Source organism: Larimichthys crocea, chromosome XXIV (genome assembly GCF_000972845.2).
Source record: "Larimichthys crocea isolate SSNF chromosome XXIV, L_crocea_2.0, whole genome shotgun sequence".
NCBI lineage: Eukaryota > Metazoa > Chordata > Actinopteri > Sciaenidae > Larimichthys > Larimichthys crocea.
This window is the reverse complement of record NC_040034.1, coordinates 11,906,236-11,978,324: the sequence shown is the minus strand read 5'-3', so window position 1 is coordinate 11,978,324 and position 72,089 is coordinate 11,906,236. Positions and strand designations below refer to the sequence as shown.

The following is a 72,089-nucleotide window of genomic DNA, read 5'->3' as shown; positions in this document are numbered from 1 at the left end:
TCGCACCGACCCTGTTTCTGTCTCCCTCCCTCAGTCTTTCAAACCTGGCCCTCCACCCCTCTCCGCCGCCCCCACCCCCAGGGACAGGGGAGGAACATGAGCACCATGGGAAGGGTGGCTGTCCCCGAGCTCGATCACATGACGAAAGAGCCCTTGTTGTGGGAGGCACTGCATTAGGTACAGAGCTGTGAGCATATGGAGCTGGTCCAAGAACTCTCAACTTTCTCATGGAAGAACACAAACAAGATTTGATAAAAACGTCATGTTCTGGCGATTCCCACTTAAGATGGACAAGTGCTGGCTAGCTGGCTTTTCTAGGTGGAATAGAGATAACTTGACTTTGACTATTTTATCCCTAGTGTTGACGTAGAGTGTGACCCTTGACTTCTGGCAGAAGAAGAAGAAGAAGAGTCATGGAGATCAGACTAGTGACACTGGCCCACTCCTCTTCTTCTCATCATGCCTCTGGAGATGGTATTTTCCTCAGACTCTGAAGCTCTGCCTCATGCACCTGCAGCTCCCCTGGGCCCTAGCTTTGGCTTCCCTAGAGCCCAACCTCTTGGCTCCTGTGGCTCAGTTCTGACGTGCATACTTTGGCTTGCAGCGTAAACAGACAGAGACGAACTGTGGGCCAGTCACCGGGTGTTTGGTCGTGGTCTGTAAACATATCAGCAAGAGGAGGAACAGGAGCTCCCAATGGAGATGAGACTTACTGACTATCCTGAGGCGGGAGAGCAAAGGGATGAGATATAAGGCTTACATGGATGCCTGTTAAATGTCCAAGTTGCCATGCCATCGTAAAAGATAAGGTTTTTGGTATGAGATTGTTTAGGCGACTAGGATTGCGGAATGGCCTAGTGGTTAGAAAGTTAATCTCTCAACCAAAACACCAAGGTTAAAGCCCCCAATTTAACATCAGTCCCACTTCAATGGTTTTTGAATCATCTTACAAGGCTCAGCGATGCTGCTCTGTAGCTGAGCATGTCATCTGATATGAGGAAAGAAAACGAAAGAGAACAGTGGCATAATAAATATCTTGTTCAGTACAAACCGTCACAATAAGCACAATTATTTAATTTGATCAAATTTAAGGTGGACTGCACTGATATCACACATTAAAAGTCTGTTCTAGTGAGTAAGGTCTGTGATGTCACTTGGGTTTGAAGACTACAAGTTTGAAAAAAAAAAATTGGCATAACACAAGCAAATCTCTGGCTGAACTGTTGGCAGTCAAGTTGAATTGTGCATAATGTAGGTACCAGATTGTTACAAGGTGGAGGAAACGTAGAATAACAGACGGCATGTATGCAATACTAAATAAGTATAGTAATTCCTCTTTAACATAGAGTAGCTGTAAAGGTTGTGGTCATATTGTGTGACAACAGGTGTGTATCATCAGCGAATAAAAAAACAGCCATGGCCAAATGAACATGAGTATTTGGGGAAAACATTTAGGAGGGAATTCTGGGACATCTGGACTTCTTAGAAATCATGTTTGGAGTTTTAAGATACAAAACAACTTTGCAACCCTTATCACCGTCAAGTGGGTCTTGGTTACATTCCATAAAAACAGCTTGTAAATACATAACAACTATTTCTTCACTCATCATTAATCATTCTAATTCCTTTCCTAATGCACGTATTTACATTTTTTTATGACAGTTTTATCTCAATGCAGTGTGAAGTGACACGTGAAATTCTGAATAAAAACCATCAGCCAAACTAAATGTTGACTATAACCTTTACATTGCTGTAGCATAGCAAAGCACAATGCACATCTGAGGCTGAAGCCCGACTCATGGTTGAAGGTTACTTGAGGAAGATGACTGAGTCTGGCAGTGTTAATAAGGCTGTGTTTACATTTTGCGGCTCTGTGTTTAAGCAGACCTGAATGACCTGGGATTAAAAGGAGGCTAGTGTTGGCTTGATGGTAGACACACACATGAGGGTTTGAAGGCTGTGTTCAGGAAGTACTTTCATGTCAGCAGGACTGCTACAATGGTATGCATGTTCACATTAGACATTCCTTCCTCATTAATTAGACTTTAATTCACCCAAAAGCACATATACAACTATATCAAATTAGGCTTACTGCTATTTTTGGTAAACAACATTTTCAATGAGAACTTTTACTACTGGAATTTTAAATCAATTGAAGAAAGACAAAGAAAAAAACTTTGATGCAGTAACACTCTGATATTAGATGATTCCCAACCCAAATGTGGTGCTACTTTTATGAATTTTATGTTTACCACTATTAAATCAAGACATATACTCCCTGCACTAGCAGTAAGCAGTGAATTCAGATTAAGGATGTCACGCATGAGTTGGATTATTTGGGGATTTTCATGGCATGTTAGCTACCATTACAAAGGGGGCATTGAGTGACTTTGGGTGTACGTGACACTTATTCTCCAGTTGGTGCTACTATATAACCTTCTGTTGCACAGAACCATCTGAGATGATCTCCTTGGAAATTGTTTGGAAAAGGACAGACACTTCAACTAATTAGATGAAACCAATGAACCATATAGAAATGCTCTCCAGTTCTGATATAACTGATCAGTCACACACAAACACACCTACTATTAAACCATGCATATAGCTCATTCTGTAGCTGCCAATAGTTTCTCATAGATCAGATTGGTCTGAAACATAAGTACATGATTTACATGATGTGCATGGTTCTCACATGATTTTGTGAGTCCTGCTGCCTCGCAAGGTTAGCTACTGTATAACTTCAGAAAAAAAACTGTGAGTAGCTTTATAGCTAAGGAAAAACACTTGACAGATGACATAAACTGGATACAACCAGACAAAATTTGTCTGGTGTCTTTGTACCTGTGATCTAAGAAGAATCGCAATCTTTTGTTCAGATCTTATCCTGTGTTAAGCTGACATACAAAAGCAAGCACTTAGTACTGACCTCATCTGTCATTTTGACATATTTTGAAACTGAACAATTGCCACTCTGCTCTAATGTTCCACTGTCTAACCTCTGGGGTCTCTCCACTCACACTTCACTACACCTGGCTGTAAAGAAACACCAGCCCATAGGCACCTGCTCAACCAGCATGCTACAGATGGAGAGATTAATCACACAGCGGATGAATGCTGGTGATTTATGGGAAACTGTGACAGCGTGGTCATAACACACAGAAATGTATATGTGGGATGACCTGGAGACTAAATGGTACTAAATGGGCCATTATTTTGAATTCAACGCTAGGACAAACAAAAAGGGGGTGTTCCCCTGTCCCTAAAGCAGGGGGCTTGACGGGAAGGAGCAGTCCCACATCCACCGCCTTTGATGGTGGAGTTACAAGTGATTCCCCCTCCCACTTGTCCTCTTCCCTGTGGTTTCCCTCCTCTTTTTTATTCTTCCTGCCTCTTCCTGAGAGGATATATTCCCACAGTGTGACCAGGACAAATCTGGGTCCTTTCTGTCGTGACTCTGTCCACTTTCACCACAGAGATACCCAGCGGCTTTATGGCTTTGCCGGGGGCGAGGTTGGAAGGGTAAGGGGCTCGCTTTCCCAAGGGACCCCTCCCCTCCATCCTCTGTCCCGACTCTCTACTGTCTTCTACATAACAGATAAACTCTGGCAAATGGGTTCTGGCAAGTGGTTTTTACACACTCACATGATATCAGCAATTACACTGTTGCTCCCCCCCTCTCCACACTCTGCCCACTGTTTCTCCTGGGAGGGCCCTTATCAATGTGAAGAAGTTACTGAAGGAAATGCCAACTTAACTTGAGGAGCCTGCGCACTGCTGTTCATCTTCTGTCTACAGTGACAAGGGATTTGCAGCAGCTAAGGGGGTCGGCATGTCTCATAACTATTAGGCAGTGTGCCTTGTGGCACTGGTGTGCTGCAAGATCTGTGTCATGCACTCTGTCGGGTCCAGGATCAGATTACAAGCCTCGGAGACAGTGCACAGAGCATGGAAGCAACAAGATCAGGCTGAGCACGCAAGCATGGGAAATGTGCTCATAGATCGACAGACCTTTTTACTCTGGGCAGGAAACACAAATCTGCAGATGTTGAACAGCTGGAGGACATCTAAAACTACAGCATGGGAAATAAGTACTCATGAAATATAGTATACAGTTCACATTGCTAGGTTTTACATCTAAATAGTGCTACTGTATGTGAATCGCCACACTGAAATTAACTTTAGTTGGATTTCTGAATGGAGAGGAATAGTTGTGTTTCTCTGTTTTTTCTTGTTTGGATATTCTAAACGTGAAAAAGACGCAGTTGACAGTTGATGCATATTTATTTCCTGTGGAAATGAGATGGAAGCTGAGGAACGTGGAGCAGGGGAAGAGATGAGAGCACTTTGTAATTTCAAAGATGCGGGCAGATAGGAATGGAAAATACTACACTCATTGTCTTGTCCAAGGCAGATGGTATCTGAGATGATGTGATGCTTGCAGGCCAAGAGCGTGTCTCTTGAGGTATGGGGAATAAGAGAAAAACCTCAAATTAATAGAGGTTGTCATTCCCATGAACTGGCTGATGGACAACACGTTATATAATGTGGTGTTTTGGTGCATTTTTCAGTTTTCTGCTTGTATTTTAAATATTAGCAATCATAATATCATAATTTGGGTTTGTGTGTCTGCTTCTATGAATTAATTTATCTTTTAAGGCAAGCAAAAAATTGGAAACATTGTACACTATGTAATACTGTATTGTCTGTCAGAATCAGAAACATGTGTTGAAGTGCACCTCCCACTGTCATATAAGTTTGAGATTTGGAGAACAAGAAGAGAAAACAAGACATTTAAAGAGTGGTCAGTCATTTGCAGTTATTGCCTGTCTAGTTAATGTCATTGTTTTTGTGTTTCGTTGCAAATGCTTCAATTACATATTTATGACTCTCATAAAAATGAATATCATATCACAAGCATCTGTTTTAAGCACAGAAAATATGTGACCTCAATAGTACAATGAATTCAAGAGCATCAAAGCTGTTGAAAGACAGCAGCTGTGAAGTCAATCTTATCAGATCAGTGCGCATTTTTCAAACATCTCCAATAAAAGGAAGAAACGTATATTATGACTGTCGACATAATTATCAGAATTAAGAATGTGCCATAAGGGACAGAGGAGACTTCCTGGTTCATTAGTTCACTAACGTCATTGTCAGTGTAGATTTTACAGTAAGTGTACTCACAGCTGGAAGTTTACTGTTTTCAATTACATTTTATTTTATTTAAACAAAATTACACTACATAACCAATCAAAATTTATATTTGCTAGCAATATGTTCCTGTTGAAAACAATAATTCAATTGCATTACAGCTCTGTAAACCATTATTTATTGTTTTTCAAAAACAAAAATCACAATTACTCACAAGCCACAGTCCTTAAAATATGTTTTTTTAAATGTAGAACATTAACTATTCATATTTAAAACAAATCTGTGTCAGTTGGGCTGAAATGGGTTGCGTACATTAAATCAAAAGCATTAATACACACGATACAATCATGAACAATGTACCTAGCCCATATGTGTCTCTGTGATCGTATAGCCTATTGCATAATGTGCATGCTGACTAAGCATACTGTACATGTACAGTATGCGTGTAGGATTTAGTTGTATCTAGTGGTGTAGTTGCTGATTGCAACCCATCTCCTCACACTCGCTTGCCAACATGAAGGAGAAACTGTATGAATAACATGAAGAGTCTAGAGTCAGTGTTTAGATTGTCCATTCTGGGGTACAGTAGAAAAACGGCTGTTCAACATGGTGAACTCTTTAGCAGACATAAAAGGTTTATTAGAGGGTTACAAAAACATAATGATTCCTATTTTCAGGTAATTATACACTAATTAAAACATAGCTATTCATGTTATATTCAATTTCTGCCATATTCTGTAAGTAGAAAATCCTTCTAAAGCCTCCCCCCCAACATTATCTGCTTATGAAAATACTCCTACAATCTATAGTTAGTTGCAGAAATAATTTAACAATGCTCCAATTTATGTTTAAAAAAGTGAGCAATTGAAAAAAAATGATCAAGTGCATATATCATGTACAAAATTCAAATCCATGTTGTCACATATATATAGCAGACTGCTCTCTGTTGTTTAACAAAGTCCAGAGAGAATTGACAAAAAGAGTACTAAATAGAGTGGGCTTTACTGTATATACATAAAATACATTTTCTATAGTTCATGTATAGTTCAGTAAGGGGCAGAATAATTGTAAGTTATGCAGCTTTAAATAAATCCAGCCAACAGCAGTCAAAGAAAGACATATTGATGTGAAATAATGGTAGAGTTTATGCGCCCTGAAGCCAGGATATAAGATAAGTCAGCAGACTGAGTGATGACTGATCTCCATTCTGATGTAAAAATGTATTTACAGTCCAAATGCATCACATATAAATCACCAAATAAGATTGATAAGACTCAATTATTCAATTCAGTTCAGTTTTATTTAGGTAGAACCAAATCATAACTCAAGTTATCTCATGACACTTTCCATGTAAAGCAGGCCCAGCTCATTATTGTTTATAGAGCCCCAACAATAATATAGCACACAATGTTTTTATGGGTAACTTGCACAAATATGCAGATATTATTTGCATCTATCCCAGCTTGTCATAAGCAATACTGATAATTTCAAACTGTCCCATACAGTATGTGACATGTTTTATAGACAGATTTTATCTTACTGACTTGGGTTTGGACTCAGTTAGGCTCTTGGAGACTTGGCAATCGCTATAACATTTGAAATTGCTCCTAATCTTAGTTCCCAGAAAGTGGTTGGGAAATGCCGTCTTGCTGTGCAGTTGGAGCACCCTGACCCGTTCAGCCAGTAAATTATGTTTTTTGTGAGGTGCCAATGCGATAAATTTTGGCATGTGTAAGAAAGTTTGGTCAATTCCCACTGAGGAATAAAGTAATAACCGAGTCATGCAATTTCTGGGTATATAAGTCAGATAAAGGTTCATCTACCCTTGATTGCAGAACCATGGAGTTCACAGTTAATTTTGCCAAATTAAACAGATAAGTAGTAAATATTTGCATACCTTTTAAAAGAATCAGAATACAGCTGTGATACAAGCTGCTCAAGCAAGATGTTTGTTTATGGAAGTCTACCTGAGTACTAGAATTCCTTAATTCCATGTTTTATGTGCCCTTCGTGCTCCATCTTCACGGCAGCTCATTCCAGTTCATAAAATGAAGAATGAAAGCTTTGAATCTAAATCCCCCAAGGGAGGTAAAAATAGACAGCCGCTTTAGCCAGACAGTCTTGTCTGTCTTACAGAGTGTCTCTGCTATTCTGTATTAAGTTGTTTTAAAAGAATGTTGACCTCCTTCACTTGAACTTCTGTGTTTTCATCTCAATATTTCTGCTGTATGCAAAAAATGACTACAATACTGTCTGGTAACAAAAACAAACAAACAAACAAACAAACAAAAAACCTTTTTTGTGCAGTAATGCTCTGATAATGCGGACAAAGGTAGTGTACTGCAGAGTTGACCATTTGTCAACACTGTGAGTTACTCAGGCTTGCAGAATAGTTTGGTCCAATGACAGAAGAGCCATACAAACCTCTACAGAAGTTTTTATTCATGCTGTGAGGAGGGATTGTAATTGCATGAATTTTAGTAATGCTCACAGTGAACCACAAAACTCAGTTAATTTAGTTTGAATTCATGCATAGAATTTAATGATAAAGGTTTGACAAGCTTGTTTTGGACATTTACTTCCTTAATGATAAAGGTTTGACAAGCTTGTTTTGGACATTTACTTCCTGAGTTTTGACTGCAGGGCAGCTGATGCTCAAAAAGCTATTAAGTTGCTCTGGGCTCTGAGTACCTCTTCACTGCTTAACGGAGCCTTCTTCACTCAACTTAATTAGTTACTATAACTTTGTAGACTGTATTAATGTAACAGTTTTTATAGTGCAATATAAACACGTTAACAAATTGTCATCTACACAGGAGTCTGTTTTAATGAGTTCATTAGTGAGAACTTCAGGATAAATTAAATCTCAAATTAGTAGCAAACTCTGCAGTAATTTATACGCCAGATTAATGTAAAAGATAAAGACATTCACAGTATTGACAAAGCGTGTCTGTAATTAGAATATATAAAATATTGAATATTGGTCTAGCCTCACAAAGTTGTGTTTCTTTTATTTCAGTTATGTTATGTGTTTCAGTCATGTTATTTTAACCAGAATTTCTCTTGGATTCTGAACAGAAGATTTCTGTTAATAATAATCCAGAGTAAAACAAGATGATTTGTGGTTTCTCTGATGCTGTGCCACACCCCTGAAGTGATCAAAGTGTAATGTTTGAAAATATAAAATCTAGAAATGAAAAAAGACTATAATTAAATCTTTATAAGAGACAGTAGGTCTTTGGAAGCCCTAAAAGGCGGTATAGTAGCCATTATTTTTAATTACAGGCAGTAAAATGACTCTTGTGTCCCTCTAGAGGCAGTTATCTAATTTCCTCAAAAAATCAAAACATAGAAAAACATCCAAAGAAAACTAAAACATGCCCATGTCTGAATATTGCATTAATGCAACTTATATAAGTGAGCACTGAATTCAGTGGTTCATATGTCTATGATTAGTGCAAATGAATGCAGTTAAGACAAACAGTAGAGTTAGAGCTATCCTTTGAATATCTTTCAGTAATGTGCAGCTCCCAGATGAGAATATCTACATCATTAAGACATATCTGGTCTAAAATAAAAGCAAAACTAACGAGACACAACTGACACTGCGTTTCCTTCGTACACATTTAAACATTTGAAACTTTATGTAACTGAATATTTCAGTGCCTGGTGTGCAATTAGAAGGCTGACCAGAGGGTGGCACTCTGGTAACAGCTGTAAAAAGATGGTAAACAACATAATATCTTGTAATTGGAAGGGAGGATAAATAAAGCACCAACATTATACTCACAACATGTAATTAGGATGTGCATAAGTAACTGATTCAAAGAACAAAATGCAGATGTGGCAAACTACAGAAACAGAGGACGGAATCATGCTTTTACTTTCAGAAATTAGATTTAAAAATCATGTAAATTATAACCAATTACACATTCAGTAACAGTCAGTGGTGAGTGGTGCAAATTAATTCAAATAGCTACATCAGCTTTTCTGCTAACATTGCATATTTCCTGCATTTATAAGACATTATAAATATAATATGAATTCAAGCACCAGTTCCTGTACAATGATAACATGTGCTATGATGCTATAGTCTTTGAGTATAGGAAGGCACAGAGCAGTACAATAAAAAAAAGTACAATAAACAATAGCTTGAGCTTTTTTTCCCTTTCATAACACTGACTCTGAATCACAAGTATGATTTCACATATCATTGTTAACATAGATACTGTATCCTTTCTTATAATGCTCTTTGTAATATTAAAGTTAATGAGATGACACATGGTAATGGCAATGGCTACAAACTACTCTGCTATACACTTGCATTTTTAATGTTGAATTGTTGAACTGGAAATAAAAAGATAATAGCCTCAGTCAGAGATTCTAGTTGTGTTCAAAATCACTACATATTTCCATAATATTAATTTTCTGGCATTTACTTTGTTTAAATTTGGGGTATGTTAATTAAATTGTATTTATGTAAATTTGGTTGCAAAGGTTTTTAGATTCACCTTGTGAAATGTCAGAGTCACCATGTATCTCGGTACTTCAACGCTTTCTGTGAGGACAACGAGACATATACAACAATATGTCCGTACTTTGTCAGTAAATTTAATTTTGGCTCACAGGAAGATGGGTTAGTGAGGGTACACTATAGCTACAAGTGGCTGTCTGCACATTGACTCTCTAAACATGCAGCAAAGTCAATGTTGGTCAAACATTGCACGCAGCCAATCTATCACCAGCCATTGGTCAATTGTTGACTGCACACCAAGTGCCTGGGACCATTTCCTAATTCAGAAAAGTCCTCAGGGACTTAGCCATCAGCGAGCATCGATTCTAGTGATAGATAGAGTGAGTGACCCTGCACCTCAATGAACTATCGGTTTAATCAAACTGAACCTGAAGAGGAAAGAGGCATTATGGGTTATGCTCAAGGGTGCACAGGGTCTGATTGCACAGGCTCACATATCAGTCATAAAACAACTTGCTCATCATAAGCCAGGTTTTCGATGAGAACATTGATACCACAGTTGTGTGTAGATCTGAAGTTGGGTCTACTGCCAGCAGCTGGTTAGCCTACCTTAGCACAAAGATTGGAAACAGAGGGCCTCTGTTCTATCAGGACGTCTAAAGCTTGACATTGCTGCAACTTTGCCAGGTAAACAGTGGAGAATCCACTGAATCAATCTTCTCATTCACCTTTTAACGAGAAAGTGAATAGGCACATTTCCTAAAATGTTTATATTTATTTTTTTGTAGCACAAGAAATACCACAGAACAGCTGAATCAGCTGTCTCTATCACAGAGGGCAGCATACTGTGTGTAAGGTGACTATCAACTACTGCACCATTAGAGCATATTGCCTATCACAGCAAAAAGACAAAATAAGAAAAACAAACCTGGAAGCACTCTTAACATCAGCTTTTATATGATTGTATCTTCCTAAAATGCTGCTGTGTTACATTATCTTGATAGCGCACCTATATGCTGACCAGCACTTATTCTCAGTGGTTCTTTGTGAAGAACCATGAAGAACCAGAGCTTAATGAATCAAAGTGGCCATAGTGTAAGGAGGACGATTTAGACACCGGTTCTGACCCACTAGGCCGTGTGCTCAACCACATGTCTCCACCACCATCTCACCCTGAGCACCAGCCACTGGAAATAAATCCACTAGAACAATGGCAGCCTTCACCACTATTCTTTATTAAAGGACAAATGACACTGTGGGCTCTGTGGAGAATTTCCAAATCCCTTAATAGATCTCCCAGTCAATACCCATCTCGACCTTGAATTCCCAGTGTCAGTGCGCCATCAAAGTTCAACGAGTTTGACTCTGAGATTTGACCCTCCTGGCTGATATCCCTCCGTATTAGATCGTACTTAATGAGCTGTGGGGAGAGTAGCTTTAGGCTGAGAGTTCAGTGGGACCATTAATCTGCCCGTGGAGCAGAAGAGTGAAACCCATCTCTGCAGTCAGTCAGCTGTAATGGAGCTGATGTGGTCCTGTGGATGGAGGGTACTACAGTGTAAACATCACAAAATCAAAAACACTGACTATCCACAGTGAGGTCAGCTGCGGTTCAACGGCTGCTGTGTTTTCGGTGTATTCAAGTCCTAATTGATTGTCTGTCAAGTTGTCCATCCGACTAACTGCTTCTAGGATGACGTCCCACTGGTCCTGATTGTATGATGTGGCTGCTGTCAAGGCACCTGGGTTAAGCAAGCCTTTTCTCTTATTGTTGTTGTTTGTCTGTGTCACCAAATCAACGAAAATATGGAAAACCTGAGGTCACACTGAAGTCAGACCTCTTCTTTCTTTTCTTTTTTTAGCCACAACAGGATTCTGGGTGGCAATTATTATATTAGTCAGTTGGTTAATCGCAACACTGATTTGTTCCAGACTGAAATATCTCAACAACTATCGGATGGACTGTTTTTACAGATAGATAGCCATATAAATAGCCATGGTCCCCTTGCAGAGAGTTAATCTTAGTGTCCTTTCATCACCATGAGGTTGACATTTGTTTTTTGTCTCAACATATGGATTTGGATAGGATTGGATTGCTTTGACATTCATGTGTCCCTTAGGAATTGTTAAGATGTTGGTGATCCTCTATAGCCAAGCCCCAGTGTCCATTACATTGGTTTACGACCAAATATCTCCAGACTAATGACATCCAGTCTCAGCTGCACTCTGTGCTGCTGATAAGCAAATGTTAGCATGCTTACATGCTCACTTAAGATTTTGAACGTGTAACCTTTATTCCTGCTAAACATTACCATGTCAGCATTGTCACTGTGAGCATGTTAGCATGTTGAGTGCAGATGAACAGAGATGCTATGGCTGGAGACTCTCAAATCATGTTGTTAAAAAGAAACCATGTCCACATAAACCACCCTTTACAAAAGGAGAAATGAATGAGGTCGTCGGGTTGTGAAAAATCTCTCATTGGTTGGACTGTTTGGACAAAAATCCATTTACCAACAATTTATTAACGTTACTAAATGCGGACTTGAAGGATTCAGAAAAGACCACTGCACACTCTCCATCTCCCTTGCATTCAGAGATATTTAATAACATTTGGAAACACAGACCTTCATCTGACCTTCATCAGGTTATTTTAAGACCACAGTGTGCAGGAGTCTCTTGTTCTGTACTATTGATTCTTCTCCTACACATCTATCAATCCACAGGTGTCCAAAGGTTTGGCCACATTTGAAGGATTAAAACTCTTTAATGATTCATTAACATCTCTAACTGATGGTTTATTTATTAATAACGGCATTACTACCAAAGCAAAGGAATTCGACCCATATGTTGTTCTTATGACTGTTTTATTAGCGATCTACAAAGCACTTATAAGTGATTAATGTACCAATTACAACACCTTTAACAACCCTTTATAAAAGGTGCCTTTAGGTACCAGATTTTCTATTGCAGCTGAAAACAGCAGTAGAAGCATCTTTCTAATGTACAGTCATGTTCCTGTCAACACCCCAATGGTGCAATCGAAATAAAAAATCTGTAGATGCAGATGCAGCATCTGTTGTAATAAACCTCCTGAAACAATCTAAATCCAGAGCGGAGAAGGGAGACCTGCCCTCAGCTAATATCGATAAACATTACCAACAACCCCGCCTGGTCAATCAGACTAAATGTCTTGTCCCTGCTGTTGTCGTCCAGCTTTTGCTTCTCAGCCCCCTCACATGAGTACCCCAATCCATCATCCTGACTGCAGTGAGAAAGAATGAAACATGCAGAAAAGCTACGCTAAGGGATTTAACTTTGTTACCTCCAGAGGTCATAAATCTCCAGCAGTCACCTCCCAGATTCAGCAGGTGAGATCCAGTTAAACTTCACCCAGAGGAACACAGCTTTTGTCTACGTTTATAAGATAACAGCAGAAACATCCTGCATCGCTGTAACATGATTAAACATGAGGGAAGTATAGATATAGAAAAAAGCCGTGAAATGAAGCATATGTGTGTGAGGCTGCTGTAATATTTTATTTCTTAGTTTGATGTTCCTCCATTAAAGTATTACATTAGTCATGTTATCTCAAAGATGAATGATATCAACACAGAATAAAATAATTATCTGGTCAGCTCGCTCATGACAAACAGTGTGCCCTAATGGACAGAAAAACTTGGCAGCCGAACCTTAATGGGTTCATTAAATATCTTTGATATTCTTTTAGTCCCTCACTGTGCAGAATGATAGATGTGTAGAGTCTGACACTAGTAGGCTGTTTTCGCATTCATCTGCTCAAGGCGGAAAGTTTCTTAGACTCAAGTGCAACATGCACTTAAGTTTCTGTATCTCCATCTAACTAATGGACAGCATGTGTAAAATCTCAAAAACAGACACACTATATACACCAATATACACACCAAAGCCTGAGAATAGAAAACTTGAATAATCTCTTACTGTATTCTCTCAAATGCCTTAAAGATGAGACGGAGAGGCTTACCGAGACATTCCTAATCATTTGGATTGGTTTATTGATTGTTCTAAATAGTACAAGGTCAAAGGCTAAGTGCCTTCTCACGTACAAGCCCCATGTGTAAGACCATTTTGCTGACGGTTTCGGTGATGTGCCTCCAGCTGTGCCCTGTGTCAGCCAACATTAAATCATGTGTACATGCTTTGCAATGCATGGCCACATGTAGAGATGTTGACCTTCAGAAAAGTGGAGTCAGTTGCTTATGAAAATTTAATGCGCAAAAACACTTCCAGTTATGTATGTGATATTCAGACTAATTACCTACTGGGTCTGATGTACAGCGCATGTGACTGAGGCACTTCTGTGAACAACTGTTTGCAGTGTGTCTTGTACAGTACATTCAGTATTTAGCTTCCACTAAAAGCAGGCATGAAACATAGCGGGGAGTTGGCATGATGGAGAAGCTGCGTTATGGGTCGTCTATTTTAAGAATGCAGTCTGGTCATTGTATATTTTATTTATATGTGGACTGGCATCCTTAAAAGAGAGCAGGCAGATTCACTTGCCAATTATCTCCTCGAGGCAAATAAACTTTTGTTGCTGAAGGGAGACAAAGAGGAAACCTTATAGGCTGTTCAGTGCTGTGCGAGACTTCATAAGCAGGTGTTTTCTTTGCATGGAGACAACAAAGTAAGGTCATATGAGGCTTCAAGGGACATTATGATATTTTATCTTGTGCACAGCCTCAATGGATAAAGAGACAAAGTGAAATCAGCACTCACTGTTGTTGTGCAAGAGAATCTTTTGCAAGAAGAACAATTACATTTATCTCTGTATGCACACATTATTTGCCTAAATCCTATAAATCTACTATAATGGGATAATGTATCATTTTATTTTATTATTCCTTTCTCTGTCTCTAATTAAAGCCATACATTACTACGGAGACCTGGCGATCAAAGTTATTAAATATTTACCAAGCTTTTAAACGTGACCTTTGCAGGCCAACACGCCATGTAGCCACAACTCGCTATATTCAAATGACAACCCCTTCTTATGCCCAACAGCCCATTTTCTCTCTCCCTGCGGCATGAGCCAGGTTATCTTTAGTTGCACATTGAATATTTATACAGCAGGTGGCTGGGGAGTCGGTCACTGATCTCTAAGGTGACTTGCTGAGCCTCTGTGGGGGGTGCTAGTGCACTCGGGTTGGCCTGGGATGAAGTCACATGGGACATATTGTCTCCTCAGTGTGTCCTTTTATTCCACTTAGGCAAAGGATAATGTTTTCTGGTTGGATGCCTACACCACAAGCACTGACGAAAGGAGTCAATGAGCTATTGGTGTGAGACAGTTATGGTCAAACTATCATTTGATGCGTCTCCAAAAATACATCATCTCTCAGCATCAAAATCAGAAACAGAACCTAAAAATAGAAGACACACTCTTTGCGCACACTAACTTTACAAGCTGCACAGAATAAACACTGCCGCGCTGTAAAAAAAGAAATCCCTTGCCACGCTATATGTAAAACAAATAATGGAAAAGGTTTAAGGATGTGATGAACATTATAACTGGAGTTTCAGGCTGGAGTTATTCTCATGAAATAGAAGAGGTTAGAGGACAGGAAGGTGAGGAAAGTGATTTGTGTCCAGGGATAATTTGAATGCTAATCATGTTGTCTGAGATTGGAGACAGCCTCATTCCATCGCCATGACTGGGGGACAATTGGAGGTGATATTAAAGAAGATCTTCCTTTAATGATAGCTTTTAAGACATCACTCCACGGACTGAATGATTTCTATTGCGATGACTTGAAGATGATGACACATTCACACACTAAAGCACTGCGTATGTGCATTTACAATCTAAAAAAATTCAGAATTTGCATTGTCACCGCTCATGCATAAACTGTTTTCTTAATGTGGGTTATGACTGCAAAGACTTTTAATGAGCCCACTGCTGTCAGAGAGCAGTTTTCCCTTTAGGCTGAATTTCCCTGAATGCATTAGCAGCTGATATAAAATTATAACTCAGACTAGCACCTTAGATGATGAAAGAAAGCAACTAATGTGTCATTTTCTAATGTAGCTCTTTACATTTTGTATTGCATAAACTTTACACAATTGTATCGAAACAAAAGTAGGCGACTGAAGAAAACTTTTTTTGGACTGTAGCTGCAAAGACTTGTAAGAAAGTGTCCAATAATAAATTAGCAATTCCCAAAAGGCGTGGAGAAACTTTATGGGCATTGGCATTTCATTGTTGAAGCCACAAAGCTGTCCCTGAACTGAATGTGTGAGATAAGTGCTTTGGAGCACAAACAAACTGAAACAAAAGAACATGAGGTGGAGATTGGTTCAGTAAGTAAGAGAGGGGGAGGAAGCACTTCTGGCGTCCAAGGGCATCATAAACCTCAGCATGTGTCTGCACAACAATGCCAACAGGGGCGCAAATTCTCCACACACTGGGAATCGATTTCACACAGAGAGTGGAGGACTTGGAAAGAGGCGTATCGAGAGAGACTGAAATACTGCATCTTGTGTTATTGGATTTAGAGCCCAGTTTTCCGATTTTTGTGTGTGTGTGTGTGTGTGTGTGTGTGTGTGTGTGTGTGTGTGTGTGTGTGTGTGTGTGTGTGTGTGTGTGTGTGTGTGTGTAGCATCTGCAAGCTGGGGGATCCAGTCAAGTGGAGCTTCCAAGAGCCTGACTGAGAACCTGTGGCCAAGGAAGAGAGAGGAAAGACGAAAAGAGATTGTTCTGGGTTTTACTTTAGAATAAAATTCATGTCACAATAAGTACAATAAGAAAACTTTATTTAGTATGGCATATAATGTGCACAAACTTCATAATCTGCAACAGGAAGATAAAAAAAAATAACACTTGCAGTCCACATTCAAGTAAACAGTGGGGTCAATAGCTGTGAACCAATGTGAGACAAACCTGTGTCACACTTGTTTCTCTTAAAGCACATCCATATTTTATAATGAACAACAAATAGAGACATCACTGAGAGGAAGAGGAAGAGGAAGAGGAAGAGGAAGAGCAGTTGCATTAGTCCACAAATATGAAGGAGAAAAGGGGAAACGGGGAGTAAATGGAAACTGAAAAAGCACACAATTTGTTTTTAGATATTTTTGAGCATGGGGTTAAATGAGAAATTAGGATGTATTTAATCTTTATCTTTGATGTTTCTATTCTAAGAACTGACTGGTTATTATTAGACTAATTCACTCACTCTTCCAGTGATTGATTTTCAGAGGCAAAAAAAAAGAAGCTTCTTTTTAGATCAATACATCTCACTTCAGAATATTACAGGAATATCAGGGTGGTACCAAAGGATGCTTTGAAGTCAAATGTGGAAGACCATGAGAAACTACAGATTCCACTCAGCCAATGACGAAGAAAAAGACAAAGAGAATATTCATTGTTAAAAACAATAGACATTATTTCATGATTATATAAGAGAAGAACTACATGCAGTAAAATACTGTGATGATTTTTGATTTCACGAAGGTTTTAATAAATGCTGACTGCAGCCAAGTGTCTTTTTTTTTTTTTTTTTACTTCATTTAAGTGAATTCAAAGCATGTGATAGTAGTGACACGCCCCCTAGTGTTTCATGTCAGCCAGGCTCCTGGAGTTTGATAACCTTGCTCTGCGACCGGGAGCATCACTGAAGGAATGTGAATGTGTGTTTGGGTGTCCTCCTCTTGTTGCTAATTGTTGATGCAGTCCAGAGGGTCCTCTCGCATGGTGATTAAGGCTCATTCCAGCTTTCATCTGATCTCTGTCCGCTCGGACCTACAATGATAAGCACCGAGAGTGTTTTGGAGAGTGGAGACCAGCCTTGCATCCGGCTGGAGCCTCTGAAGACCACGCACTTGCCGGGCAAGGCGACGCCGACCGGTGGCAGCTGCGCTGCTCTGGTGGACGGCAGCCCCAAAGTGACAGCCAACGGGGTGCACGACATAGAGGACCGGATTCTGAGGATCACCGGCTACTACGGCTACAACCCAGGCTACTCCAGTCATAGAAGTGAGTGAAGAGAAAACAAAGTATGATGATGGGATCAGAGGATGCGACAATCTCACGCCTGCCCCTGCCAGGTGTGAGATAGCATGAATTAAAGAGACCAACATTTTACCAGAATATTATGATAATATATGTGGAAATATGTTCAAGGGGATTTTATACCAAAACGGGAAAATAAATATGCAGTTAATGCGGTGCCAGTGGTGTGTGGAGGGAGAAACAACGCACGAATCTTGTTCTTGCAAATTAGTTTTCATTTAAATTAGGCTATTGCAAAATCCGTTATTGCAAACACAGCTAATTGGGTTTCAATTAAGGCTATTATGGAGCACCATGATGTCAATCACTGCGTATATCAGCTGGAGGCTGGATGATGCGCAAGGCCATCCATCTGTGTGAGACACAACATGAGAGAGAGAGGGAGAGAGAGAGAGAGAGAGAGAGAGAGAGAGAGAGAACAAATCTAACTCCTCCAGGCTATGTAATTATATACACAGCAAAGTGGCATGCACAAATGATGCTTTTTCAAATTCAATTTCAAAGTTAATTGTTTAAACTTCCAAACCAACCAATCCCAAAACAATAACTTACATGGCAGCCTCACATTGAATCCCAAATCTTTAATAAAAACAATCAATTTCCCCAAGTGCCAAATGCAGCAGCTCTCCTTGTCATGCATGTGAATATATGTGCTATATCTCCTGACATGCTTGAGCTATAGCAGGGCTTCTGTACGTTAAAGCTCCTTAATAATTTGTCAGTGGTTTTGATTGGTAGAGCAGTATTGTGAATTTTGCTGACACGGAGACAATGTCAGGGATTGGAGGAGAGAGCTGATGATGCACTTTGTTCAAGGGGTGATCTTGAAAATCTTGCCCTCCAATTCTGTTTAAGTATTGCCAGTGCTACTAAGATTATAACAGGGGAGAAGAATAACCATTGCAAGGCTCTGTGCCTGGCCAATTAGTGGTTTTACAAATGGCTTTGTGGTAATGAAGCAAAGTGTGCAGAGCAGGATTTCAGGCCTGTAGCATTAGACTAGAAACAGGTTCTCACCTCTGTGTTACATAATTAGCCTATTCATTGTATTGTGTCACCACCCTTTACTGAAGATAGGAAGGAACTGGAACATTATTTGAATAAATCCCCCCAAATATATAAATGGTCATCTCTCTAACTCCTCTAAGACTTTCTCCCTAACGTGTCCCTCTGGCTGTTACACAAAAGCTGAACAACAAATTCACGACTTAGAGAAACACATCTGGGAGATGTTCTCCCAGTGTTATGACGTTCCTTTCAAAATCTACTAGTCAACCCTTGTACTCTGTGACATAACACATTACACTGACACAACGTGTTTGAAGTCTCAAGGGAAGTGCGTGTATGCAGATAGGGGCCTCATTCAATCAAGAACAGTTCCAGCTGAGGCTTTTTTGGATGAGCTCTGAGCACCTCAATGGATTTTTAGATAGAGGCAGAGGAAAAGGAAATGGGCCTGTCTTTCATTAACTACCTCCTGTTTATTAGTGGTGTCAGTAGCAGTAGATTAACCATGAATGCAATCACAAACTTTAGTATTTATCTACAGATCCAGATGAATCGAATGAAAGAATACCTGATTAACAAGTGATTTTATTGTCTAACAAATAGAGGGAAAGATTTTTGGCTCTGGTACAGAAAGTGATTACTAGGCAAATGAAGACCTATAATATTGTTTTATGTGCACATCTTTGCTAATTATGTTAAATACAGAAGCCAGTTGAAAGCACAGCCACAAACTGAAATGAATCATTTAATCATTTTGGTCGACTTACAGACACACAGACACATTCATTGCTTTTCATTGGTTATTTTCAAATGTTTAAATGTCCTAAATGTGTGTTTGTTTCTTTGATGCTTGAATGGCAAGATCCACTATGTGACTTTCAATATTAGTCATTGAAACTTAGTTCAAAGAAATCTCATTTTATTATTTTTCATAATTTTTAAAGCAAAATGCCCCAAATTCCTTGCTTTTATCCTCTCAAATGTCAAGTTTCACTGCGTTTCTTTGATATGTATGATAGTGAACTTTATATATTTGGTATTTTGGACTGTTGGTTGGACAAAACAAGACCTATGACAACACTAAAGAATGAATTGCGAATATAACTGGTGGATTACTCGATAATGAAAATAATTGTTAGTTGCAGCCTAGTTCCCAGTATACAGGCCTTCTGTCTGTCGCATCTATGAAAGATGGGGTGTCATCTGGGATGTAATTTCAGGTATAAGGAGCAGGTGTTGATTGTAATAGCATCCATACCAAACCTATAAAAGCCAGTGTATCTGCGAGCGAAGGGGTTATTTGATTTGAGAGACATTTCCCATTACTCTCATAAAATATGGCATCTGTAGCCCTGCATTTCTCTATCTATCCATCAACTGATGTTTGTGCATGCCAGAGTCAACAGAAGGTATTCCTCAGGGCAGCATACTTGTCACCATATTTCCTGCACAGCTATTAAACATGCTGTTGCTGATTCTGTCACTGTGAAGGACTCTGACTAAATTACTTGTGTGCACATGCGTCCTCCTCATTTCTTCTTAGAAATAAGACTGTGAAAAGTCACTTAAGAAAAAAAAACCTGTTGCCTGAAAGTGTCACATTTGTTTAGTTTGTTTCGTTTACACATTTGTAAACTTTGAAAATCTCAGTCTGTTCATTTCGCATAAAGGGTAAGACAAAGAAGCACGTAAATAGAATGGGCGGCTCATCCTGCCAAGCCTGTGGGGTAATGATATATTTAGTAAAATTCTGTTGCCAGTTTATTATTGCCACTTGCCATCTGCGTTGAATTAGAAGATGCCTCTAAGGGGGATTGTGGACTACATTTGGTGACAGGGACCAGGTGGTAATACATACATACATATATACATATATATATATAGTTATATATATAGTTATATATAGTTATAGTTATATATAGTTATAGTTATAGTTATAGTATTTACTTATAATAAATTTGTGCAGTGTTAACATATAAATATAAGAACAACAATCAAGGTGCAATATTTCCTATTGCACCACTTTATATAGAAAATAACAACTACAAAATTGAAGTGAATTTGACTGAATTTGAAAGGTCAGCATATTCTAACAACATCCCCATTTATCTCCTACTGACAAAGACAACAATGGCGTGTGCGGCAAATGCTTCCTCAGCCTCTCCTGGAAAAAAAACAAAACATCACAATCATTTGCTCTGTATTTTGTTTTGAATAGCTAATTTGGAAAAAGCTGTAGTGCTGGCATGCTCCCTGCTGGGTAAACAGGTATGATGCAGGAGGAATGACAGGTACTTGTAATGGCAGTTCCACTCAGCACTGTGCCTGTGGATTTCACCGCTGGCTTCTCAGCAAGACAACAGGACACAAAGGCACTCAGAGGAAAATTATGAAGGAAGGGTGTAAAAAACAGCCATTTATCACAACGGGGTGTGTTTTTATCTGCATTTTTGTCTGTGGAGAAAGTCTTATACAAGAGAGATATACAAAGAAAATGGACATCTCTTGATCCTTTCATGCTTGTACTGGTTGGTGACTCACTTTTGAAAGCATTTTTAAACCCATTTATACATGGCTGTAAACACTCAGTGAATTTTCACTTTCTTCTGCAAACATTCTGTACATGCATGCATTTATTTTGGACTGTCCCATTCCCATGCTTTCTCACTCAGTGCTATTTATAACCAGCATAGCATCGAATGGGATGTGAGCTTTGCCTGAACGACTCCTGGAGTGCTGTTAGTCTCACATGCTCCTGGGAACGAGCAAAAGCACCCTGAAAGCAATGCGTGCAATACTTGTCCATACCAGTTACAGTATTGCTGACCTGTACTCATGCCATTGTACTTTTGGTCATATGTTGCAGTAATGTGTGTCCAGTGACTGAATAAAATTGGCTGGTTGCAGCATTTTCCTTCACAGTCCAAGCAAGGAACTGTATGTCATCCAAAAGTAATATTACATAATAGAAGGGCAGAGTATGTGAAAGGTTTGTAATGTCCTGTTCATCAGTCCGAGTACACCAGCAGTCTTGTCAGTAGCCCAACACTGCCATCTTGTGGTCCGTACCAACAACAATAAAATGACGATTCACATGCCGCAGCAAAATGTCAGGGACAGTACTTAGTGTAATTACTACCTCCATGTTTAAATAAGCATGAAAATACATTTTCATACCGCAGCTCATTGTGCCTGCAAAAGCCAAAATGATCCTTAGACTCTAAAAAAATGGTTTATTTCTCCCAAATGACTAAAACACACATGTATCCACTTACCCATAATGATATCTACTCATTGGGATAGTTTATGTTCTTTGGGCACAAGCTTTGAGATGAGTGTCCCTGACATTTCTGCTACTGCCCAAATCAATGGTGGTTACAGGAATTAAAAACATAATGCTCAAAGCATTAAAAGAAAAATGCAATTTAAAGAACTCGACTTGTCTTGGCTGAATTACCAACTGGCTTGAGTTGGCAACTGCACTGGGGCCTCAAAACAGTTAAGGGTCCCAAGAGCCTCAAGTAGACTGTGTGTCAACTGTTTTTTTGTAATTTGATTAATTGCAAATATGTTTAAAAGTATCAACCACACATGTGACTCAAACTATTTAGTCCAAGGGTCAAGCAAGTAGAGTTCTTGGACAAGTCGAGTCTAAAGACAACTCTCTCATATCTGTGGTTTTTACTGAAATGTAACGTTACAATGCCAACGTTTTATTCTGGAGATTGTGTTGATGAGTGAGTCTTCAAATGACGGAAAGGTCGATGTTGTAGTCTAACTGTCAGAAATCTCTGATGAGCAGGTCTTGCATTCAGCAGTTTGATTTTCAACTTCACACACAAACACAGTTGAACCAGAGTTGTCAAAATAGTGACGAGTCAAGTCAACATCTTTGATATCAACCAACACAGGTGCAGCATTTTTGCATAATCACATGGCCTTATCTTGTTGATGAGCTCTACATAAAAATCTAGTTTTAGACTTTAAAACCTTAATTATTTTTTGGTTTATATTGTACTCTCAGTGGACATACTCTAAATAAAATTGTGTTTAATCAAACTACCACAAAGTGACACAGGTAGGACCAGGCAGTATTTAAGCATAGAGTACTTGTTGGTCTTCGGGGAAATAATGAAGCTGTCATTTGCAGTATAGCCTGCAGTGTGCTTTATACTTAATAGTAATTTGGAGGTGCCTGGATACATACATAAATACACAACAGGGACCCAATAGAGATTTGCTGGGGCCAGCCAAAATCTTTAGTGACCTGACACACAGTACTAAAACATATGACCAATAGCACACTGGTATTAGTACAAATCGTTTTGTAACTCCTATAATGGAAAAATGTTGCATGCATTACTTGGAAGGTGCTCTTGCCCTTGAGAGGCCTAACATACTAATCAAGCCACATCCATCTCAAAAGTCCACTCATTTCCACTGGTGGTAGAAAAATGTTCAGCATGTACACTGTAATGCTATCCAACATACGTATTCACCACTAGGTGTCCTCATTATCCAATGTTCTAACTACATTGAGTTGAGTTGATAATATGATATCCAGTGAGTGGAAGCACATCTAGTGGTCAGCACCTGATTCATGGTCTGTCCAGTCCTCACCACAGCTGAAATCAGCTGCAGATATCATTCATCCCTCTGTTTCTCATCTACATCCTCCTTCTCTCCTCCTGGTCCTCGTTGAGATGTGATGAGTAACAGAAAGGGGCAAAGACAAAGGAGCTTGCACCATAAACTGAGAAGCATTGGGTTAATCTAAATGACAAAAGATCCTGAATTGGTTCAGTGCGTCAGTACACAGGAGGCCCACTGTTGCTATGGAGGTAAAGAGAGAGGATGCTGTACTATTTCGTGCTTTGATCTGGGATGCAATAGTATAATTGTGTTTTGATTCAACTTTATGGTCATTTTGGAGCTGTTGTTTGCGGTGCTGTAATTTTAGTGTTATGCTGAAAAACATACAGGTTTTGTGTTGGATATGATGCTACTGAACCTAAAATACACGACAGAGAAAGGAGCAATCATTTTGAGTCCTTTGTCTAATATTTGAAAGTGAACCGTGCCCTCCTGTAGTGCCCGTGCTCCAGGTATTTCTTTTAATCAGCTAGCGATTAGCATCCCGGCTGTGCTGACTGGATCGTTTTTCTGTCCCCTCCCTGTCTAGCTGTTGGCTCCACTCATCAGCAGGGTTATTTTTAAGTTTAACCCTCCTTGTCTCAAGGGATCCATACCCGCAGCTCATCCCCTGATTACACCTGACCAAACATTTGTTTCAGTCATGCTTGCATCACACACTTAATGCACAAACATTTTAATTAGGTTTCTCACAACATCACTTAAGACATTTTCATTAGTGTTCCACCAAGGGAAATAAGTGAGCTTGCACCTTGGCTTTGTCCTTAAAATGACAACAGAGTTTTACCTGTTTCAAAGTGTTTCCTCAATACTGAATTCTTCATTCAAACAAATATTCCCACAGTGTTACTGGAATGTTGCCCTGCATATTTTTTTCCATTGTAACAAACAGCCAAATAATATCGGTTGTCTCTCACAGGCTGAAGAAGGCACAATGATGTACTCTGATCTGCTATGCTCTCTGTAAAAGTGCCAGGACTTTGGCTGATGATCATTGAAGAGCAGAGACAGACAGGAAGGGAAGGACTCAGGATGATACAGATATAATAACAGACATCCTGGAGCAAGTATGACTGCAAAATAGCACTCATTTAGTATTCTTAACAAACCAACATAGACAAATAGCCATTGCACTTACTGTATTCACGAGTGTTTTATCTTACTCGGGTCATAGTGCTGCTGTTCCTGGCTTGGCTTGTATTGATTTTACTGGTGAAAAGGTAAGCACAGCATAGCATAGGTTATATTAAGATTATATTACAGGCTGCACGGCCTTGTGTGTCTGAGTGCACACACCAGACATTGATATGTCGCTGATTTAGAGGCCTGAGCAATATTACGGTCCATTAAATGTTCAGGTAGATAAACCGCAGCTAGAGATAGAATGGCCAGAGGGCTTTCCTTGAGATGGAAACTCCTGACCGCAGTCCTGATGATGACTCACTGAGCCCAAGCTGACCCTCCTCAGGTCCACACAAGCTACTGATGAACAGGTTTTCCTTGACTCCGCAACAGTGACGGCAAAATGATTGAAATCTTCAGTGTAAATATTTAAGGTAAAACAGTAGATTAACAGTCTTACTCAGAAATTGGTATTTTTGTAAGCTGTACATGTGCATTTTTCTTTTTTACAATGACGTTACTTGTGATGAAAAAGTAGCAAGTTGACAACTTTGCTAAGAGCCAAACATCAAGCAAGTCACTAACAGTTAATATTACTTACTAGTCTAACAGAAAGAAGCCCAGCTTGGCATATGAGCCAAGCCACTTTATTTCGCAAAGCTCTTGTCTACAACTAAAAGTCAGTCCCTAATTTACTCTTGCTTGGTCACTTTTTACATTTATTAAGAAGGGAATACTTCTCTCTAGTTATTTGTTATTTGTGGAACTCCTTTGAAAAGCACAGCCTTGTGCTCCAAGTAGTAAAACCATTTGTTACTGTCAAGTGGTGGACAAATTATTTGTCGTTACTTCCAGGGTGATAAATTTAAGTCTTGTGGGTATAGCAGCTACTTACAGGCCCCAACATTTACTGAGTCCATAGGTTTCTAACACCTACCTGAACCCTGGTAAGTTTGGCTCGTCTCCTGCAGTGCAGTCGAGCTGAGTATTTGGTACCACAATTTCCCTCAAGCAACATTAGATTTTATAGAGGCAAGTGGATATAGTACTTTAATATCTTTAATGATCCATCCAATGCTGCTGGGTCTGCTACTGTTCGTGAGTTTAAAGTCTAGCAAAGCATTATATATTCCAAGCTTAGCCATTAGATGGATGTAGTGAGATAAATAGTACTGTATTTCTCTCTAAAATATAAAAGAGTAATGCTGTTAAGTTTCATAACCAGAAAATATTCCAGTTATGTACAAACATTTTACTTAAGAACAGTATTTGCTATGCAGAAGGACTTGCAGGTGCAAAAAAGTGTTGATGAATCCAATGGAAAAGCAGGATCATATATTGGACTGGGAGGAATGACAAACGGAAACTGTGTTCACTTGTATTTTATAGTTAAACTGAGAGGAATCTGTGACAGATAAATAGTGATTAAAATCTATGAGATCCATTCTTGATTTAAAGAGTTACATATCATACAGTACAAACACGGGTACTGTAGTGGTGTAAGTACCTTGTGGGCAGACTTCCCCTTATCCCTCTTCTAAATACTAAGCACTGGGATTATTTCAGTGGATGACAGAATTTACATTTCTAGGACTATCATATCTTTGTGACAGTTATCTTTTTCATGGCTCAATTGATTAACGCTGCAGTGGCGAAAGCAACAGGAGAAAGCTCTGACTCTCGAGGAGTAGTGAAGAGCAGGAGATGTGCCAAGAAGAGAGAGAGAGGGGCATTGGAAGACAGAGGACAAGAGTATATATATATATATAGAGAGAGAGAAAGGGGTGAGAAGAGCCTGGTCAGGTAGAAAAGAGATGGGAGGAGGAAGGAGAAAAGGAGGGGGCAGCAGCTAACGCAGCATAATTAGCCCGGGCTGCTTGGTTACCTTCCAAACAAAGCTGCTGATTTGTGGAGCAAAAGAAGAGGAGGGGAAAAGTGAGAGAGAGAGAAAGAGAGACAGAGAGAAAAGAGGAGGGGGAGGATAGAAAGAGATGAGGGGAGTGATTGCGCCATGCCACACACACTTGAAGCTCAGTCTCCCTTGGAGACAGTGGCAGCGCTGGATCACAGCATGACAGTGCAACAGTAGAGTCTCCACTTCACTGCACTTCCACTGAGCTATCTCCACTGAGCTGTGTCACTATCCAGACAGACAGAGACAGAGAGAGAGACAGAGAGAGAGAGAGAGCACCAGTAATAGAGCGCTGGGCCGGAGAGGAACGAAGAGTCAGGACTGGAGTGCTGGAAAAGAAGACAGGAGAGTTGACAGAGATCTGGGAGGAGGAGGAGGAGGAGAAGGGGGGGGCGGGCGGGGGGGTGCAATCAAGAAGTGTGAAGAAGAAGCGGAGGAGTCAGGAGTCTGAGGATGCACGGAGCTAGGACGAGGAGCTGCTGAGCGTGCAGCAGAAGCAGCAGCAGTCCAGCCACACTTACACACTCACACACTCACACACACACACACAGATACATACACTTCCCAGGGAAGGACAGTGTGTTGTGCCCTCAGTGGAGGATGAAGAAGCACTCAGCCCGAGTGGCTCCTCTCAGCTCCTACAGCACTCAGGTCCTCACCTGCCCCATCTCTGAAGGTAAACTGAAAGAACCAGAGAGGCCCAAGATGCCATTTATACTCAACTGTGTGTATTTTGTGTGTATGTGTGTTAGGATGAACAGAGTTATTGGCAGGAGTCGCTCAGATTGGCTGCTTACAACTTTAAAGCACTTTTATTTGAATTATTTCTTTTTTTTATGTGACAACGTGATATTTTCTATAAAGCGTCATATGCACTGAAGTGTCACATAGGGTTATGGTTATGATAATAAATTTAAATTTTTAAGTATTAAGTATTTTCACCAGGACTTTGAGGTTGCTGGCAGAGTTTTAAAGCTTCATGTGTTGACAGGAAGTGTAGTTGTAACAGCAGCATATGTTTGCTTGTTTTTTGGCTGCCCTGTGTGGCCTAGCACTGATGTAAAAAAACAACAACAAAGACAAACAGGCTCAAATCAGCTGCTTTCACATCTGTTCAGGTCTCCGTCATTCATCTTACTAATTCATCAGTATCATGATAACCATGTTACATATTCTGACCTAATTTAGATAAAGCCTGCATGCTGTTTGACCTGTAGTAAGCCTGCCCAGCACTGCAGACATAACTGAGCTTCATGCTGGATTGAGTGGGGGGTCTATTCATCAATGTCGCTGGCATGCAGCGTCAGTTAGCGGGGATAAAACACAGGATGGATTGAAATGTGAGGTTCGAGCAGCATACTGCGTCACACAGAGTCAATAAACTCTGTTAATGGGTGCCAGTATATGCATCACTGTGATTTCTGTAATGAAATGGCATGTTGTTTCTGCTCCCTAACATGCCTTTTTTCAGCCATAGTGAGCGAGTCATCTATTCTATGTATGCATATAAAGATTTTTCAAATTCTAAAGAGGTAAATATAGTATTAGTTAACATTATAACCTACATACAGTACAGCTTTTAAGCTACAGCTTTTTAAATAAATTCTGTGGATCTTTGTTTGCCAAAGGTGGAGAGGAACTTCAAATATAGTCATATCTAACCTTAATCTTAGTGTTTTTATGTATTTGTGGATAGTCTATATATCATATTTTAGGCATTTATAATTTTATATGATGACATTTAATTACCAAGACCTTTGAAAAAATAAACATTGGCTCATAATTATATACCAAGTGATTTCTGACAGCTTGTGCTCAATTAATGAGTTTAAGTAGTACTACTCTGTAATTTGAGCAGTTTCCTAAGCAAGTACGCTTACTCTGAGATGACCGAAATTAACCTCAAATAGCACTTTTTCTGCTTTAGTAGACCTTTTCACCGCAATACTGTGCTGACGGGGATTATTGTTTCCTTTGCAACTTTTTAACAGTGATATATTAGTCAGCAATAAGATTGTCTGTTATGAGAATACAATTTTGGCCATGAGAGCTGCTTTTATGAGGCAGGGGAATAGTAGAGTTATAATATTACTGCATCTTGGCACCAGATCAGCCTGTAGTGGCTTTTTACCTCAGGACAGGAGAGCTCGTATCCAAGACTAAAAGCTTCAGTTTAGTTGGTGCAATGAAACACGAACCGTCTTGCTTGGTGGATGAGAAGAGGCGTAAAGGAAAAAGAATGAAAGAGCTGCTTTTCTCTCTTCCAGAAATTTCAGATCTCAGTTTTCCAGTTAGCAACCACCGGGCTCATTAGGTTGATTAAGAATCCTTGCTGTGACAGAATGTAATTAGACCAAATCCCTTGATGATCCTGTAGAAAAGAAAATTGTATCGGTGTTGAACATTTTCTTTTACCGTGTACCAGATCTGCTCCCAGCTGGGATATTTTGTAAGGTGAAACATTTTATCTAAGGGTTTTTCTTTTGAGGTGATAGTCACAGTCTGTAATGAACTGAACTAACAAAGAGCTGAGCTTAATTTAAGCATCATTAGTTTTACACATTTCTTTTGATTTATCATTTATAGTTTAAAGGCTTTTTTTTTAGCCTCTTTCAAACACTGTGTTGCGAGTGGGAGATTTTAGTTCTGCAGTGTGGATAGACTTAATGCCAGTGCTGCACTGATGCAGCGTAGTGGTAACTAATTACATTAACTCAACTACTTATGTAATTTCCAGGTACTTGCACTTGTGTGCTACATGAATCTTTCCATTTTATTCTACTCAACTACAATTTAGATCCCTTTTTCCCCACTACTTTTATCTGACAGATATAATTACTGGTTACTTTTTTTAGATTTTACATAAAACACATGATAAACTTTTAAAATACACATTTCATTTCCCATCTAAACTTTTTAGATTGTTTTAAAATAAATAATTCAAATAACTGCTTAAAACCAGAAGATGTAGAATTTTCCAATATTTCACAAGAAGGCAAAGATTCAAAATGTGAATACAAATGTGTGTAATCTTCTAATATCCCTCAGATATATCCTTTGGATTAGATCCTTTTGAGGCAGCCTGACCCTTAAGTTGGTTACTATTGGACCAAACTGCCTAACTGTATAAAAAGTAGTTCAAACAAGCTCTAACCTGACCAGTTACATCAGTGGAATACTATTTATGCATCGATGAATCAGATGGATCATTCTGTCACAGAGGCCGGTATTCTGTAGAATGAATACTTTTGATATTTTAACTACATTTATGTGATAATATTTCTGTGCTTTTACCTAATTGGGATCTTAAATGTAGGGCTTTTATTTTTAATTTGGCTTTTTAACATTGTGGTATTGGTGCTTTTAATTAAGTAAAGGATCTGACTACTTCCTCCACTACTGCAGTGACGTGATTGTAATCTGTGACTTTATATTCACTATTCTTTCTCTGGTGTAACAGTTACAGCCATCACTTAGCTTTAATACTCGCACTGGGTGCCAGCAATGATCTCATGCATTCATTAAGCTTACAAAGTAACATAAGCAAGACTATTAAGTAATTTTCTGAAATTGATCAAAGAGTTTGTACACCACAAACCTCGTTTGTGTGAAGTACACTGCGTTTTCCTTTAATGAAATACTTTTGGGTACAATCCACTTTCATTAGACCTGTCAGTACTTGTACTGCCTTTCCTTCTGAGGTCTCATTGCAGATAACAAACAAAAGACTATTAGATGCAATAATGAGCACCCCTGAGATACCCTGCTACTGTAGAGGGGAAATACTACAGGTACAAGTGCCAGTGCTTGCAGGGCTCTCGTGTCTGTAGCCTTAGTGGGAATGGCAGAGCTTCACGTGCTGAGCTAGCAGAGAGAGCACAGGCAGCAGACATCCAGCACATGTCATCTCTTATTCCTGCCCTGGTGTAAATTGATCACGTTGTTGAAAGTTAAAAAAACGGATCTGAGCTCTCACAAAATGCTCACACACACACACACACACACACACACACACACACACACACACACACACACACACACACACACACACACACACACACACAGCACTTTATTATACAGCACAGTTAAGGTCTATCTATCTATCTATCTATCTATCTATCTATCTATCTATCTAGGCAACATTTTCATAGCAGTACTGTACCAGCAGTTAAAACAGTGGCTGCCAAGGTTGACATGACATTCTTGAGGAATGACATTAGGTTAGGTTTACTCTTATTTTGTGGGCATCGGGTTTCTGTACACATCTGACTACAATGGATGTACAGTATGTGCTGGATCATGAGGCAACAAGGCTATTTATGATGTGCACAGCCACAGATGCTAACCCAATACATTTTAAACAAAGCCTTGCCCCATGTGTTAGTAGCTTTATAGAAAGAAATGCAAACTGTGTTAGTGATTGATTAATAAATGTTTATATGTTGAACCCCTGCCAGGCAGACAGAAGCTACATCCGGTTGTATATACAGTATTAGGCATACAGAATATGCAATATGAATAGGCTGCTATATGATTTAGGAACAAGGCTGTGAGACTGTTCTTATGCACAGCAGTGCAAGTAAGGCTTTGAGCTGATGTTAAACAGCTATAATGTTAATGTACCAAACTCACCCTATTAGTTTAGCATGTTAGTACTTGCACATGTTATCCACTGGTGACCATGAATGCCTGTACAAAATTTCAGGGTAATCCATCTAAAAGTTGTTGAGATATTTAAGCCTGGGCCAAAGTGGCGTCCAGACCAACATTTTAGTGACAAGTTTTATATTTGAAAACTTTCTTAAGTCACTTGCCTTTGAATAGGAAGCGGAGTCCGCATGTAGAGGTGCTGCGATACATTTTCTGTTATTGTCTTTTCTCCTATTGTCTCCCATCAGGAGAGGACGGTTCAGAGTCTCATGCAGAGACACCAGGCAGCGAGACCAGTGGAGAGAGCCGGTCCTATCAGACATGTACCAACACAGCTCTGAAGGTGCTGGGTGGTCTGCTGATGGTGCTGTGTATCTCCTCCTCCTGGGTGGGTACCACTCAGCTGGTTAAGCTGACCTTCCAGTCGTTCTCCTGTCCCTTCTTCATCTCCTGGTTCAGCAGCAACTGGAATATCCTCTTCTTCCCCATCTACTACTCCGGACATGTGGTGATCACAAGGGAGAAGCAGACCCCCATTCAGAAATTCAGGTAAACTGCCAACAATTGGATTTCTGAGAACCTTTTACAATAAGCTTTTTTGGTATGTGTGCTCACCACGGTAGCTGTTACCTGAAAGGACTACAGTCTAGCCAAGGAGACAGAAGTTAAGAAAGCTGTAATAATCACTGCGGTGGAATAAAAATGAAATAGAGCTTCTTTATTTGACATTTACATGTCATTCACGTGTCAGTGAAGTCAGTCAAAAAAACAAAGTTAAATCGTCATCTCGTAAAATAAAGTAATAATCCCACCGCCACAGTTAAAGTGTCATTTCACAGTAAACTGATTACCAAAGCAGCTCCACTAGTGACCCCTAGAGGCTTTGCTGCTCTTTATTGTCGGCTGGAACAAATTTTAAACCACCTGATTGTCCATGAGGAACCAGGCAACTAAGCAACCAGCATTTCCATCATCAAAGCATGGTCCTCTTGATAGCAAGCCTAAAAGCCTGACAAACAAATACACTTGTTTCCAAATGGAAAAACAGGTTGACATAACTTCCTTTACCCTTATGTGGTTTGTTCCATCTAACAGGGAGTGTAGCAGGCTCTTTGGGGAGGACGGGATGACTCTCAAGCTTTTTGTAAAGAGGACAGCGCCCTTTTCAATCCTGTGGACGCTGACCAACTACCTGTACCTCCTGGCCTTGAAGAAGCTGACCGCCACTGATGTGTCTGCCCTTTACTGCTGCCACAAGGCCTTCGTCTTTCTCTTGTCCTGGATTGTGCTCAAAGACCGGTTCATGGGTGTTCGGGTATGAAAGCATGAACAATTATAATAACACTTTCAACAACAGTTTCTTCTTCTTATATATTGGGAATAATGATGCCACTAATGGCTCTGAATCTCTAACTGCAGATTGTGGCAGCTATAATGGCCATCACAGGTATCGTCATGATGGCTTATGCTGATGGTTTCCACGGTGATTCCTTTGTGGGTGTGGCATTGGCTGTGGGCTCGGCCTCTACATCAGCGCTCTACAAGGTTAGTCCACTAAACACATTACAGGTCGAACCATTTGTCTGATTGCCTTTGCGCCGATTTTAAATACTTATATAGTCACTGCTGTAACAGCTGTGTCCTCACCATCCAGGTGCTGTTCAAGATGTTCCTGGGCAGTGCCAACCTTGGAGAAGTCGCTCACTTCCTTTCCACTATGGGCTTCTTCAATCTCATCTTCATCTCCTGTGTGCCCCTCATCCTCTACTTCACCAGAGTGGAACACTGGGGCTCCCTGTCCTCACTGCCTTGGGGATACATGTGTGGGCTGGCAGGACTGTGGCTGGGTGAGAGTGCATATCTTGAAGAAGAATGACGATCTTGATTCCACCCATGAGCAAAGCATTTTGAACTCATTTATTTAAATTGTTTGTTTTATCTGACCAACAATTCATCCTGAGGGGAACATGAATGTATGTACTTAATTTAATCCACCCGAGACAGTCTGAACTAAAGTGGTGTGCCGACCAAGTGATTGACAAAATATAGGAAGTTCTCACATTTGAGAAGCTGGCTAACTTCTGGCATTTCTGCTGAAAAGAACGACATAAACACTCAACTGATCATCAACATTGTGGCAATTTCTTCAATAAGTTGATTGATTCATCAATATATTGGCTAATCATTTCAGCTCTAATTCATGTCTTTGTTTTTAACCCTTTTTTTGTCTTTTACAGTGTTTAACATCTTGGTCCATGTTGGTGTGGTGCTGACATACCCCATTCTCATTTCCATAGGGACTCTGCTCAGTGTACCAGGCAATGCAGGTAGGGTTTCTTTTTGTGGTTCAAGTATTACCTCCAATTTTCTGGTTATAATTTCTTGAGTATTATGGTGGAAATGACCGTGATTGTGAAAATGAGAGTAAATGGCCACACATACTGTGGTTTTGTCTTGAGAGGTCAGCACTTAGGGCCACTGTAGCAAACAGATTACACAGCAAGTCTGCCTCTTTCATCCTGGAAACCCAATCATCAATGTGCTTAAACAGACCCTGCAACTATTCAATCGCTGAGGGAGGATCAGGTTGCTAAGGCGACACTAAATGCCTGCAGACTAGTTCTTTTCTTTAACCATGATGGACTGTATGAAGGTCAGTGGGTTATGGCAACTTGTCCCTGGACTCCAGACCACAAAGACATAGGGGATAAAGTGGATCACTTTTGCTTATAAGCCGCATTTGCAAGACTCATCCTCTACAGCCGCAGTGTCCTGTGGTTTATCTTACTTTATGTAATTAATCTCAATTTGTTTTTGTTTCTCCCCCACCCTCCTGCCCTGTCCGGCACTTCGGCTCCCTCTTCTGTTCCTGTTTTTCTTTCATCTACTGTAGCCGTGGATGTTTTGAAACATGAGGTGATCTTCAGTGTGGTGCGCCTGGCAGCCACCTGCATCATCTGCCTGGGCTTTTTGCTCCTGCTGCTACCAGAGGAGTGGGATTCAGTCACACTGCGTTTCCTGTCCAACATCACAGATAAGAAGTCAGAGGAAAACGGCGAAGAGCTCACAGAGTCCAGTGTCAACACTCGAAGCCGCAGTCGAGCAAATGGCGCTGTCTCAATTCCCTTGGCATGACACGGCAGAGCTCTGCTTGTAGCCTCTGTTAACCAGCCTTGAAGCCCTCATGTTCTCCTATTGCCCACCCAGGAGGTGTGGCGGGATGTTCAGTCCTCATGGACTCTATCAGGAAGGCAGGAAGTATTGTCTTGAACTTTAGACGGAGATGGAGATGTATCTGTGTCTCTGCCACTTCACTGCAGGAGGGGAAACCAAGAACATTTATGGATCTTGCAAATTGAAAGGGTGGAAGTTATTTACTTTCTTGAAATACTTGCCACGCTCAGTCCCGTTCCTCGCACGTACCCAAACCAAGAGCTGTCTGTGCTCCCCTGACTTGCTCTGCGGACTGTATTCTGTGAATATAAATATTGGCAGGGCCAGTTTGGCTCAATCTTATATGTATTTATGATATTTATTTAGAGCTGTATCAATAAGAGTATTATTTTAAGTCTTATTGAATAGTATTACATACAAGAATGGCAATTATACTATGCGTAATGTACAGGCTATTTTGGTTTTATAATAAAAAACTTAAAACCCACATTCATAGCAACGTAGTTGATGTCAGGACCATGTATATGTAAATCATAAATATTTTGGAACATCTTTAATATTTTTCTTTGTTTTTACTCAAATCAGCATTGATAAAGATGCACACATTGCTGATGCTGCTACCAAAGTTTCAACATATACATATATACATTTTACAATTAAAATACACAGTCTATACTCAAATTCTCAATATGGATAAGAAAAATGTTAAAAGGATAACTCATGTGAACAAGGATCTCTCCTTGAGGACAACCAGACACGGATTAGATGTTGTATACACAGAGGAGACAGAAGTAGCTGTACTAAAATTACAATATGGAACATAAACAAATGGCAATATTAAGTGAATAATTTAAATACATTTTCAATAAATATTAAGTTGAATGTTTTAGACACTTGGTTTATATTTTATAGACTAACATTAGGCTAGCACATTTACACTTTATATACTGAATTTTATGTTGTCGGGGTGGACTTGGACTCTAGGCCTCAGTGTTTTTAAACTACTACTTTAACAACATGCCAAATGGCCATATGGTCTTATGTTAGCAAAAACACATATTTTGAAGCAGGTCTAATCACAATTTTTCGAAGCTGAAAATGTGCAAACGGCCCTTTAAGAGCAACTATACACTTGTATCATGGCTACATATTTTAAGCAGAACTAAGCTGTGTGGTTGACACTATATTAGTAATCAGTAAAGTGCATTGCATTGATCAATCAGTGACACTGTAGAATTCTCCTTGCTACATGACGCAATACTTCTCTATACTGGACCTAACACACATGTACTGCAAACGGAGGAAGATTGAGAATGATTGTTTCTACTATAATTCATCCTCTTCCACACACACACACACATACACACACACACACACACACACACACACACACACACACACACACACACACACACACTCAATCTGTCATAAAAATGCATGACTATGACTGGCAATGAAAAATGCCCATGGGACATGTTTTAACTATAAAGCAAATCACTGTGATAGGTACTTGTCAAAATGACTTTCTGGTGTCACATAGCACGGTGGCAAAATATCATTTTCATTCAAATAGTGCTACTGATGAGGGTGCCAGTAGAACAATTTGCCAGTGTTTCTCCATCACTCTTTGTCACACATACAGACACCAAGCGCACACACACACACCCAAGAGTCGACACCACAGTGCCATTATGGTTTCCAGAGTGCAGTCAGTGAGCTGAGACCTCTAATGAAGCATTTGCTGAGGTGACAGTTTCAGCTAAACAACTGTGATGGCATTTTAACAAATCAAAATAAATGAGCTAGAAGGAGTGGGGGTAATGTGAAATGTTTAAATCTTTATTCCATGATACTAGTAGTTACGATGCCAGCAGGATGCTGATATGAGACATTAGTCAGTCAGGACCCATATTTAATGAATTTAAAATACAGCTTTAGGCACAGTAACAAACGTCTTACTGGATACTTCAAGGAGTAGACAGAATATAAGTGAATTATGAAAAACCTATAAAAAATTAGCCTTACAAAACACTCTTACAAGGTCTGGTCATATTACAGATTCAATGCCAATCAGCATTTGATAAAAAGGGCCAGCAATCAGCACTTTTAAAAGTAACATGAGACAGCTAATAGTGCTCCAAAGGGGCCAAAACACTGTCCAAACTGCAGATGCATCAATGAAAAAAGCTAAATAATTTAAATAATAACAAGACCAAGAGTCTACAGCCATTCAAGCTGCCTTGGCACAGCAGTGGTTTGTGCTAAATGTTAACGTCAGCACGCTAAGAAGCTCAAGCGCAAAATAGTGAGGAATCCTCATCACAAAACATCTCACACCCTCATGCTCTATGCTTGCTCACTATCACAATAACATACTGATATTTTGTATAATGTTTACCATATTAGTTTAACGTGTTAGAATACTCAGCACTAAATCCAAAGTGAGGTCAATGGGAATATCATTGATTTTGTAGGTATTTGCTCATAAGGTTGAGATGTGAAAGCTTGTAGATACAGGATTCATTCTGTCCAATTAGCTACACAAACTTTCCCGACAATCCATCAGATACTTATTAGAGATTATTATAGCTACAAAATAATGTAATATATAAAGGAAACGGTCATGAAAATGTTCACCATGTAATCTATTCCAAACACAAACCAACCAACAAAGAAGAATATTCACATTTTAGTAATTTGATGTACAGTAAGTAAGGGCCAGCCTGAAGAACTGCTACCTGACATAATTATGACCCTTTGTAACAGAGTTTGTCTACCCCCTGAGGTTTTCTGAGTACTCGTGAAGTCAAATTTTTCACTCAGTTAACAATTTCCCAAAGAACCTCTCTCTCCCTTTATGCCTCTGGGCTTTCCATTGTGGAAGGGGTGTAGGGAAATAACAGGTTCTTTCAAGCATTAACTTCTGAGTTATAAAGTAACCTGTAGGGACAGTTGCCATAGAAACCTAGCTCATTATAATGAGAAAGACAAGTATGAAGGCAGGGATGAAGTACACCCCTAATCTTTTACCCACTACAAAAATGTTTTTTTTGCATTACTTTGGCATCAGACAAAGATGCTTCAGGACAAACATTATGTTCGCCAGCAGTGGAGACCACCAGGTTTGTGTGGAAGCAGCTGGAAGAAGTGGGGTCAATTTTAAAGGTGAAGTTATTCTTTAGCTAAGACAGTTTTTAGAGGAGGGGCCAAAAATCCACAGGGGATCAACAACTACACAAAAAAAGTCAATAAACAAGTGGACCTACAGTGACAGAACCTTCATGTGACTGATGAGAAGACATTAAAAAGGTGAGATTATTCATCATAATTAATGCCTAAAACTTGAAAGATATAATAAAGATACAGTACCTTCAAAACCTTTCATATCTTATTTGTGCTAGAGTAAAATCTAGTATGTCAGCTTGTTAGCTTAAAGACAGGGAGTGGGACAATGGGCTCCACAGGATCCAGACCCAGGCTGCGTAAAGTAGCTCCATGTAACAGCCTGCAAGAAAAGGGGGCACAGCCCAAACCACAATGGACCCTCCCTGCTCTGCAGGTAACTGTGGACCAGCCGTTGGGATCTCTGGGGCAGAGGAAGACAACCCTACCTCCACTGAAACAGGAAATAACTCTTTCCACACTCTCAGGTTAGTAAGTCTCCTGTCTCTAATTTTTCATTCCCACTCATTTAGACCTTTTTTTTTAATGGACCACTGTGTGCGGTTTTGATAACAGCGTGTGCATGTGTGTACTGTAAGAACCATGCTTTGCAGGAAACTTCCCACCAAAGCAAAGCAACAACTCAAGCATCATTCATTCCCATCCACCACGAAGACCCCAGGTCAGCATAGCAAAATCAGCTGCTTGATACAGTTTTATTAACATTAACAGGTCATTCTTGTTGCCTGATTCATTTGAGAAGTTTCACATCTGTTCAGTCCTGTGCTGGTACTCTGGCAGACATAATTTTGCATTATTGTTTCTGACTGGTTGTGATTTTTACCCAGACATCCCATCATTATCTCTCCTCAGGCACTGCAACCACTGGCCCTTCAAATTGGTCAAACAAGCACTGCCAATCAAATTGCCATGGTAATAGCAAGAAAAAAGAAAAGAAAAATATCACTACTGACTGTCCCAGCATCACTACACTCATGACATCTCAAAGCCCGATGAGGAATTTGATCTTTGTCGTAGGGCAGAGATAGGGGTGTCCAGCATTCTTCTACAATCGGCCAGACAGGACACTGTGGCACCAGCAGAATGATTCAGGTAAAGCATCTTGACAAAGTACGGAAGGGCTGAAGTGCAACTAACATCAATAATTCAGGTTGTACATTTTTATATTGAGGGTAAATCAAAGTGTACAGCAGAGAGATGGAGTGGAAAGAAATAGAGAGTAGAGATAGACAGTTGTGAGCTCTAAGTGTGAGTCCTTCTCGTCCCAGTGGATCTGATTAAAGTATTGGTGGAGTGGAAAGTAGGGTAGTCTACAGCCATGACAGGGCCTCAATGGGATCTATTTTCAGGGTACAGGGGACAGAAAAGCCATCACTATTAGATATCCACATAGACACAAAGTATAGTCAGATGATTCATTGTATCGAATTGTTTGCTTTAAAGGAAATATGTTTAGTACTATAAATCATACCCAAGTATGATTTGTAAAATGCATGTAAATGTGTCTTACAGTATTGGAATAGGTAGTCAGATCCTTTACCTAAGTATCAATACATTGACATAAAATGCACTTTTTGAAACCTAAATAAAAGAACACAAGTATTATCGGCTAAATTTGCTTAAAGAATCAAAAGAAAAAGAAAATAAATAGTTGTTTTGCAGAAAAATGGCCCCAGTGATATATTATCATGAATTACATTATTAGATTAACTACTTTATATACGGTTTGGTAGCTGTGATTCCCAACCTCGTTAGATGATTAATGTGCTTGGAAAGAAGAAAAAACTAATTCCTGTTACATAACACTTTCTTTATTTTTTATTTTATTATTCTACAATCTTTACTTTTCTTGGCAAAGTTTAGAGGGGAAATCTCTTTTTTTGCTTTTTTTTTAATAACACGTTTATGACACAAGCCAATAAGCACAGAAATACTGGCTTAATTTGAAACAATGCTACTACAGCTGTCAAATAAATGTAGCATAATAAAAAGTACAATATTTCCCTCTGAAATGTAGTAGAAGTATAAGATAGCGTAAAATAAAGATACTCAAGAAGTCCCTCAAAAATGTGCTGAGTTACTTTCCACTCTGGCCTCTGTGGTCTTTCTAGGAAGGGTTCCTGGAGGCCCAGACAGCTCTTACTCAACAGACTCATCGGCATCGGCGAGTTCACCTCCGTCAAGCCAGAGAGCAGAGAAGACAAAAGGTTTTCTACACAGTTAATGGTATGGCTTATTATTATTATTTTAATAAGGAAACCAAACTGAATGTGGTCTGCTGGTTAATTCCAACATCATTTGGCGATATAATTTGGCTTTTTAATTGGCGATCCAAATACAGAAGGGATCCAGAGAGTAAACCTTGTGAGAAGGCCCACAGAGAGGAACATCTTCTGGGATGAGACCACAAGAGAATATCTGGACCCCAGCTGCCTTCTGGACCCAAAATCTCTGCCTCACCTCTGTGAAGAAAGACTGCATAACCAGCCTGACAAACAGCTCCCGTGCAGAGGAGACGTAAGGATTCAAGCTCAAGGTCGAACTCAACGAACTGAACTCAACAAAGGAGACTGTCTTTAGACAAAAACTTAGCAGGGACAAATGAAAGGGAAATAGTGAGCGTAGAAGACAGGCATAAAACACAAACGGATAGTTGAATGTGGCCTGAGTCTGCCAGAGGCTGTCAGACAGGGAGGATAAGAGGTGCAAGAGGGATCTGGGACTATAAAATGGACTAAGAACACTTAGTCAACCTACAGGCACTATAAACAAAACTTGATGTTCCTGGGATATTCCTTGCATGGCTGAGTTTATGGTGCCCTCTACAGGACATGTGATGCACCAATGTAAGAATCTTACTGAGACAGTATACTGACAATATTGATTGCAAACATCCAAAAATACATTTTATACTTAGTTCAAACAGTTCATATCCTCTTTGAAGCATCTGGTTTATTACTGAGCATTTGGTATAAAAGTTAGCACAAAAGAATCCTCCAGAAGCCTAAGATATCCCCTTATTTCAAAAGATCTGTGGCTCTTGAAGAATAATTAGACTCAAAACAGGAACTGCCAATTGCGCCATCATTTCTTGAGCAGTCTCCCTAAGGCCAGCCTCTTAGCAGGTTTAAAGAGGCTGAGAGGAACTGGATTCCTACCAAACACCTGAGGCCAGAGTGGTCCTCAGGCACGGTGTGCTAGATCAACACAGCTGGATCACATCTCACAGCAAGAGGCTAGATAGGAATGAAATCAGCAAAAATGAACTGGTAGTGGTTTAGTAGAACTACTTCAGTAGAATAAATACAGAAATGATCATTAAACCGATGCAGAAATCAAAACGGTCTAACATGATCTTTATTGTACTCTGCCACTGGGTGTCATTATTGGGCTGAGGGACATAGTGAAGTAAACTCCCATAGTTAAGTGGATAACAGTTGTAGTGTTTAAAGTAGTGTAGTAAATGTTTTGGTATGGTAACCCTTTTGGTTCAAAGGTCATTTTTAAGCATTTAAGGCTATGCAACCATGTGATATTTTAACATGATTTATGACAATCCGCACTGCTATTTTACTTTCACAAATTTATTTTGTCCCATTTTGCTTTATTTCAGTGATTATTGTACAAAAGTGTCAATCCCTTTCCTGTGTGTGTATACAACTGTAAATTAAATAAATAATTAATGATTCTGGAAAAAAAAAGGTCTAAAGGTATGAGCTTAAGGGACTGGAGCAAAGCAAAACATTAAAACGAGTCCATCTACTTAGCAAGCCATTCATTTAACAAAGCAAAGTCTGCCAGTGAGAGGCCACTGACTGCAGACTTGAGGAGCCAGACTGACCACATATTGGGATACTGAGGAGATTTAGAGTGGCCCAACTCTTCAAAAAAAAAAACCTTCTCCTTTTCCAGTTCGCTAGCCATACACACTGGGCCTTAAAGCCAAATCATCATGGAGGGGGGAGAGCCCAGAGGTCTCAGTGTCTGCCACTCCGTACTGCTACATAAAAAGAAGGTGAAGGATGCCGTGTGAGCAATTGGTTCCAATTGACAGAGGATTGGTCATGGTCAGCCTTCTGAGTGGAAATCCACGTGAGAATGTAGCATTTGGACCAGCAAGGGGCACAAGAGGCCAGCAGCAGACAATGAGGGCACTCAGAGGAGTCTGGCTGCTGAGGAATAGTGGGGCACAATCTCCTCTGATTTAACCCTTCATCGGCTAGCTCGTCAGTCAACTTAATATACACTGAGGTGAGGCTTACATATTAGTAATGTAAAGTGTGTACGTGTGTGTGTGTGTGTGTGTGTGTGTGTGTAAACTCGTCAAAATGTTGGTAATAGTAAACAGTGACAAACAATGAATGAATTGCCTCTCTTTAAATGATTTCTTTATAATTCAGTATTGGTTATAAAGGGAGGTCTACCCTGACACTTGTATTATAACAATAAAGACCAAAACCATATACTTAAAGTTCTGCATTAATTGAGTTAAAGCACCAATGTAACTTCAAGAGGCAACCAAAGCACTTCCATCCTTGTGACTTTTTCACCAATTAGGCAGGTCCCTGCTCGCTGAATGGGACCGGCTGCTTTCAAGTCTCAGAAGGCCAGAGGGTCAGCGGTCAATCACAGTCTGGTTGGAGAGGCTGTGTGTTTGAACTAGCCACTAGTTGACAGGGTGGGGTCGGGGTCAAAAGGGGGTGGGGGGAGTGATTGGTAGTGATGTAGGGGGGGGGGCAAGGACTCCTGCCAGCTCTAAAAGAGGAGCCTTTTGTAGCCAAGACACTGGCCAGAGCAGCCTGGCCTTTCACAGCCCAGCCGCCCCTCTACTCCAGGCCCACAACAGCTGATGACAAGGCCCCAGCTGCTAATTATCCGGCTGATGGAGAGTCACTGAAGTGGGACTGTCAGAGCGAGGGGTGGCCCTTGTGTCTGCAATGGGATAAATTTGTGGGAGGGTGAAGGCTGAGGGATAAAAGAAGTTGGACTACATGGGCAGGTATTCTTTTTAAATAGTATGCATCTATTAACAAAATCAATACTTTCAGTCAAAATTTGAACATTGTAAACTGTGTTGGGCTACAAATTATTTTCACTGATATTTACATTTTCATTTTTGAGCTCTCAGGTAACAAATATATTTCACAGGGTCACACATCCAGTCTAGATCACGGTATATGCTTGACATATGGTGTGATTGATCTTCAGTCCTGTTGTGGTATATAGTATAACTGTGCACCTTTCCACCAATGTATCCATGTTATAGCATCATCTGCCCAGAGGATACTGGAGCAGTTCCTGTTGAATTCCATATGAAGTACTCTTTGGATACAAGTTCTCGGGCTGAAAATAATAATAAGAAAAATTATTTTTTGTTTCAGAAAACGTGTAGAGCAACAACTTTTGAAACAAAAACTGTTGTGAGCTTACATGTTACAATCCGTGGTTTGGCAGAGGAATAAACTTGCACCGAATGCTGGTCCACACTGCACCCAGAGAGCGTCATGTCAGGCACTTTAAAATACAGCTGTGAAGACAATTTTGCAAGTGTTAATCACTCTACAACCTAATAATTATATGTCAACAGATCCCTTATCCATTTGACCGTATCCTGTTAGGAATAAGCTGCAACATGCTGTAGCTGTAAATAATAATAAACAAAAGTGTCTCATGTATCTTGAATCATAAATCAGATCTTTTCCTAAAATCACCACAGATCTGAACTTACTTTGATATAGGCTGTAAGTTCTGTGCAGAGGGAGTCAGTGGGTCCTGGTGTTGGCCCAGAAAAGCTGATCTTGCCTTCCATTGTGACCTCACGAGATTTAGGGAACTTTTGTCCTAAATATCAGTAAGGGGGAAACTATTTGTTAGTTTCTTTTTCAACTGCAGTAAAAGTGTTGTTTTTTTTTTTTTACATCAATACTCATGAGCACAGTCCTTACCCATGGCCCAGATCAGCAGGTTCTTCTCCTTTGAGACATCCAGTTGTCCAGAGCTCACCTTCACATCCACGACACCCATCTGATCCCTGTTTGTGCAAACATACATATTTTGTCTCGTGGTTGCACATGCCAGAGTTTCAGACTTATGTTATTAGTTTGCTTAGGTTATAGTGTTTATTACTTGGCTGTAGAAGAACTAATTTATTTGGCAATGGTGTGTTATTTAATGAGACCACCGTAGTTTAAAATAGGACGCACGAGAGCTCTGTTATAAATTACAACTGCTTGTGTGAGAAACCATAAAACATTATGGAAGAAAATATTTTCAGCATTAGATAAAAAATAATAACAGGGCACTAGTGTAATAACTGTTGTTATGTTATGTTAAAATGTTTATGTTGATGTTTTCTCAAGCTCTAAAACAGTCATAAGGAAACAGATTTCAGTGTTGTAAACAGTAAAACTGTAAAAAGTGCTGTTAAAAAAAGAGACCTTGATTTTTGTGATTGGATATCAGGACGAGAATTAACCTTTAATGACGACTCAGACTATGAGTCATTCAACCTCTTTAAACACTCTAAACACACAAACAGACGCTCAGATCTCAAAGATTATCCTCGTGTGCCTCCTACCTGTTAAAGAATGGCAGGTGTGCTTCACAGTACTCGAAGCTGTTCTTCACACTCTCATGAAGTTTGAGGGTTACTGACACATGCAGCTGGTTCTCTTCTTCCTTCAGTCGATATGAGCCGAGAATAGGGGGAACGGGTACCTAAGGACAGATTGAAGGAATCACTTGAGACACTGACGGTAATGTCTGACTTTAGAAGTATGTTACTATGTATGTTTTATACCTGAGATGTATAACTGCATAGTCTGAAAGGCTCCAGAGGAGGAGAGAAGGGGAACTTATATGGCCCGGAGAAAGCTGAGCCATCATAGTTATCCACGCTGCTAGCAGTCAGGATACTAGAATCCAGTGAGGTGACACAAGGATGAACCAGGATGTCCTGTAGCGGAGAACCATTAGGTGGCAGTGTGAGGGTCACCATCACATTTGGGAGCACCCCTTCCACTTCACACTGTTGACAAAGAAGGAAAATGAAGAAAAATGAAAACAGGTATTAAAAAGATGATGACATGCTTTCCTTTACACTGTGTACTTACTTTGCACGTCACAGTGCCATATACATCCCACAGGTCTTGCCTGCTCCGATTACCATACTGCATGGAGCGTACTGTTTCTATCAGTGCTACGTTCACCACAGCTCGACCGCGATGGAGCCCTGTCTTCCAGACTGGCTGCTTCTGGTTCCCAGCAGGAATGGGCACTGTGGGTGTAGCAGGTGCCCCTAGGATTGGCACATCCAGAGGTGAACCAAGTGGACAAACCTGCAGGAGTATAGCAGGCAGCATCGCCAGGCGAGAGGCCAGCCCCTCGCTATCAGGCTTACCCCCAGGGCCGAGGAGAAAAGTCTGCAGACCTGCCAGGAGCGTGAGGCCCTGGGAGACAGACAGCAGGCTGGCAAGTGGTGGCCGTGGCTCAACAGGGGCATCCACTAAAGGCAGGCAAGCTAGGATAAGAGGCCCTTGCGAGATGGCCAACACTGGCCAAAGTATTCCCTTTCCAGGACCATCCACACGCAGCTCCATGGCTGGGGATCGCTGCCGGTGAAGGCAATCATCTCTGAGAGCTACATAGGACTTTTCTGAGTCTGAAAGCCCCAGCTCAGTGAGCAGAAGCTGCAGCAGGGTGTTTTCTTCTGGGACTGCTACATATGAGGAACCTGCCAGGCTCTTTGCACGGTGCTCCACGGTGGCAAACCTCCTGTGGGGGAGAGAGAGACACACAACAAGAGTGTGACAGCAGAGATGTTATGACATCATAGTGTAAACATACACTGTAAACAGGAAGTGGAACATAACTCTGACACATACCTTGAGAAGCGCACTGACACATTTTCACCCTTCTCGTGAGAAATAATCCACAAAGCGCGCACACTCATTTGTCCGGCTGCACTGAACTCCTCAATCTACAGACTACTGCGTGACTCCGATATTAATATTCGCATCTTTTCGTGCTTAATCTGTAAAATCCAAACATTAGTCGCTGGGTTTGAACGCAGCGGCTCACTTCCCGGTGCGTGCAGCTGGTTCACGTGACAACAACCACCTAAAAAATAATCAGCTGACATTCGCGCATGCGCACTTGCAACCCCAGCTATCCCCACCCTTCTCCACCCATACAGGAAGCTGCTAACCAGCTAGCTGTCAACAAAGGGCAAAAAACTGCACAAAACCAGCGAATCGATGTGGAGGTCGGCGGTGTAGCAGCTCCTTCCTCTAAACTACATTTCACGACGCCGCCTGGCTGAGCTTTAAAGCATGGCGACGACCGCTCAGCTGTTCGAGGTAACAAATAAAAAAATAAATAAAAAAGACCGGAGGGCTGTGTTAGCTGTCAGGGCGAGCTAAGGTTGCTAATTAACGGCAGTTTAACGGCTCCTGTCTGCAACAGTGTGTAACGGGAGGATGAGTAACGGCTCACACAGCTGGGCAGGTGTTTGTTTTTAGCCGTGGGCTAGAAAGAATACGGGACAAATGTAGTTTGAGTGAGTTTAATCGAGGAGACGTCACAGCAGGTTGTAACCTTCATTCGTGTAGTAAGTATAGCTTGTGTTTGGCTGATGTTTTTATTTATGTGACTTCCTCCTCTCTCTCTCTCCCTCTCTCTCTCTCTCTCTCTCTCTCTCTCAGGAGCCCTTTGATGCAGATGAATACATTGAAAGGTTGGCGTGGAGGACTCCTGGAGGAGGCTCCAAAGGAGGAGCTGAGGCATTTGACCCCAAAAGGTACCCTGGGCGCTTCACATTTACATTTACTCAGGGTTCCCATGGGTGCTTGAATTCCTTGAAAATGCTTGAATTTAAATTCAGTGTTTACAAGGTTGTGAAAATGCTTGAATTTTTTGTGAAGTGCTTGAAAATGCTTGAAATTTGTGTGATGTCTATTTGTCACTGTTATTGCGCTATGGTAGTTACACAATACACCGCTCACAAGCTGAGAATACAAGCCACTTCACAATTAGTTAAAAATCAAAACAGTCAATCTACCACCATATGAAATAATGCTAATTAGACCCATATTATTATGCCATACAGTGGCACCGCTGCGCTTCCCATGACCATCATGGCAAACACAACTAGTAGGCTACCTATTTAAAGGTGCTGGAAAAATGGAAAAACTGGTGCTTGAAGGTGCTTGAAAAGTGCTTGAATTTGTTCATGAAAAAGGTGTGGGAACCCTGTTTACTGCACACATCTTTGTTACGAGAATAAGGAGGACTCGATTCAAAGTATCAAAGTTTAAGTTGATTTTATTATTCTTGTACAAGAAGGAGCGTTTAACAGTGCAACACACAGAAGAGGGCTACAGAGAAAAGGCTCCTCGAGGAGCTCTATCAATAAGTTCCTATACATTGTTCAAAAATGGGCTGTCTCAGACACCTCCCCACTGACACAGATAATGTCATAACATCCCTTTAGTTGGTTTTCTGCTCAATAATGAGCACTATGTTTTAGATCCACACTATACTCCCCTAGCCTGTCTCTCCTGTCCTTGTACTACTAATTTATAATTGTCTCTCCCTGCCAGTCTCAGTAAATCAGAGGCCAACTCAGGGAAGACAGGACACACACACTTTCTATATTAGTTAAAACATCTGCACCCCAGTATAATCCTAATTTTTATAACAATCTTCCTTCCCTTGAGCACGAGTCAGTATCTGAGCGGGCTTAACTCCACGTTTTAACCTTGACTTTGTTGACAATATTGTTGGAAATGTGTCACCTGCTTCCTGCATGCACCAGCGTTGCTCTGATAAGAGTATTTTCCCAGATATTGTGTTAAAATGCCCTCGCGTTCATTGAATTACCTGTCGACACAGTGCATCACCTCGATCAATAATGCACTCTCTTGGTATGACTTTATTCTTTAGTCTTCCTGGCCTATTTCACAGTGTAATTCACGCCTCAGCCTTTCATATTGTCACTGAACGTGATCCGATGTTGACCTTGTGATATTGATATCATTCCTCCATCGGGTCAGCTCATGCTAATAAACCAGAATATATAATATCCAGCAGCGTTCTATGCCATTTCACACTCCTTCCCAAAATAATTTCCTTTTCTCTTCCCAGAGCTGTTTTCTGTATTTCCTGGCAACCTTTAGACGAAATAAGAGCAAAGCGTTTCAAACATAATGCTTCAAATTATTCAAAAATAAGATGCGTTTTCAGCATGAATTAAAGTATTTATTTACATCTGTCAGTATCAGCTTGCTAAATACTCAGAGTGAAACTGAGTTAGTCCTCTTGCTCTCACTAAAAGCCCATCTTGGTCTCTTTATGCTAATTGTGTGTGTTTGATGGTTGGGTTGGAGGAAAAACAGGAAATATCTATGCTTAAGATTTTATTTTCATGGTATTTTCACTGCTTGTTGTTATGTTTACACTCTGAGACCAAGTTCTTTCTCGTAAGCAAAAATGCCATAACAGTTTAACTATACTGTGGATCCATCCTGCCTTATCTACTTCCTCCACAAAACTGTTACCACCACTTCCTTGGAAGCTCTTAGCGAGGAGTCAGAGACAACATATCTGTGGAGGCCACCATACTGCGAGTCACCAGCTAGGGAATGAGTGTCTATTGGGAAGGGATGGGAGATGTCCTTAAGCTGTAGCCATTGCTGAGGGAATTAGTCAAGAGATTATACACTCATCATTTTTGGATGTTTCCTACTCTGTGAAATGTGGTGCTGACTTAGAACATTTGCTCTGCAGTCCTGATGGCACTTAAAATGCAGCTGACGAAGTTGCTAGTTTTCAGAGCTTCTTAAGTCTGGGCACCCAGGAATTAAACATCCGGTTAGTTATATTCTGTAACTAACTATACAGATAACTATGAGGTCAGTGGGATAGATTTAACCTTCTGGTAGCCAATTACTTTTTGTGTGTGTAACCTGATGTTAGTTGAGGATCTACTGTATGCTCATATACATTATTTCTTTCTTCTGTGACAGGCTGTTGGAAGAATTTGAGAATCACATAGAAGAGCTGAAGCAACTGGATGAGAAGATTCAGCGGCGGGTGGAGAAGCTCGAACATCAGTGTCATCGTGAGGCCAAGGAATTTGCTCACAAAGTGCAAGACTTGCAGCGAAGCAATCAGGTGTGTTGTGTTGTCGAGTTGCCAATGACATCCATCTTTTTTTTTTAAGGCAGTTTAGACTTTTCTTTACATTCCCCCATTCTTTGTCAATTCAGGTGGCCTTTCAGCATTTCCAGGAGCTCGATGAGCATATCAGCTATGTGGCAACCAAGGTTTGTCATCTTGGTGACCAGCTTGAGGGGGTGAACACGCCTCGGCAGAGGGCCGTGGAAGCTCAGCGCCTGATGACCTACTTCAACGAGTTTCTGGATGGAGACCTGCGCAGTGACGTTTTCAACAACCCAGACAAAGTGAGTATACTGCATATGTTCCTTCTATTCACTTTCGTGAAGGTGTGTGTGTGTGTCTGTGTGTGTGTTTGTGTGTGACCATTAACAAGGACCCCCGTCGTGATACTGCTGGAGGTGAGAATGAACAGGATTATGAGGTAAACCATCCATATTAATTTGTCAAGTTTATCCCGTTAGTTGGATCCCTTGGCTAATTTGGATTAATAAACTGTCATTTGCTGTCTGACAATAGCTGGCTGATTGACTAGCATGGATGTCAACATGCTCATGTCAACCCTAATTGCATTTACAGGAGGTTGTCTGGGAGCAAGAATTTGGTTGGTCCTCAGCTTTGTGTCGCATTACAGCAGCAAAGAGCTTGTGGCATTATGGTATGCGTTAGGGCGGCAATAACACACATGCTGGAAGACGAGATGCACTTAGTTCCTGCCTACACAGACGCCATGTTTATGTTAGACGAGTGACCCCTTAAAGTTTGATCTTGCAGTTTCGTAAGCGACAGTAGAGAGATTGGGATACTTTAGATTAATTCCTGTTAGTAGCAACATCATTAGTGGAGGCAGAGCAGCGATTCTGGGGGTCAATCCCAGAGACGAGAGCTGGAGATGGAGCTAGTTTTCCGGAGAGGCATTCAGAAATATCTGGCCAGATTCCTTTTCCTGAGCATACCTCCAGACGAAGGGGAAAGAGGAAAGCTGCAAGTGAATAGCTGAAGGGGGATGGCTTTGCTAATCCTTCTGAAAGGGAGGGCTGGGCCGCCAGCGTGGAGACAAGTGCTGCTAAACCCTGACTGCAGGGAGACGGCTACATTACTTACATGGGATTTAGCTAATCTTAGCTGGGGGACAGATACTTAGAAAACCTTCGCAGAGCAGAAAGGCTGGATCCTCCTCACGGGAGCAGAGTAATGATGTTAGCTGAGGCAGGCATCTGCGGGAACAGAGGAGTTGCGGACGGCGGGCCTTTCGTAGGTCTGGGGCTTTTTCAGCCAGTGTGTATGTCAGGAGGGGCTGGGGGAGGGGGGTTCTCGACAGGGCCTCCTTTTTTAGACAGATATCCCTGGCCGGACAGATTATTGAAGGCGATTTAGACTCCTGTGGGATTACAGCCCATTCAGAAAAGGCATGCCAATAAAGAGTTGGATGTGCTGCTAAGTCAGGACTGCTGCTGTTGATGCTGCCGATGCCCAGGTGAGCGCAGCCTGTCTGTTATCAGCTCCCTGTTCAACATGGGAAGGTGGAGGAGGGCTACTCTAAAATGATGATCCCCCAAGTGGAGACACCGCCGGCGGCCTGCCAGCTTTCTGTCTGGATGTCCACCTCTCATGATCCTGTCGTGCTCTTTCTCTACTTAATGCCCCACCTGACTCTCTCTCTCACACACACTGACTCTTTCTCTCTCTCTCACCCTCAGATTAAGGAGGCTGCTGATATCATTCAGAAGCTGCATCTCATTGCCCAGGAGCTGCCATTCGACAGGTGAGTCAGGCATCCTGGGGGGCAGCTTTAGAAAAGAGCACTGTCAAACAAGGGAAAGGTGGCGCATTAGTGATGTAGACTTTTCCTCAGACTTTTCCTTAAAGCATTTTAATTCAGTGTCATATGTTTCTAGTCATTAAACACACATTTACTTTTTGAAATGAATAGCTGGATATAATTTGTAAATGTCTCCGTGAAGATTAATTCTTTTTTTCTTCTGACAGATTTGCAGATGTCAAGGCGAAAATTGCAAGTAAGTTTGTAAAAAATCTCATCGTCTACAGTGTTCCCCATTACAAATACATTAGAGGATCGCTACAAATGATAATATTATTTTGTGTCTTTATTTGTGTTTCTGCATAGGTAAGTACCACGACCTGGAGCGGCAGTTAATCCAGGAGTTTACTGTTGCCCAGCGCAGGGGAGAGATTGGACGTATGCGGGAGGTGGCAGCAGTTCTATTACATTTCAAGGTGACCTGGAAGAATCATATTTGATGTCTACATTTGATTTGTAGTACACATGTAATATAACCACTTGTCTTCACTGTTCTAACAGCAAATTCATTATCAGTGATGTAATTTTGCAGTAAAGTAACTCCTGGGTCTTTTTCTACAAGGGCTATGCACACTGTGTGGATGTCTACATCAAGCAATGTCAGGAAGTAAGTGTAAAAAGTTCCTCTTTACATAATATGCTACTTTTTTTGTTGAGCATTAATATCCACAGACTCCTGGTTAACTGTTTGTTTATCTCCCTAGGGGGCCTACATTAGGAATGATGTGTTTGAGGATACTGCGGTCCTCTGCCAGAGGGTCAACAAGCAGGTGGGCGAGGTCTTCAGCAGCCCAGAGACGGTTATGGCCAAACTCATCCAGAACATCTTTGAAAATAAATTACAGGTATTCATGTTACTTCTCTTTTGCTTCATTTTTATTTAGACACACCTTATTGTTCATGTAATATTTGACACCTTTGCGTCTGCAGGCGCATGTTCGAGAAAAACTGGACGAGACTCGACACTCTGATGTTGAACAGTACCTCAAGAACCTCTATGACCTTTACACCAGGTATTTAACTCACTCACATATTGTTTATTTCACATGTCTACCACAGTTCTCTTCATCTTATTTAATCATTTATTCCACATGTTTTTTCACAGGACCACAGCATTGGCCACCAAGCTGACAGAGTTCAACCTGGGCTCAGACAAGCACACTTTCCTGTCCAAGCTGATAAAGAGCATCTTCTCCTCATACCTGGAAAGTTACATAGACATGGAGAGAGAATACCTTCGTACTCGTGGTGCCATGATTCTGCAGCGCTACTATGACTCCAAGAATCACCAGAAACGCCTAATTGGCACTGGCAGGTAAGATTTAGCATTTTCTCACTTTCTTTTCCACAACAGGACAGTTAGGATTGATTGTATGAATGGTTCACACAAGGATAAGCTGTAGTGGTGTGACAAAATAACCAACATCTGTGTCTTTCTGCAGTATCCAAGAACTGAAGGAGCGGATCAGACAGCGCACCAACCTCCCCCTTGGCCCTATCATTGACACGCATGGGGAGACCTTTCTATCCCCAGAGCTAGTTGTCAACCTGCTGCAGGAGACACGTCATGCCTTTGAGAGATGCCACAGGGTGAGGATTCTAAAAAGAAGTTTGGACAAAAGCAGTTTTAGAGGGAAAATCCTGCTGGGCTGAAAGGGTTTAATTTGTTTTCTTTTCTTTCTGTTTGATGTGACACAGCTTTCAGATCCTTCAGACCTGCCCAAGAACGCCTTCTCAATCTTCCTGCTGCTGGTTGACCACCTCTGTGTGGAACACATCGACTACGCCCTAGAAATCGGCCTCTCAGGTACAACCAGTTCAGCTCACTGTAACCATAATTTATACCTGTTGTGTGTTGATGTGACTTACTATTAATGAGATAAATCCACACTCAATCAGATGAGTTAAAACTGGTGTTCCAAATCATAGACTTGATTCTTTGTCCTTCATGGGATCCAAAGGCCAGACTCAGCCTGCGCCTTCTTCACTGGTCAGCCCTGTGAACATTTTCAATCAGACTGTGTAAAAAATGGTAGATAACAGCAGAACAACAGAAGTTTAGTTATATTCTAGGCACAGCACAGGTTAATCATGTTTTATGTACTGTAAACACCGACTCTGTAAGTCGCTTTGGATAAAAGCGTCTGCTAAATGTAATGTAATGTAATGTAATGTAATGATGGGCAACTGAAGAGCAGATGCGCTGGGTCAATTGGAAATATATACAACTTGTATTTGTCTGTGAAATCTTGTGATTATCTTATCCAGAATTCTAACAATAACACACAGCAGAGTTTGGAACAAATGGATCATTATGTAAGTTCTGCGGTGGCTATTTCATTTGTTTTCCAGTGACTCATGACAACCTGAAGGCAAATATCCAGCAAATATGACATGATATTTCCTAATTTGACAAGTTGACAAGGACTACCAGAATGCATCCTTAACTACAACTGACTGTTGTGACTCATTGGTCTTAAAATGTGAACATAGTGTTGTGTAGTTTGAAATTACGTGACAGCTGTCTTGCCTTTGACACCTGAACGAAAACACACTTTAAAATCTGCTTATTGGGGTGTGTCCATTCATTTCATCAGAAAATAATACACTGTACACGCACCTACTGCTGTTCATAGTCTTTTGCTTTGTCAAGAACACGATTTTGCTTGTTGCTACAGTTACCATTCAGTATACTAACATTTCATGGCAGCTAACGCAACGTATAGAAATATCCAAGTTACCTTGATGCAAAGCAGGTTGTTCCTCTGGCATTTCTTTACTTTCTCCTGTATATGTGGCTGAATACACAAGATAACTTATCGTTTTCAGGCAGCTACAGTGGAACTAGATGTATTCATCTCCCAGTGCTCAAGTCATAAGGTCTATTCTTCATTAAAGACATGCAACACTGATGTCCCTTCTAGTTTGATTACTTTCTCCTTGCATTGCTGTGAATGTTTCTATAATATATTATCACAGTTGTTTTATGTTTTATTATCTGGACTTATTCTGTCTCTCTTTTTGAAATACAGCGATTCCCTCACCAGATGCCAAGAATGCTAACCTGTATTTCCTAGACGTCGTTCAACAGGCGAACTCTATCTTCCACTTGTTTGACAAGCAATTTAACGACCAGCTCATGCCTCTAATAAGGTCAGTTCTTGATTAAAGGTTGGAATTATACATATTACAGGGTATACGGTTATTACAGTGCTACTGCCTTTCATAAACACCTCTGATTTTACCTTTTTAAATCTCCCCAGCTCATCCCCAAAGTTGGCAGAGTGCCTGCAAAAGAAGAAAGAAGTGATTGAGCAGATGGAAGTGAAGCTGGACACGGGAATCGACAGGTCAGCTTGTTTATAATTGCCACAAACTGTTCCATGTGATGTGTGGAAACAAAAACTTAGGATAGATTAACCATCTTTCAAGTATTTTCAAATGTATATTTTCAAATGTACACACAGAACAATAAACTGCATGGTTGGGCAAATGAAGCACATCTTGGCAACAGAGCAGAAGAAGACTGACTTCAGGCCTGAGGATGAGAACAACGTCATGATCCAGTACACTGCAGTAAGAGATGCAAGGCCTCAGCTTCCATCGCTGAGCTCACATGCAAAACAAAACAAATCAGCAAATGCAACTTGCAAATCACTTTTCTCTCTCTTGTTGCTTTTAGAATAAACCTGGGAAGTTTCTGAATTGCCTTTGGTGTTTTTGCACGTTTTCCATGTTTGCCTGTGTCTCCCCGTCCTGCAGGCTTGCTCCAAGGTATGTGCATACGTCAGTCGGCAGGTGGAGCACGTGCGGAAGTCCATGGATGGGAAAAATGTGGACACAGTGCTGACGGAATTGGGCGTTCGTTTCCACCGGCTCATCCACGAGCACCTACAGCAGTACAGTTACAGCTCAATGGGAGGCATGCTGGCCATCTGCGACGTGGCTGAATACCGACGGTGCGCCAAGGACTTCAGGGTGAGCGGAGGGGGCATAGGTCCAGGATATACTGGTCACAGGGCAAAACATGGCTCTTTCAACAAAGACTCTGCCTATGTTTGTAGGACACCTTGGAACCTTCACATTTTTACATTTTTTTATGTTTATATGATAGATAACTTATTGATTGACTGCATACAAATTAATGCAGGAATAGAAAAGGTGTGTTTTCCAATATATCCAATGTTAGATACAAGCATTTCTTATGTTTTGCAGCTTAAGTTTACTTCAGTCACAATACATTTTTCACAATCACATTTTTTTTTCCATTTATACCCTTCATCATAACAGTATCGCATGTCTGCAGGGAATAACTTGGTTTATAATAGTTTGTGTGCCTGTCTGTCCTCCAGGTCCCTCTGGTGCTGCAGCTCTTTGACACACTCCACGCCCTCTGTAACCTCCTGGTTGTTGCCCCTGACAACCTAAAACAGGTCTGCTCAGGTGAGCAGCTCACCAATCTGGACCGAAACCTCCTGCACGCCTTCGTCCAGCTCCGAGTGGACTACCGTTCAGCCAGACTGGGCCGACACTTCAGTTAATGACTGACTCAACACCTCGATGCCCTCCGTCCAGTAACCCATGCTTTGATGAGATGATGCACCTTGGAGATAACCCATCCCCACTTCAGAGAATGCATCGGCCTGGCCCCAGCACACAGACTTTACTGGGATGGCTTTGTACATCATGGCCGCTCCTCCTTGAATGTGGGAAATGTGCATTTTACCTTTTTTTTTTTTCTTCAATGTTTATTTCTCCAGGCTGAAGAAATTTAAATGTCTATTGACTCATGATTTAATTTGTTTTTAAATACTACTCTAACACCAATCCACATGGCTAAGATTTCTGACATATATAAGTAAATGGACAACATTGATTTCTGTTCTTATGTAAAAGAGAAACTTTTTTTGATTGTGCCAAATATATAAATTCTGCGGCTGCACTTGTGCACAGGAATAGACCCTAAAGCTGCTGTAAAGGGAAAGTCAGACGTCAGGCCTGCAGTAGTGCTGTGTATTGGGAACAGCTACCCTTTGTAGTGAACTGTAGGGGACCTGACAATAGACATCCCCACCAAGCATGAGGTAGAGCTCTGTCTGGCTAAGAGAGACACATGACCACCTCTCTAACCTTTAACCTCTGACCACAAAGTAGAGGTCAAGAGGCCATCACAGAGAAGTGTGATCTGAGCTATAAACAGGTCTGAGAACCTCTCTGGAGGTTTGGGTGGTCCCTTCTTAGGCTCAGATGACTGGTGTGATGGGTCAGTGAATATGTGTCACTGTAATTGCACAGATCAACACTTGCTCATCCAGCGGTGCACACAGTCCAAAGACATTATTGGCTGGATCTGCAGTGTTTCTGGGTCAGGGGATGTTGAAATGTTGACCTCTACTCATTAAGGAAACAAACTGGAGGGGACTTCTTCACACAGGGCTTATTTGAGGTTCTCAGTCACTGTCTTCTGCACTAAAAAAAGAAGGCAGTTCATGTCCCCCAATGCCTGAGACTGTCTCCTACGCAAAGCTGCTGCCACTGTACTGCTGTTTACCTTAATTAGTGACTCATTAAAAAGATGTTGCATTTTATTTTTGTCCCTCTCCTGAACATCCTTCATAAATGGGGAAGTGTGAATAGAAAGTTTGGCCAGCACTCGCTGCGAATGTCACTTTCAAAGTGAGATGAAACAGTCTCCCTTTCTATAGAAGTCATCAAGTATTCATGGGAATTCTTGCCACCAGAGTAAAGTTCTTTCTTAGACTTCAGGAAGTGAGCAGAGCCAGAGGGGATTAGATATCTACGAGTTGATGAATTGTGTGCAGTAGTCATGGACTGGGGGAGAGCCGGGGAGATAGAGACGCCTGAGAGCTCGGTTCCAGCTCCGGCTGGTTAGTGTTGTGTAGAAGGTACACACAGTGCTGTGCAAGTTCAAACAACATAATTAATTAGGCTAATATTAATATTATCAATGCCACATAAATTCAATTCTCTCAGCCCTAATCACATCTGGATAGCTTGTAAAAATTATTTTGTTAGGCCCTGATGCAAACAGTGGGTCTTTTCCAAACATTTGAAAACTATTTGTTTTTGCGGCGATTAATGTGCGCAGTGCAGGAAGGGGTTGGGGGAGCGGAGCCGGGCCAGGGACGATAACTGGTGTGGAGACGAAGGCAGAGGCGCAGCCTGGCCCCAGGGACTCCCAGCGCAGGCACATGGAAGAGGGGGAGGGATGTGTTTTTTGGGGTTGCTGTTTGAGCAGGTGGAGGGGATTAGTAATACTGTCAACACTGGAGAGCTGGATAAGACTGTCCTCTCTTACTCGTCGGTTTGAGCAGCTCTCCCATACACATTCAGACACATAAAGACGGCAACACATACAAACATAGTGGTGTCAGGACAGGAGAGGAGAAACGTATCTGTGGTTAAAATGACCGTGGACAAGTTGTTCATGTTCCACCTTTGAATCTACTTCTTGTTCAGGTGTTTTTTTTTCCTGCTTTTACTCATTTACATTCTTCCATAAAGCTAACAACCGGTCATTCTGAAACTAGGAAACCTAATATCAAATATCACAACCCTGAATTAGTACCTATACAATGATTTCTAGCAATACAACTACAGAATCAATCTGCAATGTAGTGCTCTTTGTTCTGTGCATTATATTTTTAAGCCCTAAAACAGGAAAATACTACTAAAGGATCAAACTTGCAATGTCAGTGTGAATGATTATTTGTTTTTGAACAGTTAGATTCTTAAAGTAAGGATTGTAGTTTTAAATCCAAATATTTAATATTTTCTAAGCTACAATAAAACCCCAATTTAAGAATTTCAAAGATACAGTTTGTCTGTAACAGAGTGCAAATCATCTGATTATCTGATTCAAATAGGACCTTTTCTTGTGGAGATTCAGTCATCCTGAATCCTGTTTTTCACTGACGACAGACCCTCATTTGCTTACCCCTTTTCATGCATCTCCCTCCCAAATCATCGACCATACTCTCCTGTTTTCCCACTCTTTCTGCACACCCGGCTAGTCCTTCAACATCCCATAAATCCTTGCTTTCGGCGCATTGCTGCTACCTCAACTAGACCGACCCTCCCTCTGCCTCCTGGAGCACTGACAATAAAGCATTACAGCAGTCAATCCATGTCAACAACAGCTTTGCTTAATTCCTGCTAAACACGTTTAAACTAAATCTTCACCTAATGATGCATAATGATTTGCTCTTTAGTGTGCTGGCGGCTCGTATCAATTTTCGGTTGCGGTTTATTTTACCCGCCATCAGAAAGATGACTCAGGTGGTCTGGCTGTAGTTGACATACGGGGACGGTATTAAGGATCCCCCTGTTAAAATTAGGTAATTGTGACTAAACACACTGCAGAGCGTGTTGCCTTCATGCAGAACACTTTGCCTGTAAATGCTCTGCATTTAGATCATGGAACAGATGTGATCAAATTTTTTGATTACACCTGCAGGAAATAGTATAAATCATAAAAATAATACTATGCAGCTGAGTTGATTTATGGATAAACTGCGTCCATAGAAAGCACTTTGTGTTCCTTTTCAAATCTATTCTTTAGGATTTCTCTGTGAGACACTTTCATGATGTGGGCACACAGCCAGGCCCTCTGATGTGATGCAGATGTTGCCCTGGCCTTGACCTCCTGCCCATACGATGCCAGGGCCAAAATGGCACAGGTGCCGCGCCACCTTCAGTCTTGGGCAGCCGGGAGCTGCACTGTGCAGGATGTGAACGGTGCCAACTCTCCTCCTTTGCTCACTTTTCTCATTATCAGGTCTAGTCTGATGGGGCTTAATGAAACTCTCACTTGATTCCTGCAACCATACACAACTGTCATTTTGATGACGCTAAACTAGTGTGCTTGTTCTTTTTTTTTTTTTTTCTCCACCCTCCCCCATGCCTTCTCTCCTATAAGAACACTACTAATTCTCTGCCATAGTGGAGTGTTTTCCAGTGCTATTTCCTGGCCCGGTGCCTGTGCCTTGCTCTCTCTTGGCTGGGTTTGTCTGGTTGACTGCTCCACAGGAACAGACTGGCACTCTAGCTGAGGGCTCCAGGGTCTGCACACACAATCCACTAAACATGTCTCTGTGTGAGGAGCTGCACTGCTTCCGAAATATGAAGTAGTCCTGATTTACCACATATTAAGCCTATTTAAAAAAGCTGTAATTATAATTATTCATGTGCACTATTCTTTATTATTTATTATTAATGTGTATGACTATCATTATTAATAGATTTAGTGGCAGTATACGGTACAGGTAAAAGTGCAAAACTGCATGTTTTTGCTGATATTTTAATATAGTATACATGCATGTAACCTTAAAATCACACACCACTGGCTGTTAAATTGGCAAATGTACAATCACACATGCATACAGTAAACATATTAAAATCACACAGTGACAGTATAAAGAACAAATTGATTCTGATGGTTAAGAGACTTCAGTGCTTAACACGTTCACACACAGGGCAAACAAACATCTGTTACGTTTGTAAGGCCTATGGCCCTCCTAACCCACTGATGTTGAACCAAGCCTGCACACATGCCAGAGAAACAAATGAGGTCTCTCTCTCCTCCACTGAAGATGAAACACTGCATCACCAAAGCATGTGCATTTGTCTAATCAAGCTTTTTGCCTGCGGCAACACTGAATGTAAATGAATAGGCTTGTGTGTGCCAGCCTCTATTTCTGTTCAGGCTGGTGTTTGATGATGAAATGGTGCGGTGAACATCAGACAGAAGGGGGCACTAGTGCTCCAGTGTTGCTCTCCTCCCCTGTGGAGCCCTCTCTTCCTCAGAGCTCCTCACAATGGGGATCTGCCTGAGGGGGGGAAAATGTTGCTTTTTTAGGTCTGTGAGCCCATATCCCTTAATCCCCAGCCATGATTGACAATCATGATTTAGGGTATATGGTGTCCCATTCTAATCCACGAGCAATGATTTCATTTGCATACCTTCCGTACGTGGCCTCATTTTGGAGGAAACGGCTGCCTTTGTAAGTGATACAGAAAGAGAGAGGGAGAAAGCTGAACAGAGTGAGTGCAAGATAGAGAATAAGGATGAGAAAGAGAATGGATGAGGAAATGTTTGTGGGGTTTTTTCTTCTTCTTTTTTTGCCAGAGGGAAGATGATAGCAGTCTCCATGCCTAAGCAAACATATATATACAAACATATATATATATAGTATAGTATATAATATATATATATATATACTATCTATATATATTATTGCCTCTCCCTGCAGCCCTTTACACATCCACAATGCATGTGCATATTCAAAGTCTCACAATCACAATTATAAAGATATACTGAGAAGTGAGGAACGTGGAGGAACACACAGAGATGCTCCCTCACACGATGCAAAACTAAATTGTATTTGCTCATTTTATAACCAAGTCAGGCTTAATTATAATCATGGGAGTTTGGGAGTTACCGTATAATCTCTAGAAGGTATAAGAATTACCCAGAGCACACCACAGTGAAAAAGAAACAAATACAAATACGTACAATTATTTCCCAGTCATAACACCCAGGGGAGTCTGAATCAAATAATGCTCAGTGTTTGGTATGCCCACAGAGACCGTTCATCCTCACTTTTATCTACTGAGGAAGTGGAACACAAGTGAAACAGTGGATAAAAGGTCAAAAGGTTCACATTTCATTGTAAGGTGAAGTTAAAGATGTATGCGATAAGATAGATTTATTGTATCCTTAGATATAATCTAATACTAAATAATCAAATATATTCGTTTTGAGATGTCATAATAATTGATGTTGGTTACAATGTATGCAGCTTCAACAGTCATTTAAAATAATGAGTTCAAATTTACAAAAAAATAATAAAAATCAGACTACTTTTTTTGGTAGTTTAATTGCAGTATATCCAAAACTGAAAAATGAATTTGGAATTATAATATTACTTATAATTGAAATCATATTATTGTACTAAAAAAAGAAACAAAATAGATTATTTTTAGAGCAAATTATTTGATTAAAAATTGTGAGATGTGAGGTAATACTATTACAAATAAACAAGAATATAAATATAATATAAAGAGCAGATAAGTCAGACATTACAAACACATCCCATACTATGCAACCAAACTTTTTACATTTTAGTGGGCCTCCAAAAAGTGTCATGTCAGGCTGAATTTTGGGAGAATTTGTATAAAATGTTAAGACATATGATGTGTAAAAGATATATACAGTATAGTCTAAATCAAGAGTTGGAACCAGCTGACAGATGATTTATATGAATATGACGGTGTGGAAAAATAAAAACAGAAAACTTTATATTAAAGCTTCTTATGATTTAAAATGAAAAGATTAAATAAAACCTACATCCCTGTTTTGCACATATTTACATACACACATGAATCCACACTTAAAATATTCAAATAACAATGATGGCATTTTTAAAACAAATGTCAAATATCCTTCATCTAAATGTATCTGATTTTTAGTCCCCGAGGCAACGCTGCCAAGGTTGTGCTTACACCAGAAGGAAGAGATAGTGAGAGATCCTCTTCCCCCTAAGTAATTACCACCACATACTGTATCATCCATCCATCCCTCCTTCCTCTCTGACTGACTGAGCCTGGCCAGGTCTCTGTGACAGAGGACTCCCCTTTGGAACAATAACAGTGTGATAATCTCCTCTTATCTCCAGTGTGTTTAGTGCCTGGTTAACAGGCTGTCTACTTGATGGGTGTCTCTTCGTGTCTCCGCCATATCAAGCTGAGAAAAATGCATCATGATGTATATGTTTTAGAAAGAGCATGACAATACTGCATGTTGAAAACAGTCAATGTCTAAGATTTGTTTGGGAATGAAAAAGTAAATTAAATATGTGAAACTTTTCTCTCAAAACCTAACAGGACAAATGAGGGCAGGTGTGTGGACAGAGCTACCTGTCCTGAGTGTCCTCTCCGTCTAGCCTCACCCAGCCCAGTTCTCATTTAGGATGTCAGTGTGGGAGGTGCCGTGGAAATGGGCCGCCTGAGGGTGTGAGCGCTTGAGCATCGCACCCATCATCCCACCTCCATGGGCCATCCCACCCTCTAGGCGCTGTTTACCAGGCCCGGCCTAATTGATTCCCTCTCTTTATCTTTTTACCTCCTTAATTTTGTTATTAAGTGTGCGGGAGAGGCGCGAAAGCTCCTCTTTTTCCCATTTTGAGAAATTATACTCATGTACTTGATCCAGCTAACAGGATTTTCTTAAATTACTTTATAAAAGACCATCTTTTAACTTTCTTCTTTCTCTCTCTATCCATTCATTAGCAGGTCTGCCTCAAGGCCTGCTCACATCAATTTCTTGGGTTAAAGTTACAAACTTAGGCAGCTCAGCTCGACGCTCACGGTGGTTTTGCGGACGAGAGGGGGTGGCTGGGGGTGGAATGAGGACGAATTATTAATTTCTGAAGTATTAGAAAAATAAAGAGATTGAATTAAGAGTATTGGTCCTCTGTTATCCAGCATGGCTAGCCTCGGGGACTTACTGTGGTGGAGGACATTATGCAAATGCTCTCCCTCACTCTCTCTCTCTGTCACAGCCTGCTATCATCCATTCTCTCTCTCTACCTCCCTCCCTCCTTTTTTCACCCTTTCTCTCTGTCTCTCTCTGTCTCTCTCTCTCTCTCTAACAGTCAATCTCTGCTCTCCTATAATCGTTCTCTGCGTGTGTGTGTCTCTGTCTCTTTAATCTCCATCAGTCAGCAGAGACATAGACAGCGTAGAGAAAGTGTCTCTGTCGCTGTTCTCTCCTATCTCATTCTGCTCCTCAAGTGTTGGTTCCTAAAGTCTCAAGAAGCAAATTAAAAGACATGAAGAGGGAAACAAGACACCGACCAATCCTAATAAAGGGCAAGGTTTTAAAGATGCTGGAAAGCTTACACTCACTTAATCAATGGTGAGGTGCATGTATATGGTTAACTGTGCTTGAAATCAATAGGCTTAACCATAAGGTGTCAGAGTCCTGAGAGGTTGCACTTCAGGCAGCAGGATCTTTACTTGCAGCATTAAATATCATATCATGTGATATCTAATCAATTCCCCTTTATCAAATCATTGATTTTGCGTTTTTGTGGAGTACTACTGCGTGAAAAAAGTTGTATGAAGAACACAAAAGCAAAAACACTCAATCCACAGAGAAATGCACACACCCCATATTAAAAAACTGACTGATGGGATAAGGTCGGGAGGATGTCACAATTATACGTCACCAAAGTCAACCAGTCACCAGCATGGCCCACCCAGACCCATCTAAAACCACAAATACATCTTCTTATGGATATCTTAAACTTAATATAAAACACCAAAAAAGTGCAAAATATTTGACCTTTACTGGTTAAGCGTTGTTTCTTTATCTGTCCCTTAATGGGAACAGTTGGGTGAGGTAGGAAAGGTGGAGTGGAGTGCAGTTGGGTTGAGTGAAGGCACAGAGCAAAGTGTTTGTTTACATACATGTACATGTACATCATTGTGTATGTTTGTTTACGTGCACAATCACGTACATTTACATAGATACACAGATTTTTTTCAGCTTTAATTCAAAAGCCTAACCAGACTACGAATTAGCTCCTACTAGGTATTACTCAACAGCAATTTACTCCTATAAATGCTTTCATTATTCACAAGTACAAAAATCTACAGATATAATCAAATCTTCCCATCTCTCTATTGATCTTAGGCTTTTCCTTAGTGTAAATAGTTAAGCCAATAAGATACCACAAAATACTGTATATTTTCCTATTTAGTACAAGCAAGTAAAGGCATGTTGAATGCACTCATCATCCATGAGCCATAAAAATCCAGATAGCCTAAGCTGACATGCAAAACTTTGGTCAATATTGATGTTTATTCAAGAAGGCTGATGAGGCCCAAGTCCAGTTAATTAAACTTTAATAGAATATGAAGAGAAGGAAGAAGAGCAGTCTGAATGATAAGAAGAGGACAGCCAAAGGGGAGTCGAAGAGGAGGAAGAGGAGGAGGAGGAGGAGGGAAGCGAGGCATGGTGTCAGTAACAAGGCCAGTAATCTTACAGCAGGGGGGGAGAGGTTCCCAGCAGCACTGGTGGCATCCTGCTCCAGCGGCGTACACGGCACTAGAGGCAGAACAGACAGGTTTGATGTTAGCAAATATTAGCTTTGTGCAGGACGTGGGTGTATTCTCTTTGACGTGCTCATTGCATATTCAGGGACAGATGTTTCCGAGGACGAGGAGGAGGAGGGCGGGAGGCTGAATGAAAGGCCTGAGATGGCAGAGTCGCTCTCGGAGGAGCAAGTAATTGGCCCCTCGACGGTATCAGCGACACAGAGAGGCACTTACACACACACACACACACACACACACACACACTCACACTGCTTTTCCCTTGCTCATCTCCTCTGCCTCTGCCTCTCTTCCCAGATCTGATAAAGGTAAACGTGTAGCAAATTTGTCATTTGATGAGGGAGGATTTCCACAAACAGAGCTGGCATGATGAGCCTGTGATCTGCCTGTATGAGAGTCAGCAGGGGCCCAGGCAGGCAGAGATCTCAATCCTCCCTCTTCCTCTTCCCTCCCTCTCGCTCTGTACCTCTCTCTTCCTCGCATACTGTCACGAACACACACACACACACACACACACACTTGGCTGTGTTCACATGGAGCCTCAGTCTCAGTAATTGCCGCCTGCCATCCATATCTTTTTCCCTTCTCTGTCTCTGACTCCCTCGCTCTGCTGCTGTCTATCTCTCCTCCTCAGAGACATCCTACTCTCCTTTTTCCCTGTTCCCTTTTTTCTCCATCAAATAAAGGGCCCGGCCCTCGCCTCAGCATCACACTCAATTTCTGACTCTTTCACTTATCTCTGGGCTCCATGCCTGCAGACTGCTCAATTATCCACACTCACCTAGCTCTTCCTCTTCTTCTTCTCGCCCATGCAAAGGAAAAAATCAAATATTTCCAATGCCGTATTGACTAGTTAAAGGGGTTAATGGTCAAGAGCTCAGTCGTAGACATGAGCTGAGCGATAAAGTTGCAACACAGTCAGGTGATAACAGCTCCACTGGAATTATGCAGGGATTTATGAATGGGGTTTTTTGGGGACTCGTATCAGATGGATTCAGAAGGACTAAGTTAAATGAAGTTTAATGGCGGTGGCCCATCCAGGCGCCTCGGCCAGAAATTGACCTCCATTACCACAATCATTCTCACTACAGTAACCCCTCCATAGAGATTATGACCACGCTCTTTCAAAAATGATCACGAGACTCTCCTCTGATCATAAAAACACATCTTCCCCATTCCACCACACCTAATTGCTCTGCACTTCTGCAATCCACTTCTTGGACACATACCCCTCTCCTTCTTTTTTTCTCTCTCTCTCTCTTCTTTATCTTACTTTTTCTCTCCATCTGATCTGAGAAGGAGTCACTGGGTTTGAGCCTTTCTACTCAGAGGTAATGGTGCTGCCTCTGCCTAGTCCCATGACTCTAATCCCGGGACTCGAGACCCAAACTACTGCTCTCCTCCATGCTGCCTGCTCAGTGCCCCTCTGTCTCTCCCTGAACTGCCTCAGCAAGTGTTAACCCTTTAGCACAATTTCTGTATGCAAAACGATTGTTTAGAACCATTTAAGTGGACAGGACTTAAGTAAAAAAGCAATTAAAGGACTTTAAGTTTTTTTCAGCGATTGTACAAAGTTCAACTTCTTGGGAAACTCGAAAGTTCAATGTGTAGGATTTAGTAGCATCTAGCCTCTAGTGTTTTTCCTTATTGCAATCCCATCACCTCACCCTCTCCATTATAGCACATAGGAAGAACATGGCCTTGAAACACACCAAAAGGTGAAAGGTCCTGTCTAGAGCCAGTTTTTAGTTTGTCCGTTCTGGGCTATTGTAGAAGTATGGCAGTTCAACATGGTGGACTTATACCCTACTTATTACATTTCTGCTCTATTCCGTAAATAGAGCCCCCAAATTTGACACACTGGACCATACATGAATGCTAAATACGAACCTAGAGCAGCAGCTACTCAGACATTACCTCATTAAAGAAGTGACCAGGAGCATGAGCAAGCAGATGATTTTACAGAAACCTCAATTAAGAAGAGAAAACCAAGGAAAACCTTGAAATCATTACACAAATCTGTTGTACACATCTATTGCAATTCTTTATAAATGACTTTCTGGTTCCACTTTGACCTATTGTACTTGCCATGGTCTCAAAGGGGTTTATAAAGCATATAGAAAAAACAAACAGACAAAAACAAGAGTGGACATGCATACAATGGATGTTCTGTAGTGTAAGCAATAGTAAAATCACTATAAAGAGAAACAGAATGACAAATTTAGGTAAATAAAGAGCAAATATATATGGAGAATTATACAGTTTTCCTATGTGAGGGAAATGAACGGCATATGTGTGACGTCACCTGTAGGTTTCTGAAGAGCCGTTTTGAGGTTCCAAATCTGTGGCATTGGCCACCGCCATGTTGGTAGTCCTGTCTCTTCCGTCTCCCAGCTAATCTAAAAATCGGCAAAGACAAGGAGCACTGGCGGACCTAAGGTGAGCTGAATGACCCTTCAATCAAGCAGTTAATTAAGCCGTATAGAATTTGAACGGGTCAGTTGTATATAAAAATTCACCCTCAGTACAGTTGTCATGAGAGACCAGAACCGTTTTTGTACCAGAATGTAAACATGTTTATTTCTGCTTTGGAATTGGACATTTTTACATGGGGGCTTATGGAGATTATCTTGTTCTGTAGCCAGCCTCAAGTGGCCGTTTGAGGAACTGCAGTTTTTGGCACTACTGCATAGCCTTGATGCTTCCCAATGATCCAACTCTCTCTCTCTCACACAGTACCAATTCTGATACAACAACTGCTGATACCAATCCAATTAAACTTTTTCCGCCAAATTTAAAATTAATCTATCTACCTCACTGTGTGCAACTAATTATAACCATTTTCATGTACAGTAATATAGGTCCAGGGATAGCTGTGGCTCTGAAAACTGAGTCAGCAGCCCGCTGTGACTAAATTAATGTAACTGATAGTGGAAACACTGAATTTCATAATGACATTAATGAACAAACGTCTGATCCTTTCTATAAAGTTAGTATCGGCACAGATATTGTTTCAGCATATCAGATCGATGTTTCTCTAGTTTAGGCAATCTGACTAAACTATTGACAGTGCATCTTGGCCCAACAACATTTTATGATGATGTTGAGATGTCCCCAGATCTCAGCAATTAACTTAATGAGTACAATGTTATCATAACCGATAGAAATAATGGCCAAAACTAGGAAAATCAGACCCAAGTTGTAATAAACTGGAATAATCCTTTCAGACTCTAATCAGGCCTGGAGCTCCCTCAGTCAACTGTTTGCTCTCTTATGTACATTCTTCCTGTATATTAAGTCACAGCGCCCTGAAACATCATTAGAAAAAAAAATCTGTGCTGCCTTAGAGAGGTCTTCTGTGGTGGGAGAGGGGGGAGAGGAGGGAAAGGGAAGAGAGGGGGGGCTCAGAGGAGAGCTGAACTTTGTTAATGGAGTGTTTCTCCGTGCAAGTCACTCAGCTTTGAAAGCCAAGCCCCCCGGGTGAGGACTCTGAAGCGCAGGAATCAGACATGCACAATCAGTTCCACTCCTTAAATCTCCCTCAGAATCATATCTTTTTGAGCAGCCTTTCCTTAATTTATTTCTCTATCAGTTAGTGGGTTGTGATCTGGCGAAGTGCTTCGGGAATAGGAGGCACCGCTGAATGGTGAAACGGAGAAGGTTCCTCTCTTTCTGTTTTCTGCTCCCTCGCTGATTTCCACACACACTCGTATTCCCTATCTCTCCCCCTGTGCCCTCGCCATCCATTTAGGCAGTGCCTCTGACTAATTTGCCCATCACGCTTGCTGTCTGGTCCTTTACGGTTGAAGATGTTTTGACGTGTCTCTCTCGGCTCGCTCTCTCCACTGGCACTGTCTCCACTATGATTAAGAATATTCTGATAATAAGCAAATGCCAAGAGTCACCGAACGGCTGAGGAATCTGGAGTGCCATAGCGTGAGAGAGCGTGTTCCTCTGCATTAGTTTAAAAAATGTTTAGAGTGAGCATTTTCACTGAAAGGAAATGTAATCCAAACTGCAGCAAGAGTGGGGCTTCTAGAGGGCAGATTCTTTATGCTGAAGATGAAAGAGAAGCACACTCACAATGTTCATTTACATCTCCGATTTCACATTTAGATCAGTGACAAATGGAGTCATACCTCTTATTAATTAAAAACCATTTGTTCATGGGAGTTCAGGTGGATTTGTACCAGCATGGATGTGCGTGCCACATGCATGCACCCACGTGGACTTTCTGCAAGGCCTGAGTCAACACCTCCTGCCATCCAGCGGCTCACTCCGGAGGTCGCCCTGTTTGACTCTTCCCACAATCCCCTCGGAAAAAAGGGCGTGTCACTGACAGGAAGAATGTGCCAGGCCACCACGACAGCCCCCCTCATGTAGCCTTCAGCCCCCCCCCCCACCCTACCCCACAACCCCAAACCTCCACCCACTGGACTCACCAAGTGATTAGTTGGGGATTAAAATATTTGCTGGGCAAATATCTGCCTTGGCTGTCTGACCCAACATCACAGTTCAAAGACATGAGCTTAACCAACTTTTCTCTTTACTTGACAAACCATCAAGACATCCCCAGACCACACCCAATAGACGGACCATGAATCATTTATAATCTCATGTGAGAATAAAAATAACTTAATTTCATGTAAAGCTTTTTTTATTTTATTTAAACAGTAAATCATCTGATCACACTGAATACGTGTGATGGATGCTCTACACACGGAGCTAAAACTCTGAGAATTCAAGTGTTGATGGATCATGTGCTCCATTGAAACTGACGTGAATACAGGGGTCTGAAGAACATAAACATGTATACTGTAGATTATTGGCTGCTGGAAAACACAAACCTTATGCAGTGGTGGACGAATAGTTTTTTTTACTAGAGTAAAAGTATAAATACCACAATGTAAAGTACAATTCCTGCATTTAAAATGTTACTTAAGTAAAAGTATAACCAGTTGGATGCAAGTAAGTAACATTTTAATGTTGAAGCTTGTCAAGGTAATTCTAACTGATTTATATTCTGTTGGGTAGTTTAATCTGTTTTTACAGATTAAACTACCATCATATCTTATAAACTAAACATGTTTTGTATGTAAAAGCTTGATGCGCAAAGTAATACATAACTAATGCTGCTGTGTAAAGTACCATGGGATAGAGATATTCAAGTAAAATAGTAGTACCCAAAATTGTACTGACCTTGTGACATAAAGTTGAAATATTTTTTATAACTTTTAGATTTTACCCAGGACATTTTTAATTCCCCCTATTGGTCCAAAGAGCTTCTTCTTCTCCTATGACTTCTTCTTGTTGACTTCCTCTTTCTTGAGTATTATTAATATTATTACAGGGAGTAGTAGCAGTTGCATAGTAGTGCTATTACTATTATAGCCAATAACAAATTAATGTTTTGGGCAAAAAATAATACAGGAATTTAAATTAGGCCAAATACACCAACACTTAGACACATTAAAAAAACTTGTGAAAGTTATTTTCAAAAGACAAAATATATAAATAAAAAAGACATATATAGAGAGAGAAATTTCATTAATCTGCTAATTACTTTCTCAATAAACTAGTTAATCATTTAATCTTTAAAATGTTAAGAGAAGAATAAAAAATGCAGATAACAATTTCCCAGACAACGTGACATAATCAAACTTCTTGTTTTCTCCAACAAACAATCCAATACATAAAAACTTGAGAGATTTAACCAGGCTGATTACATTTTCTGTCCATCAACTAATTAATCAAAGTTAGATTAATATATTTTAGTTTATTATTTTCTCTGCAGACGAGACTCTCTGTATTAAAGCTGTGTTAATAAATCAAAAGAAATATATATATATTAGGTTTTAAGAGGATACAACAAAGAGTTAAATTTCCACATAAAGTGCTGAATGCAGGGGAGACGAGGAGAAGTTGCCAAGTACATTATTACCCCTCAGGGCCAAACAACACGCACCCCTGAGGACTTACATCACTCAGCAAATTAAGAGCGGGCTCTGTGGCTGGGGCCGTCCACCTCAGCAGCTTCTACCTCCCTGCTGAACAATACAACCTGCACTACCACCGCAGAGCATTCATCTCAGCTCTATGCCTGGTCTTGTTATTCCTTTATTATGAGTCTTGGCCACTAACTCAGGGGGCTAATATTGTTTTGCTTCCGACAGTCATTTGGCACTGAGTGTTCTTAATTTCTTGCGCCCCCTCTCTCCATCCTACCTTTTCTTTGTGTCTCGTGAGGGTGGGGGCAGAAGAAGCATGTCGGCAAAATGCAAAGGTTTAATTACTTTTTGTTGAATTAATTAAGGAGGAAAAACTTGTTCTTGGGGAACAAAAGTCAGGCTGGTTGGAGGCAGTGGTCGAGAATGGGCGTGGGGCACAGGGAAAGCGTCATAGAGGCCTGGCAGCCTTAGAGGATTTAATTTAGAGTGGGTCTCCTGTAGGGACCATCTACTGGAGCCGTGGGCCCCAAATCGACCACTTGGAGGCTCTTATTGGTACCAAGCTTACAGCTATCCATCACTGTCACGCCACCCTCCGAAAACCAGGGCACACTGGGGAGAAACTGCATCAACACGTGTGGCTTCAGGAATCTAGGAGACACTGTCTGCAGGGTGGGTGCTTTAAACCTGAAAACTCAACACAAACTTCTTCCTGCACTTGCAGACACTTTGCTGTGAATTTGTGAAAATAACCACTTCTCTAAGTGAGAAAAATATGACTCTGATTTGTTGTGTTACTTTGATGCATAGCCTGGAGCTGTGCCATTGACAGAACAAAAAGTGAATTTGTTGATACACCAAATTTTTGTTTTTACACCCTAAGGGCTATAAAGTTTGAACCAGAAAATGTACTCACACCCTAATAAAATCTTTCTCACTACTGCTGCAGTGAAGATTAGATTAGAAGAAAAAGGGAATCTTACTGCAGTAATTTACATAAATATCAATAAACAGTATTTGTATCGATACATCTAAATAAATAATTCAAAAATAATTTCCTGACATTAAAATACAGGTACAATGAAAACTGCTGAAACAATAAAGGTATAGTTCAACATTTTGGACAATGTTCTTATTTGCTTTCTTGCTGAGAGTTAGATGAGAAGACGGGTACCACTCTCACGTTTGTACAGTAAATATAAAGCTACCATCAGCAGCTGCTTATCTTAGCTTACCTGGAAATGGGCTAGCCTGTATTGAAATACGTCCGTTTACGTCCAACCAAATAAAATAGTCCTACTGTTTTAATTTAGGTAGACCACCCCTAAAATGGAGTGGGTAAAGGGGTTGAACTTTTCCTCCTTTTATCTTTACTTTTATGGCAAGAGGAGGTGGTCCCTTCATGACTCATCCTGTAGAACAGTGTTCATATACAAATGAATTGTGAGTACAGTAGGATTGCACTGGGTGTACAGAGTATAGAGTACTAGAATTCATAGATATTCACCGTTAATGCAAATTATTTTAAGCCAAATAATTTCTACCTTTTGATCTAATCTGTTGGTTTCAGTTTGAGGTCTTGTCCAGTCATACTGTTTCTCTCTCTCTCAATCTGGATCAAGTGACTCACATGTGCTCAAGTGTACCTCTGCACCCTGATTTCATCTTGGAAATACTTATCTCTGTGTTCCTGAAACTTTTTCTTCTACCTCCTGTCCCTGTTTTGAACTTTTATCTGCCTATCACACCACGATGCAGATGTCCAATAAAGACACAAACATAACATTCTTTCAAACGCATGAGACAATACTTAGCTTGGCAAGCAAGATAACTACACGATGTGTTGCAGTGTATTTGTTTTTTTTGTGTTTTTGTGCTTGTGGCAAAGGGGGGAGGGGAAGACTGTTTGAATACTACATCCAAAGTGTGCATGACAGAAATATCACCAAATTAGATGTCGCTAATCCCTCGGGAATATGAATTAGCCTGGAATGAATCAGTCCTCAAATGAGTAGGTGTTTTGAGGAAAGAGAGGCACTGATATAACACGCTGAAGCCAGTAAACAACAATCCACAATGAAAATACAAAAAGGAAAGCGAGTGAGGCTGCCAGAGGAAGATGCCAATGAGATCTGAGACATTACATTCAGTATCGCAAACAATGAAATAGTGCCATTGTCAACTGAGGATTTTTAGTCTCATGTTTCTTACCTTTTGGCTTATTGTGAACAGAATCGGAGGAAAATATGGCACAGTTTGTGCTCAGCTTCTTGGTGAGGGTTTTGCTTTTGTTTGATTTGTCAGTACATCTAATATATGAAGTTTTAGTTCCAAAATGACATTTATAGACAGACGCTGAATGGTACTTTGTCTTTTTAAATAGAGATGGAACCTTGCTGGACGAAACGGCAACGTGCTCTTATACCACTTTGATGTTGAGAGGGGGGAAAAATGAATTTGAGTTTTTGTGATTTAGTGGATGTGGGTTAAATTGAACTGGTAGATGTGTTCATGTCGTCACTGCCAGTGATTCAGTGATCAAAGCCACTACTTCTGCAGCCTTTGGGTTTGTCAGTGTGTGTGTGAGCCGAAGAGCTGGTGCTGAACTAATGCCTACCATCGCCGGG

General features: G+C 40.7%; 3 protein-coding genes across 3 annotated transcripts; 2 read left to right on the top strand and 1 right to left on the bottom strand.

Moving 5' to 3' along the window:
• The first annotated feature begins 17,249 nt into the window (after nucleotides 1–17,249).
• slc35f4 (solute carrier family 35 member F4) lies at nucleotides 17,250–34,702 on the top strand. The gene is made up of 7 exons (XM_019259464.2): nucleotides 17,250–17,639; nucleotides 31,269–31,569; nucleotides 32,116–32,335; nucleotides 32,440–32,565; nucleotides 32,675–32,867; nucleotides 33,258–33,347; nucleotides 33,914–34,702. Exons 1-7 carry the CDS (start codon nucleotides 17,411–17,413, stop codon nucleotides 34,153–34,155), a joined length of 1,401 nt encoding a protein of 466 aa, XP_019115009.1. The 5' UTR covers nucleotides 17,250–17,410; the 3' UTR covers nucleotides 34,156–34,702.
• A 6,244-nt stretch (nucleotides 34,703–40,946) lies between these two features.
• On the bottom strand, nucleotides 40,947–45,481 carry ap5m1 (adaptor related protein complex 5 subunit mu 1). Its single transcript, XM_010733903.3, has 8 exons — nucleotides 45,261–45,481; nucleotides 44,490–45,150; nucleotides 44,177–44,404; nucleotides 43,955–44,094; nucleotides 43,323–43,408; nucleotides 43,106–43,218; nucleotides 42,808–42,904; nucleotides 40,947–42,720 (listed from the first exon to the last, which is right to left on the bottom strand). The coding sequence occupies exons 1-8, from the start codon at nucleotides 45,326–45,328 to the stop codon at nucleotides 42,638–42,640; spliced, it is 1,476 nt and encodes a 491-aa protein (XP_010732205.2). The 5' UTR covers nucleotides 45,329–45,481; the 3' UTR covers nucleotides 40,947–42,637.
• An 83-nt stretch (nucleotides 45,482–45,564) lies between these two features.
• Nucleotides 45,565–55,963, top strand: exoc5 (exocyst complex component 5). Its single transcript, XM_027274778.1, has 18 exons — nucleotides 45,565–45,734; nucleotides 46,080–46,174; nucleotides 48,402–48,549; nucleotides 48,645–48,839; nucleotides 50,253–50,317; nucleotides 50,542–50,570; nucleotides 50,681–50,790; nucleotides 50,937–50,981; nucleotides 51,079–51,219; nucleotides 51,305–51,387; nucleotides 51,480–51,689; nucleotides 51,817–51,964; nucleotides 52,073–52,181; nucleotides 53,407–53,527; nucleotides 53,638–53,724; nucleotides 53,842–53,950; nucleotides 54,137–54,352; nucleotides 54,727–55,963. Exons 1-18 carry the CDS (start codon nucleotides 45,708–45,710, stop codon nucleotides 54,913–54,915), a joined length of 2,127 nt encoding a protein of 708 aa, XP_027130579.1. The 5' UTR covers nucleotides 45,565–45,707; the 3' UTR covers nucleotides 54,916–55,963.
• Nucleotides 55,964–72,089: the final 16,126 nt, after the last annotated feature.

What these genes read in the sequence shown, in the direction of transcription:
- slc35f4 (XM_019259464.2), top strand. Translation starts at nt 17,411, where the DNA reads ATGATAAGCACCGAGAGTGTTTTGGAGAGTGGAGACCAGCCTTGCATC. An exon ending in AGGCTACTCCAGTCATAGAA is followed by an intron (nt 17,640 to 31,268) that starts GTGAGTGAAGAG and finishes GTCTCCCATCAG; the next exon opens with GAGAGGACGGTTCAGAGTCT. An exon ending in CAGTGTACCAGGCAATGCAG is followed by an intron (nt 33,348 to 33,913) that starts GTAGGGTTTCTT and finishes CATCTACTGTAG; the next exon opens with CCGTGGATGTTTTGAAACAT.
- ap5m1 (XM_010733903.3), bottom strand. Translation starts at nt 45,328, where the DNA reads ATGAGTGTGCGCGCTTTGTGGATTATTTCTCACGAGAAGGGTGAAAAT. An exon ending in ATGGCACTGTGACGTGCAAA is followed by an intron (nt 44,405 to 44,489) that starts GTAAGTACACAG and finishes CTTTGTCAACAG; the next exon opens with TGTGAAGTGGAAGGGGTGCT. An exon ending in TATGCAGTTATACATCTCAG is followed by an intron (nt 44,095 to 44,176) that starts GTATAAAACATA and finishes ATCTGTCCTTAG; the next exon opens with GTACCCGTTCCCCCTATTCT.
- exoc5 (XM_027274778.1), top strand. Translation starts at nt 45,708, where the DNA reads ATGGCGACGACCGCTCAGCTGTTCGAG. An exon ending in TTTTCAACAACCCAGACAAA is followed by an intron (nt 48,840 to 50,252) that starts GTGAGTATACTG and finishes TCTCACCCTCAG; the next exon opens with ATTAAGGAGGCTGCTGATAT. An exon ending in CCTAGAAATCGGCCTCTCAG is followed by an intron (nt 52,182 to 53,406) that starts GTACAACCAGTT and finishes TTTGAAATACAG; the next exon opens with CGATTCCCTCACCAGATGCC.